The sequence below is a fragment of the Nelumbo nucifera genome, chromosome 8 (assembly GCF_055504915.1).
Source record: "Nelumbo nucifera cultivar China Antique chromosome 8, China Antique-T2T, whole genome shotgun sequence".
NCBI classification, from domain to species: domain Eukaryota; kingdom Viridiplantae; phylum Streptophyta; class Magnoliopsida; order Proteales; family Nelumbonaceae; genus Nelumbo; species Nelumbo nucifera.
Genome location: NC_142656.1, coordinates 56,281,629 through 56,353,717, shown reverse-complemented (window position 1 = coordinate 56,353,717; position 72,089 = coordinate 56,281,629). Strand labels below are relative to the sequence as shown.

The following is a 72,089-nucleotide window of genomic DNA, read 5'->3' as shown; positions in this document are numbered from 1 at the left end:
CACCGTGCTCTGTTTTGAGCTCTGGTGGTAGAACTGAAGCTTCAGCAATACACGGAGACAACGTATCATGCAAGAATCACTTAACTGCCGAAAGAGATCATTACAGCTTCCGTGCACTGATTTTCAAGGGTTATCTGCACCATTAGTGTGCAGATTCGAGTTGGATTCCAGTAGTCTGAATCCAATTCAGCAGATCCATGAAGTAACCCCATATTTGTGAACCTCTGGTCGTTGTTAGGAAAGTTCTAACGGTACTGTAAATTACTATGCTGCAGAGGTTGATCTGGTATACCTTCGTTAGTGTAAAAGTTTTGCTCAGGATCTTCCTTATGCATGTTAATATATTCACCACAAAATGATGATTGTGTGTATGGGATATCAAGATCACAGTGATTATTGCCGATTTCTCTGGCTTCACCATCAACCTTCGCCTTCTCTCGATTTCCCACCACCCGAGTCGTTGCCGATTTCTCTGGCTTCTTATAAATCTTGCAAAGAACAAAGTCGTCCAAATGCATCATAAATGAAAAGAAAAAGATTAGGGTTTAAAAGAAAAAGAAAGATTAATTCAGTATTTAAAACGAAAGAGTATGCTCAAAATTAAAGATGAAACTCGATAAGAAAGACATAAAAGAAAAGTTAGAAAACTTGCTCAGGTATCTAAATGAACAAAATAAAATTAACGAAGAATGCAAGAGAGCCGGTGCAAGGAAAGAACAAGACAGTCGGATCAGATATTAAACCTTGGTGAGGAAAAACATAAGAAGGCGGCTGGAAGACTTGCTCAAAGCAGACTGGAATGAACAACTGATTAAAACTAATGAAAAGAATGGAGGCTTCCCCTTGTAGAATACCAATGCCTTCTTATACCCGATGTGCACACCGTCACAGTAAATCGATTTATCAGCTCCGGTGGTCTTCCGATACCCATCTCTGGCAAATCGGTTCGACCAAGATCCATTCCGGTACTTTCGATCTCTATGGGCAAAGAAATAGCATTCCTTCTGCCTCACGTAGGTTTCATGTTTCTCTGTGTATCAATGGATACATTAAATACACAGCAGAGAGAAAGAAGAAATCAAGAAAGAAAAAAAGATTATATCCACCATCACCCATGTCAAGAAGAAGCAAACCTGTTAGTGCTTGTGTAAGAGAAACCACTTTAATCTTGTTCGCAGGCAACCGTTCATTTAAAAGAATTTTCTGCAAGTAAGAAACGACGAGTTCTTCGTCGCCTGGAGTGAATCTGAAGCCAGGTGGAATGTCGGAGAAATCAACGTCACCTTAGGTGGGTAGAGATTTTTACGAAAAAAAACTCTTCTATTTATATCAAAATTCCAGATAATTTTTACTTAGAGATTTTTAGATAACAATTTCAAGATTTGTATTATAAATCTTTAATCTTATCTTTTCATCTATTAGAGATAATATTTACAACCCCCAATTTTCCTAGTGAACCAATAGGATCTCAGCGGGTGGGGTCAACCCATCACAATTATTAGGCGGAATAAATTCAAAATCATAGACCAGAATGAACCATCCCGATTAAATAATCGACATTCACAACTACAACCATTTAAATAAAGTAGCAAGCATCCATGCGATGCACGAAAAAATTTGAAATATTTAATAATTTTATTTTTCATTTAATGTTGATTTATAAAAATAATTATTGTTAATTGAATATGAATAAATATTTTTAGTTTTATTAATAATTTGCAGTAATTTTAGTAATTTTTGTTCTTTTTTATTATTTTATAAAATTTTGATTAACTTTAAATAAATAAAAATAATTATAAAAGCTAATATTTTTTATTAATTATATAGGAATGGCAATAGGGAGGGTTCAGGGCAAGGCACCCCATCCCTTTACCTGTCCTGTCCCCAATGTCACGCGGGTTCAGGGCAAGGTAACTGACCGTGTATGATCTAGGTGCTCTTAGCTAGAGGGCAGTTTGGATGTTGATGCTCAGCTGGCCGATTGAATTGTAAGAGAAAGGATCAGAGAACCCGGGGTGGCTAACTCGATGAGGTCGCTCTAATGCTTAAGTTAGTACTTGCTTAGTAGATTGTGAGCTGGAAATCAGTAATCTAAAGAACTAGAATGCACTTAATCGTGCGTACCTAGGTACTGGGGGTTGATGCCTTTTTATATTTTAGCTGTCGTGAACCTCAAAGAACCTCTCCGAGATCTACGAACTAAGCCAGAGGAGTCCATTCCACTTCGGGAGGTGATTAACGTGCTAGCTGATAAGGCTTATTGTGTCCACTCAATTCGGGCAGGATGAGGATAAGGCTTACGGTTGCGTGACATGATCCTGGACGATTCGGAGGTAGCCGACGAACTTCTAGAATCTGCTACATGTTGTCTTCGGCAGATTTGGTCATCCGAGGTACCTAGACCTCGGTGCTATCCGAGATGACCAGGTCGCCTGAGTTGACTTAATTCGCTGAGAGGGTGGGAGGTGTTAAATCATCATCCAATTGGCAGGCCACATCCACGTGTCTTCTGCTTTTCAAGTCGGACCAAATCACCCTTCATCAATTGCCCCCCACTCCTCAAGCAGGGGTCTCGACCCGGTATGAGGAATCCATGACAAGCTGAGGTGAATTTGGCCTTGGTTAGGTAAGGTTAATGGGCATGACGCAGCAATTCTCCAACTGTGTCTAGCAGTTAGGTAAGGTTAATGGGCAAACTGTACTGATCTTGTTTTGAGGGTTCCATTGGAGCCAGTCTCCAACTATATTGGACTGGAACCAGTTTGTGATATCTACCACTTATGTGAGATTTGAAAGGGGAAAGAAAGAATGAAAATCTGTACTTTCACTTGATAAATTAATGGCCAATCCAATCTGAACTATCAGTCGTCCAATAGGATGAACTCCATTTGTCCTTCTGTAACCATTTCTGATGGTGCTTGGATGCATGATGCTTATCTTGGACTGGTATCCAAGTTTGAACGAGGTTTCTATCAATGGAGAAACTGAGATCCAAATCTTCTGCTGGAAGTGGAACAAAATTAGGAACTTGGTTCATGAGATGATGGTATAGTTGGACTTGGGCCTGAAAAGAAAATGCATGGCATAAATCATTAAGCTAAATTTGGGCCTGATAAGCAGTCGAGCCCATGTTTATCAGATGGGAGGTCACTAAATCAGTGCCCCCAAAACCTCTAATGGATGTGGGTTAGCAATTAAGAATGAAATATAAGAGGGCCCAAATTAAGGTTTGCTCCAATCTGTCTCTTCCTTAAATTCAATTTAGTATCGATTCTTCACATTTGAACATTTACTAGTCAATGATCACCCATACTGAGTAGTGAGTATGGGCCACTGGGACGGAAATTAAAGGATTTGAAGTGAGAACATGTGCTGGAAGAGTGAAACCAGCAAAGAGCAAACATAAGAGGGCCATTGCTTGCTTCGAATCGACAACCATTGGTAGACAAGTTATTTTAATACATTATATATGTGATTCTTATATCTTATATCTTCTCCGAAGTGGCAGTCTTGGCGTTATTCAGGGTAAAATAAAATGCTTTTTAGTAGAATAAACTAAAGGAGAATAAGCTATTTTATATTTAGAGTTCCTTAGTCCTTGTGATTCAATGTTTGAGAATAAAGAATTCCTTGCTTTCAGTGCTAATGCATTGGAATGTAGAAATCCTCCTTGCAATCCTATGGACTCGAGAACTCCAACTTTTCAATGCAAACGATTCTTATGTACAGTCTCATTTGTTTTTTTTTTTTTCCTTCTCATTCAGATATTGTTGGAAAGAGTGGTCCAAGATAAGTGGTGAAAGCTAGGAAGAAGATTATCAATATAACAGATTAACAATCATAAGCAAGGCCCTTCACTGGCGAGATTTATTTGATCAGTTTTAGCTGGAGAGAAGTTAACACTACAAGAAAACCGGTCTAAGCCGGCTTAGGCCTTAAGACTGCCAGCTTTGATCTAAGGCGGCGGTCTTCAGTCCTCCCCCTAAAACCTTTGCTGGTTTAGATGCAAAAGACTGCCACCTTAGGTGGCCAGTTCAAATTGCTCTAAAGCAGCGATCACACCGAGCCGCTGGCTTAGCATTAATCAGGCAGTGGTTTAGACCGCCGACTTAGATACCAAAAGACCGCCACCTTAGATTTCTATCAAACTCCCTTGTGATCTTAGGTGGCAGTCCGAACTGCCGGCTTATATGCTAAATGGCTGCCACCTTATGTGTTGTTTGTAGCTAAACTGGCGGTTTCATGACCGCCAGCTTAGATCTTTTTTTTTCATTTTTTATTTATGCTAGGTTAATTCTAACATTTTTTTGGTCATATTGATAGCTAAGCCGGCGGACATGACCGTCGGCATATACCTATTTTTTTCAAAAAAAAATGCATATACCCGCTTAGTTGCAACATTTTTGTGGTACCTGAATTATTTATCGATTTAACATTTTCATACCTGTTTAATACAGCAAAACCATTTGATAAAAATCAATTTAAAATGAAATCTATTAATTCAAAGATTATATATTAAAATATCCAAAAGACATTGTTCAAATACAATATCCAATTGACATATAAATAGTACAAGAACTTAAAAAATAATCGAATTCTCTAATAATGCAGCACATCTTCCAATGTCTCTGCACCTAGAAGAATTGCATCACTTCCTGCACCCATTCAAAAGTGAAACAAGTATAAATCTACAGTACCAAATAGCTCCTAGACATGTAACATCAAAAAAAATAAAAAAGATGCATGGACCATGGAAAAGTATGAGGATCTCCCACTTGGGATATGACTTACCATCCAATACGGCATTTGCAACATCAGTAGCCTCAGCACGAGTTGGTCTCAGGTTATCAGTCATACTGTCCACAATTCGGGTAACAACTACAGGTTTTCCAGACATGTTGCACTTGTAGACAGCAGATTTTTGAAATAAGAAAACCTGATCACAATTCAGGAAGATTTTTAAAATAAGAAAACCTGATCACAATTCAGGAAGATTTTTGAAATAAGAAAACCTGATCACAATTCAGGAAGATTTTTGAAATAAGAAAACCTGATAACAATTCAGGAAGGATAAAGTATCATATCCAGGTTAGCTCCAATGGTTAGCATAGCAAATCACTAATACCAGATGGTTAACCAACAACCAGTGTTCAACGGGTTGGCAGATTTTCTAGCCAAACAAGGGGTACATACGACTCAGCTATGTTGGGCTCAATTGTACATAGGATATCATCAAATGGGTTAAGCCCTGCAAGAATCGAAGAAAGGTTGCATTACTCACATTGTCATACAAGCACTACCGTGAAGAAGATGGTCAAAACTACATTAATTTAGAATGTACTAATAATATTTTGGAAGCTTACCTCAACATTTTCAATCTTTGCAAAAATCTGAGTCTGACTAAGGTCACCCAATTTAGTAAGGTACTCACGAGCCTGCATCACAGCATCAAGCTCATTATGTTAATTAACAGCTAATTTTATATATTTAATCCCACAATATTCCTTGGAAATAGATTACGTATGCACATGTATATACATAAACTATTACAAGGAAAATAATCTAAGCATGAATGTTCACAAAAAGCGATTCTTACATGACGAACATCCTCTGCATGACGGGTATATGACAAAGACAGAAAATCAATATTGTTTCTGACACCCATGTAGTTATTACCTGAAATAATCAATGAAATATCATGAAACATAATGGACAAAAACACATAGGCAAGCAGAAAAAAACCATATCATTTAGTGTGAGAAGATTCAAATTTTAAAAGCACCTACTCAATCTGAAAATCACTGAAGATCAAGCTAAGACTAAGAGATCCATAATCACTACATGAAAGTTGCTAAGTAATAAATCTTTCATTTTACATCCATAATCACTAGATGAAAGTTCATAAGTAATAAATCTTTATTTTTACATTCTAAAGGTATCAAATGTTTCATCATGTCCACCCAACTCAAGAAACGCAACTTCTAATAGCCATACTATTGTTTAGCATTAAATGGGGCATATTAATAGTTCTATAGTAGGAAAGATTATTGGAAAATAACTAAAACTTACTTCTTTATCTTTATCAGTTAGGGTAGGCAGGTCAATACGGATTTGAGAAACATGCAATGTGAACAATGACCCAGCCAATGTAGCAGAGTTCTTTATCATGCAAACTACATGTTCCCCCTTCAGTTCAGAAACCTGCAATGAAAGACACAAGTTTACAAATTCAGATTAGTGTCATTTCCACTAGGCAAAATAATATCTTACTCGAAATTACATACTTTACTGAACTACTTGCTCCTCCACCCAGACTAATTGCCCCAACAGGCCACACCACCCAAGTTTTTATGTTTTTCCACTTCTTTTTTTATTTCTTCTTTTTAGCTGGGGGTTAGAGACAAAAGTTTTTTTAAATTGGTATATAGACTAACCTTTGAAATGCTAGGACCCTTCATTTAAGTTCATAATACTTTTTCAAGCATGCTAGGTCTACATGAGATACATGATTTGCAACTCAGGAATTTCAACAGATAAAAGGACCTTCAAATAACCCAGTCAACCAGATTTTTCTTGTAAAAGAACATTAAATAAATATTAATTAGATATATACAACATAGCAAAGTCACTATCCTTTTCTATAGGATGGCATAATGGCCACTTAACCCAAACTTCTGGTTTCCTTTTAAACCCTACCCCCTAAACAATATCTGTCAATTTACCCCTTGTTTAAACGGTTGAGTTTTGGTGGCAGTAAGCAGTTCTACTGTGGTTTAGACATTTTTGTTTTGATCAGCCCACTGTGGTTTAGATATCTAAGCATCAGTTCCTCAATTTTGAATTGTTGTGTTTGCTTGATTAGAATGAGGAATCTATCTGATTCTTGATTGTAGAATTATGTAAAGTTCAAATTAGCTTTCACTGTGTCAGGCATGAGAACTTGGTTGTTGCACTTGATCTCTATGAATTTCTTTCTAGGCCACATATACCCTGTTGGTAGCAGGGCTGAAAGTTATCTCTTAATCCCTCAGTAAGAGTGTTATCAATGAGACTAATTAGTTTAGAATTCTTGGGGTATTTTGTTTCAGGATAGTCCTTTTTGGGTACTTTCTTGGCTATTGGTTTCAGGATAGTCCTTTTTGGGTACTTTCTTGGCTATTGATATTTTAGTGTTAATTTGGATGGGTAAGATGCTTTACTGGCTAGGTCATCCAAGAGATGGTAGAACAAGTTAAAGAGTTGGGTTATTGGTACATGACAGATACTCTATGTTACAATGTGGATTGAAGTTTTTGATTTCTTGGGTTTGCAGAGAAGCCTGCCTTCCACAACTGGATTTGGATCAACAAAAAGCACACCATCAGGGTTGAAAGAATTTTAATTCTGTATCAGTGTTTTTTGGATTTGAGTGAGTCTTTATTTGTTCTGTACCTAGAGAGAAGATAAAAGAGAAAAAGTAATAGGGATATAAAAGAGAAAGGCAAGATAGTAGGTATACTTGAGATATATTTTTTTCTTATGACAAAAGAGAAGAGAACAAGTTCTTATGTATTAATTGGTTTATCTGCTAAGCCTTCTTTCGGATGTATGATGGACAAACTGATTAACAATAAAAAAAGAAAATAACTAGTTGCTTCCATTGTCATAAACTATGCTTCTCTCTATTAACTTATTGAGATGATCGCCCTATTTTCTGATGCATTGAAAATCTATTTAGCTATGATGACAAATTGCTTAAGCCTACACTATGAGTTGATCAGTGGGATTCACATTACACGAAACTCAGGAACCATCCACCCAAGGACAAGGAGTGCGTTATTGCACAGGACACCTAAATTCTACTTTCCAGATTTTAAAAGAACCCTGATGGAACCTCCGCACATGAACAGCCGAGGCTTGGTCCTATGACCATCCCTTTGTTTTAAAGCTAAGTAGCCTCTGTATTATGTTCTGTTGCAGTCGAATGTTTCATAATACCATCATTCAGACTGCCACTCCAGCCATTTAGCTTGTTAAGCATCATTCAAACTTTCATGTTTCCCATCTCACTATTTAAATTTATCAGTAAAATTATTGTACGATGCCTGTATATTCCTAGTATTTTGATTCTGATGTATTTCCTCCACTGACTAGTTCCTAGTATTTTTTTCTGTTTTTTTTTTTTTTTTTTTTTGGGGGGGGGGGGGGGAATGCATTGGAGCTCCATCTGGGTTCCCTACCCTCAAGATGGTTCAGATGTTGATAAATCTAGACCATTCAATGAAGGGATTCTTTCTATGCATGGTGTCTATAAGCACTAATCAATTGTTTGTGCTTTATCAATGGACATAGATCTAAGAAGCAAGTAATAGGGTCCCCCTAGGAATATGAGATGAGTGTCAATTATACCAACTGCAATTCATCACTTGGGTGAGATATAAATGAAACAGTCCACCAGAGGAGAATAATGCACTGTATATTTGCATTGAAAGACTCTGGAGTACTCAGTACAAAAGAATGACCCTTAGCAACTATACTACAAATCCTGTAACTGAGCTTAGAGAGTTACAGGTGAAAGAAGCTAGCTGGTGGGAAAGGGGTGGTTTGAGAGAATGGGGTTTAGCGGTTCCACAGCAGAACTTACTTATTATGAATGTGTCTAGTTGGGACTAAAGCTGACTTTGTAGAGGAAGGACAGACTTATCAAACATTGCTGGGCTGAAAGTATCAGTCTTATAAAAAATGCAGAAAAAGTTGTTTCCACTATATGGTGTGGGCCATATAAAAAATGCATGTGTGGCATTTAAAGGCAAATATGCTGTTCATATCACTAGACAAAAACGCAACAGTGGGATTTAGTAGGTAGTTTTGTGTTTTCCACCAAGCTCACTCCTGGACCCACTTTTTTTTTTACTTCTATCTCTTCAAATTTAATCACAAATCTCAAACCTTTTGATTTATCTAGTTATAGCCATCTAGATCCAATCTTCTGTGCTGTCTGCTATTTGATTCTTGGAAAGCTATATGCCTATACCTATATGAGTTACAGTTCACTGTTTGAGGTGTCACTGGATAAACCATGAGCATGCTAATGTTTTGATTTCACTAGTTGGCTTGACAATTATAGTTAGAAAAAGAGTTGTGACTACTATGTTTCTTTTGCTATCTATTAAACCAAGCATTCCATCCTTCTCTGGACTGGTTAGCATTTTAGGGTCATCCAACTAAATATATGTGAAGGAGATGGATTGTAGCCCACTAAGATATATATCACCCAAAGAGTCCAATATATAATTTTTTATCACTTGGTTATATATGAATTTGATCTTTAATTTCATGGTGAATTCAATATGGGTTAATAATATCAAATCTTTTATTTCTCTGTACAATATATGGACTTCAAAACAGAAACTATGGGAAGAGGGGAAGAAATGATCCATAAACTATGCAACAAATCCAGTTGGATGTAAGAGTACATTTGAAGAAAGAAACAAAGTGCAACCACCTTCAAAGAAGAAGATAAGAAAAAAAACAACAAGAAGAACCAACACAATTCCAAGCGTAGGAATATTTGAATAAAAATAAGATGAATTATGCATACAACTATGTTCATGCAAGCTTCAAGTTTCCCAACTGATCCGATCCAAAATATATGCCACCTTCACTTCACTCCCACAACCCTAACTCTAGATAAGCTCTCGGTTGATAGTATGCTAGCTGCTTTAGTCTTAGAAGAAGGATTCTTCTATAGGTCTAGGGTTTCCAAGATGAAGACCATACAACAGGTTCCTCCTCCCATGTCAAGTAAAGGCCTGAATCATCATCTCCTTGGGGAAGCACAAGTGACCATCCGACTCTGTACCTCTTCAGGAGTGCCCTCACATCATCCACCACATCGTCACTGAACCCAACTGGTGAGAAGGCCTCCTTATAAGCCTATCACACCATTGTCTCCCCCTCTCTCTTCTCTCAGATTCCTCACTGCAGCTACCACCATCACCTTCATCACAAGCCAACACACTAATGGGTGTTCTATACGGTGTCCTGTTCAAATTTCAATACTCCTGGAGCACTCCCTCTCCAACATCAATCTCTCATTGCTGGTTGGAGGAAAACTCTCCTCTAGCATCTCAGAAAACAATGCGTAAACTCTGAGGCATTCACCGAACCACCACATTACCAGAAAACTGATTCAAGAGATCTAAACGTGCACAACCACCGAATTTTCTTATTACGAATCTAAAAGGTCAAACAACAAAGTGGAAGAAGAAAGAGTAAATTCGAACAAAATCAATCCCAATCTTCTTACACATGCAAGAGAAAACATTTACTACAGAGAAAGTCTCACCTGTTAATGTTAGCGTCATTCTTTGGCTGTCGTCCGGTGGTGAGAAAATCTCGATCAAGACTGAGAGAGAGAGAGAGAGAAAGAGAGGGAGTCTCACCTATTAATGCCATCGCCGTTCTCTGGTTGCCATCCGGTGGTGAGAAAGTCTTGATCAAGACCGAGAGAGAGAGATTACGAACGCGGGAAGTCTAAAAGTTTTTTCAGAGTGTTTCATCCTTTTTTCCTGGATTTGAATGGGATTTAGGCAGGCTCAGAATCCGATTCAAATGTACAACCGCCGTGCCAGTTTGAAAGTCCGCCGTCCGATCTTTAATTAATTTTGTAGGTGGCTGTCTTGTCGAGGAGTTCACTTTAATTCTCGCTGTGGCGGCGGTCTTACAGACCGCCGGTTCTAAACCGCCGCCCCAGCCAGTTTTTCTTGTAGTGTAAATTTTACATTGGAACCAGAATAGCTATTCCTCATGTTTACTTGGTTCAGATCAGAATTGGAATTGATTTTCATTCCGAAAAGAGAAATGTGTTTAGTCTTATTTTTCTTAGAATTGTCAGAGAAAACTATGTGCCTCAAATCCATTTGACATGCTAGCTAGCTGCACCAAAAACATTCCTCTTAAACGTTTGTAGTTTGAATTATCAAAACAAACACAGTTGTCCAAGTGGGTAACATCACCCAATAAACAATTTCAGCGCAAAATGTAAACTTGGCAGGAATAACAATTATCAACAATGAACTTTTTTTTTGAAGCCACAATGAACCGGTTTAAACCCAGACGCCGGGGCTTTAAGGCTCCGAACTTTGAGACTTATGATGGAATTGCTGATTCCGTCGACCACGTTGAAAGTTTCCAAGCGTTTATGCTTATCCACGGTGCTTTGAAGGCTAACATGTGTTTTGCCTTTCAAACCACTCTTTAGAAGGCCACCAGATTATGTTATTACAGGCTCCCACCTTGGTCCATTACGAGCTAGGAGCAACTCACTGATTTGTTTAATGCCCATTTTGTAACTAGTTATATTGTCAAAAAACAACTAGTTTGAGAGGAAAATTAAATTATATTTTTCCAACCCAAACCTAACTTGGCCTAACCCGATACCAATCCGACCCAACCCATAACAATTCAATTATATTTTTCTTTAAAAGTCATTAATTTAAAGAGGAAAATTAAACTCAGCATGTAAGAAAATCTTAAACTTCAAGGCTATATGGAGTTAGAAGTCAAAAAATAAAACATAACTGAAACCCGATTCAGGTCAAAGAATCTAAAATCTAACTCAACCATAAAGCTGAATATACCTAGATTTGAATATCGATACGATACGGGACATGTCGTATTGGTATCGGTTAATAACAGTACGAGATATGCTATGAATACAAGTGTATCTTGTCAATCGTTCGTATTAAACGGATGCGTATCAGCTCGTATCGCATTGTATTGGCCGATACGCATCGATATTGTCCGATACGCACGATAAGCGCTGCATCCATTCAATAATCTCCATAAAGACACAAATGAAGTGATTCAAAGTCAGCTCACCTAATACGCGTTTTGTGCTTCCAAACCAGTAAGTCATTCTTCATTTCGTGATATAAAGTAAAATAAAACAAATTTTAGGGTAAATTACAAAGACCCCCCCGTACTTTGTTTTGTGACAAAGACACCCCTTGTACTATGACCGTGAGACAAAGACCCCCTTCCGTTAGCCTTACGTCCAAAAAGGCTGTTATAATATTTTTTAATTCCCATACTACCCTTGAAGATGGGAATTGGAAATACTCCAACAACTGGATTGAATCCATTTAATCCCAACTACAACCAAATGGCGATTGGCTGCTGGTACAAGCAAGCAAATACTACAACCAAACGACAATTCGATCCTGAGCCGACTACACTATCAAGATTGTACCAATAGGCAAATACTATGGCGTCATGAGGAGAGAGGCGGAGAGTTGAAAATACTAAGTCACTAACAACGATTGCTTGCTTTAGACTTTAGAGTTGAGAGTTAGACATCGACGCCGCAGGATTGTACCAGCTAGTACTTGAAGGTCGTTTCGACGGGAATCCCTATGTTTCGATTGCCAAAGGTGTTATAAGCTGGAAATCCAAGTACCCACCTTCCACCTGAGCTTTCCATTATTCTTGATTTTGATCAAGATGGTCCCAAAATTATGCTCCTGAGAAAATGAGGCGGCGAGGTAATGTGCAATTGGCACAAACATGCCGTAGATGAATGGAGACCAGACGTTGATGTCTTTGTGACCCTGGTAGGTGGGCGGTAATCTAATCGGGAAGGTGATCTGTTGATTACTCTACATCGCACACACATGCCTTTGGGGCTCTTTTGGAATCGTACTGGATATCCACTTTATAAGTTTTGGTTTTTCAGAACCTTTTTAGAAAATGAAATTCGATTCTTTGATTCCTGGTTCTTGTTGGACTTTATTTTGTTCTGATTCAATGGGAGTTTCAGAACCTTTGATTGTATCAGGAGTTTGATTGGATCTTAACTAAGACTTTTTTTGTTCATTTTTTTTAATTGATACAGAAGGTGGTGCTGAAGTTGGATTTACATGATGACAAGGCCAAGCAGAAGGCCATGAAGGCAGTCTCTAGCCTTTCAGGTATCAAGATGATCTTTACCCTATTTTCTTATTGAACTGAAGTAAGCAATCTCAGTTTTGAGAAAGAAAAAATAGCCTAAAGCTATCGAAATAACTTTTGCGTTTTTCATCTTTATGAATTTGTAGGAATTGATTCCATCACCATGGACATGAAAGAGAAGAAATTGAAAATCGTTGGATATGTGGATTCCGTAGATGTGGTGAGCAAGCTATGCAAACTCTGGCACACAGATATAGTTTTTGTAGGGCCTGCAAAAGAGCCTGAGAAGAAGGAGGAACCCAAGAAGGAAGAAAAGAAGGAAGAACCCAAGAAAGATCCAGTGGAGCAGTAGATCTAGAACATGATCAAGGCATACTAGGCTTATAATCCCCACATGACCACTCACTACTATGTCCAAAGTGTGGAAGAGAATCCAAATGCTTGTGTTATTTGTTTATTCTTAGATATTTAAGGAGGGGAAAGGAACAATCCGAGACGCTAATGGATTCGAAATTCCGAGTGTATTTTCGACAACTATATCTGAGGCGAGATACCCAAAATAGGGAGGCTAATATGTACAGTTTTAGGGCAGGAAGTTCTCATCGGAGATGTTAAACTGATATACCATAGTGTCTTGCAGTGTGAACTGGGGCTTGGAGGGTCGGAGGATCGCCCATACAAGGAAAGAATGAGAGAGGGAGGGGAAATGAAGAGAAGAAAGGGAAAAGGGAAAAAAAGAAAATAGAAAAAGTTTAGTGGAGTATTTTGGTAATTTAACGTGTTCCGTCATCTAACTTAACGGTCAAGGGGGGTTTTTGTCTTACGGTCATAGTATAGGGGGGTCTTTGTCACAAATGTTACTATGGGATGAAAAGGGTAGAGTCCTCCTTTAGTCGGTCCTTAGTGCAGGATCCTCCTGATCACCTTGTCCTATACAACAAAGCCAGATGCATCAAAAACAAATTTGCAGTTATTATCTTTTGAGAATTGGTAAACTGAAAGCAGGTTAGAGGAGTCATCGGGATAGTGAAGAACATGATTTAGGTGAAAAGTAGAAGATGGATAGGTTAGAGTGGAGGTGCCGGTGTGTTTGATGTCTAAGCCATGTCCGTTACCCACTGTGACCAAGTTGGAACAAGCATAAGGGAGCAGATTAGAAACTTTACCAAGATCTGGAGTGATGTGGTGAGAGGCTCCGGTATCGGAGTACCATGTGCCGTCATCAAGAAGATCATGAGAAGTTGTTGCCATTGCAACTACTTTTGTGGTTGATGTCTACCTTGATAGGGGAGATTCAGCCTCTGGAAACAGTCAATGGCTATGTGTCCAACTTTGTTGCAGATTTGGCAAGTTGGTTGAGAGTCGTTATTGGTTGGACGCGGAGACAAAGTGGATCGGTTGCTCCCTTGATTAGATTATGAAGGTCGCGAGGCGGCTGCATTTTGCTGCTGGCATTTGGAATCATACTATGAAGTGTTCTAGCGATTTGAAGAGTTGGGATGGCGAGAATGCTGCTGTTGTCGTGTCTTGGCTACTACCAGGGCGTGGGATTTTTTTGTAGGAGCATCTTCTACAAGAGACATTTCTTCACAGATGAGCAGGTCGTGAAGTTCTTCTAGTGTAACTGCTGCAATTCGGGCACGACCATGAATAGTAGAGGCAAATGGATGATATGGTAAAGGCAATCCGTCCAAGATATAGATCTGTAATTCATCATTAGATATGGGTGCACCACCTCGAAAGTTGATCACTAATAGATTTAACTTACTAGAGGTAGTCGTGCATGGTGAGAGAACCCTTTTTCAGATATGGGTGCACCATCATCAGATATGGGTGCACCACCTCGAAAGTTGATCACTTCCTTTGCAAAGGGAAGTGATGTGCATGGGGGTGGAAGAGGCATAGAGATGTTTCGGAATATCCCACGCTTCCTTGGATGACTTCATGCCAACCATGTAGGGCAGAGCCCATGTGGACAAAGTAGCTTGAGTCTAGGAGAGAAGCATTTGGCCATATTCGTACCTGGTTTCGAACATTTGATCATCAGTACTTGAAGCTGATTTAGATCCAACGATGAAAGACATAAGCTGGTGCCTTGTGAAAATGGGCTCAAACAATGTTTTCCATTGGAGATGTTTGATATCACCAATGAAGAGGATGTTGGGAACGAACTGGCATCGATCTAGGAAGTTGAGGTTGAAGCTAACATGATGATGATGCAATTTTGCTATGGCTCTGATACCATAAAGAAGTAAGCACTGAGTTGATTTTGAACAGAAAGATCACACACTCAATGGATGATCATTGATAGTATTTATAGTTATTCTGATATGGTTATCATGTACAAGGATAAATACAAAGGGAGATCAGATTGATTAGGGGTTTTAGTTTATCTTGATTAGTTATAGAAGATGAGGCTTATCTGGGTTAGTTGGCGTATAGATGAGGTTTATCTTGAATAGTTGGTGTGTGGGTTGATGCATGGGCCTGATGAGTGGGCTCATTATCACTATATACTTTAATTTTTTTGTAGATAGGTTGACATGTTATTGTCGCCCTTTTGGAGAGAACCTAGTTCATTGCGAATTCCCACTACATTTTCTGTTCTCCTAAATACAATTTTTCGAGAGTGTCCCACACTTCTCTACTTGTTTTAGAGCCAACAATTTGGGTGAGTATAGCCTTGTTGAGTAAGGCTGGTAGCCAGCTAAATATGTACCTGTCTTTCTTGACCCATTGGCAATATTGTTCACTCAAAGATGATGATGATGAGACCTCTGATGAAGAGGAGGACGAATGGGATGGACATGGATTTGAACCATCTACAAAACTGAGGAGCTCATGACTCAAAAGAGCATTTTCGTCTTAAAAATGCCAAACAATGTAGTTTGTTCCATCTAGGCGGACTGTAATAAAGTGGGGAAGTTGATTTCCCAGTGATCCAAACTGATCTGAGTAACAATGGTGGATCCGATTGAGTTTCTGGATGACATGACGAAAGGTGCAAAGAGTAAAATGAAGGGATTAGGGATGGCAATTTTCCCCATTTCCCCAATCCCCGTGGGGATCCACCCCGAATGGGGCGGGGACAGGTAGAACACTCCCCGCCCCATAGGGACCACGATCCTCACCATTGGGATCCCCACTAATATATATGTATATATATGTATACGTTATATATGTATACATACGTCTATATATTAATGTTTTAAAAATATGATTGAATATATTTGGATCTTTTTTAATATATTGTAAATTTTAATTATTTTATTTTTATTTTTTAAATAAAATAAAAAACAAAAATAAAATTATTAACATTATAAACAATTACGGAGAATGGAGATGGGAATGGAGATAGGGATAACCTTGTCTCCGTTAGCGGGGATGGGGATTTTCACGGGGACGGGCAAAGGGATGAAGATGTTAGTCGTTTATGGCTCTAATACCATGTAAATGCTAACTCAAGAGAGAGAAAAGCCCGTTCCAAAGGTGAAATCGATTGAGTTTATTCATTGGGTATATATAGTAAAGGATATGTATGATACAACAATTATCTCCAACAGATAATAGAGATCCACAAGGATCAGTCCTGAAGACTAGGGAACGCATTTCAAACGCATGAGTCCTGAGGTGGTGAGCCATGTTATTATGTGCATGAATGGCACATGTAACATGGGCTACTACTGCTTACAAAAACATATCTTGCAAAGCTTTAGGAATATTGAAACTTTAGTTCAGTTGGTTTTCAAAAACACCTACTTACCTCTGTTTCACCAAAGCTGCCATTTTGATAATGTTTGTTGTATTGTGTAAAAAGTTAAAAAAAATAAAAGATCATTTTACAATTTGACCTAATGACGCTGCATTTGAATAGGTCTGTGATGAGAATGAAGTAGATTTTGAGAAGAGAAAGAAGCAGGGAGGAAGAGGCAAGTTGGGCTTGCTCAGGTAATAAAAAAGAATCCAATTGCCATTTTTTGCCTCCTAGGACAAGATTCATCCATTGTAGGAGTCTGGATCTCCTGCCCACGAGAAGTCTGCCCACGTTTATCGGAGACGCACATGGAGAACATCTCATCCTCAGTATAGTATTATGTAGGGGGAGATGTTCTCAATTCACGGGGGGGGGGGGGGGGGGGGGGGGGTAGTGTATTGTGGATATGGGTGAGTGATCCGGACTCCCATTGTGGAAACACTACTTCCAAAAAGTCTTCATATATTTATAATATCTAATTCGAACAAAAATTTCCTTGTAAGTATTATTTAAGCCCCATTCGCTTTTCCAGAAGTTATTAATTACTTGGATAAATGCATTTTTTCGAGTAAGTGTTTCCTGGAAAACACTTTCCTAGGTAAGTGTATTTAGCCATCTTCTTTATTTCCTAGGTAAATAAGACAATGATAATTAATTTAAGCCATAAAAACTGATTATTAAAAACTCATGGGAGGAAAACACTATACAATATTCGCATATGCATGTGAGGGGGGTTGGGGGTGTTTCCACACGTGCATGCATTGAGTCGATCTGAGCCAAGCCAAGTCAGCTCGTATGCATGACTATGCGTGTGCGTGTGCATGTGTACGTGTGTGCAATACCATATCATTTTATCTTTTGACCGTTTGGTTTCTAACTGGTTTGACCATTTAAATTAATTTTTTTTAAACACCTTTTTTCTCTTCATTTTGGTTCTGTGTCTCTTCGAACAGATGACTTGCACGCTATTCTAGAGAGACATCTCTCTCTCTCTATGAAAGGACACCTCTGTGTTTGTTCGGGTGATTGAGACCACTCTATAAATAAAGTGTTGGTCGACCCAATGACACAACACAAAATTATAGTGCTCTATCATTTGTTTAAGCATCTTCCATTAGTGGTTCAGAGAGGTCTGGTAAGCGAATGCATGTCTACCAAAAACCTATGAGCTGTTTTATTTTAATGATCAATTTGCATTAACCCATCTACACCGTAGGGCAAATGCGACTTTAAGAAAAGTAACCAAGTTACACAATTCAGCCCTGTTTCTATAGTTGCAACAACACTACACTTTGGGTTTGAAAAGCGTTGAATGATAAATTCTATTTTTCCTTCTTCATTACAACATGTGGAGTTTTGCTATTGAAAGGTACAACAAGCTTTTGCTTCCTATGGACAAAAGGGTTAATAGACTTAGAACTTTGTTACTAGTGTGTCCTCACATCCCAAGGCTGTGAGATGTAGAATCTCACTTAAACATTTTGCATTTTCATTAGATTTGAATTGGAAAGAGTTTTGATTCCGGAACTGTACGTAATTGTACAGATGGGTCAATTTCACTCGAGGTTACTGCTCGCATAACCGGATCTGCTCTTCACATAGGGTGTCTCACACGCACATTCTACCATGCATTGGGAACATCTTCTATACTTTTTAAGTTATTGCACGGTGGATGTGCATGTGAGGCGCCCAAGTGTGAGGAACAAATCCCATTCCTCAAATTCATGTGTCCGGAACTTCTCCTCACAAAGTACGTCTCACACTGATTTCACTAATCTCACAGCATGTCCTGACTGCACATGGGAACATCTCCTATACATGTATTTATTATGGAACGGGATCTGCTCCTCACTTTTGGGTGCCTGACATGCACATCCACCATGCATTGGGAACATCTCCCGTGAATAATAATTTGTAAGTAGGAAAATGTTCTCAATGCATGATAGGATGTACGTGTGAGACACCAAATGTGAGTAACAGATCCGGTCTCATTTATTATTAGGGAGAGATGTTCCCAATACAGGTGAGATGTGGATGTGAGGTTAGTGTGAGGCCTAACATGTGATACATACTAGGGTATGAAATGAAATGGGTTATATTTTAATAAAATCCCAATATAACAAATGGACCAAGTATCTATTCTACAATGTGTATCCTTTACCGCGATCCAAACCCTGATCTCTCTTAAATGGGTTCATTAATCGGCATAAGTCCACTACATGATGAAACTGACGGGTTAAAACCCGCATCTATACTCATTCGGATGTATTTCTCTATTTGAGTCCAAATCCGACCTGTTTCTTTCCCTAATGCGAACCGGTTATGAGATCCGACATGTCACGCCTTTATGTTTTCTGTGTTTTGCGTTGCATGGCATTGTAATTTATACTACAAGGAACGACAAGTCACAAAGAAAAAGAATTCAGAGGCTCTGCGTCACTTGGGGCGAATATATCGCTTTGACTCAATGTTGCTTTTAAGCTCCTCCAACTTTAGCTGTGATCCCGCTAAATTTGATGTCGATTTGCCAAATGGGAACAAAAGAAATCCCGTCTTTTTCGATCATTGGAGGGGTTCGCCATTTCTTTGAATTCATGGCCAAATCAAGCCCTTGTTGTTCAAACACTCTGAACCTTTGGTTTTTGATGAAGAACACGCGCTAGTTCTATGGATTGTTTTCTCTGGAAGATGATCTGGATTTCTGTAGGGTTCTGGACTGTTGTTTTCCGGATACTGATCTCGGTGGATGCTAAAACAGATGCTTCAGATGGTATGGAATTATGGATAATGGACTTCATTTTTTATTTTCCTGTTAGCATCAATTCATGTTTGGAGTTGATGTCTTATGACAATTCTGAACTACTGTGCTTTTCTTTGTTTCTGCATTATGTTCTGTAAATGCTGCCAAATGGACTGAATTTGTGATGGATTCACATGTCGCGTTGAGAGAATTTTACTATCTGATAATTTGTACTAACAAATGTCTGGAATTCTCTGCTAAGTATTTTCTAAATGAATACGCAGAAATTTCATTTTTCTATCGAAACAGAATTTACCCATTTCTAGTACAACTTTTCTCACCCAGATCTCACAGTTTGTACTATGCACTCCTTTAAAAAAAATGAACCCTAGACTTTACTTCTGTTGGGGATTGCGAGTGAAAAGGAAAACAGAACAGAGAGTTGAAGAAAGGGGCCAATAGTGTGTTGAGAGATCCATGTGTCACTTATATTTATAATGGGTTTGAATACAACAGTAATGAGATAAGAATAGGACTCGAAACAGAGCCGGACTCAAAACAGAGTCAGTTACAATGAATCTGAGGTGTTCAGCCTGATTGGGACTGTTGAGCTTTATCTTGAGTGATCGTGAGTCTTATCTTGTTTGCATGCCCCCTCAAGTAGAACACTGGTACACAAGTGCAGCTTGTCACAAGGAGTACTGAATCTGAGATGAGGTAAACTCTTCATAATTATATTTCCAACCTGAGCTTCAGTAGGAAGATAGTGAACTGAAACAGCACGCTGTTGTACTAGGTCCCAAACAAAGTGGAAGTCCATTTCCACATGCTAGGTTGAGGACGAAGCTCTTTTAAGAGATGCTGCATCCAAACAACTTCAGTGACAACAGTGGCAAGTGCTCTAAGCTCTGCCTCTGTACTTGAACAAGCAATAGCCTGTTGCTTCTTAGCATTCCAAGAGATGAGCTTGGAATGAAGAAGAGGAAATAGGCTGACTCAGTGGTTGGAGCTGCATTCATAGAGTGGTGAATAGGAGATAGCACTGGTACAGTGGATTGAGAATTATAGCTGCAACCCATGTAGCTGAAGCTGCAGGTGGGTTGTCAATGGGCTGGGTTTGAGATGCATCATTTACATTTGTAGTATGCTGGTCTGTGGGCTGATCTGAAGAGGAAATAGGCCCAGGAACTACTGATGGAACTGAAATATAGGTACAGCACTGGGCGTGGATGTTGACTTTGCAATAGAGGATTCATCAACAAATGGGAATTGATTCTCATCAAATAGCACTGGCGTGAGATGATAACCCGACCTGTAGAAGGGAGATAACGCTGATAACCTTTATGCATAGTGCTGTAGCCAATAAACACAAAATTATCAGATCTGTATTCAAATTTTTTATGATTATAGGGCCGTAACAGTGGGTAGCAAGTGCACCAAAAGGTCTGAAGCATGGTATTATCAGGAGGGCATCCAAATATTTCTCAAGGGGAGAAAGACCTCCAAGATGGGAGAGGGAAGGCAATTGATTAAAAACACAGCACAATGAACAACATCATCCCAAAAATGAAGAGGAAACGAGGTATGGTTGAGCAGAGCCAAGGTGGTGGTGCCACTTTTGTCCAGCATGATTGGGTCTGTTGAGCCCTATCTGGTTTACAGCCTAAAAGACCACAAGGAACAAGGATAATTACTAATGATAATAATAAAAAAAGTAATACCATACTCCTTATGAAACTAAGGGTGTAATGGTGGGTCTAGGACTATAATTAATCTTCGTACCCCTATCATTTTCCATGACACCATAAGCTTATCTCTGGTCAGCTCCTATAAAGATGATAAGAAACCGGTTTACCTAAGTAGACATCATCTGTCATAGATTTATTTTTCCTGTATGTACTTCAAAATTTGAATTAGCTAGCAAGTAGAGAATAGATTCTTTTCCAATTTCCACCATGTATTAAGTGATAACCAAGTTCCCTACAAGTTATAAGGCCCCATTTGGCTCGTGGGAATGGGCTATTCTGGTTTCAACTATTTGGTTGAGCGGAATCGGAATCCCATTCCCATTTCTATTGGAATGGCATTCTCCCATTTGAGGGAATGCTCATTTCTTGCCCTTCCCTTGGGAAGGAAATCCCATTCCTACCAACTCCCATTTCCAACTCCATTCCTATTCAAACCTAACAGATTATGGGAATGGACCATTCCGATTCCGATTCTGACTACAAACCAAACAGACCCTAAAATCCGTGAGAATCAGTAAAATACACTATCAATGAAGAACAATACATCAAGTGGTTTCCAAGGTCTATCCTGTTCCAATAGGGCTTGGCGTTCATCTATAACTCTTGCTAAAATGCAACAACAGGAGTGCTTGAATGTTGAATAAGAGTCATCAATATTCTCGTCACTTCTCCTATCAACAGGATTATGAAATTAGATGTCCTCATCTTCATTAACTCTAAACATAACAGCTAACATGGATAAACATATATAGTAACCTGTTTCACAATAACATTCGTGAAGCAACTCTAAAGCAGTTGTTTCATAAATTCGCATTCAGGATTATAGCAACATAATCTGATGAAGTGAAAAAGTTCCAAGCTTCTATAGATCATCTGAAATTTCATTCTAGACAATTTTTCAAAACCTTCTAGTGACTATTCCAGTTAATTAAAATGATAGACAAGGGAGGCTGATAAACAATGTTCTTACAATAGCTTGTTACATGCATGATAACACTAAACTAGGTATAAATATGAGACCAAAGCACTTTCGCAAACCTGTCTCTACTAGCTTGATGGCACTTCAATTATGGAAATATTGCACTTGCAACCTCAATATAGACACTTGGAAGCAATATAAATTTAGCAAGACTCAATATTAATTAATTCTCTATTTATCAGCTTCCCTGCAAAAATCAATTACCTTAATTGGAATTTTAATATCAAATCCATTCCTATAATGGCTGGATTCAAGTTTTCTTTTTCTTTTTTTTCTTTTTTATGTTCAACAGTAACTTCACATGTTCAGGATTTGATTCCTAAGCTAAAGTGTATCTTCACTATTGTGGCCAAGGATGGCTAAAAAATGTTGAAGCGTATAAAGACATTCTTTGAGCCTTCTTTAAGTGATGTAATGCTTTAGATGTAAATCAGTCCTCATAAATTAGGTGTAAATTTGAAAATTAGAGAGAAAAATGAAGAAGAAAGTAAGAATAGCAGTACAAGAGAAGAAGATGGCGAAAAGAGAAGGAGGAAGAAGAAAGTTTCGAATTATTCTTCCCTTTCTTCTCTAATCCTTTTTATTAAGAATTAATGTTAAAGTAAGTACAAATATGCCCTTAAGTGGGAGGCCAGCTAGGCAGTAACATAAAGAGATCAAACAAAAAAGAAATAACAGGCCCATTAAGAGAGGCCCATTAGCTAACAAGAAAAAAAAAGATATTATAAGAGAAGATACTAGGACCCACTCGGCCCAATCCCTCAAACTGAGCATAAATGTCAATCATGCCCAGCTTGCTTATATAGTGTCATTTCCCTCTTGGAACTCCTTTGGTCAAGATATCAGCCAGTTTTCGTCTGATGTGATAAATGACAAACAAATTTCTCCTGAGGAAACTCTTTCCCTTATAAAATGTCTATCAACCTCAATGTGCTTAGTTCTATAATGTTGAACAAGATTATGTGCAATATTGATAGTTACTTGGTTGTCACAGTAGAGCATCATTGGCTTCTCGTAGTCAACCCCCAATTCTTCTAAAAGGGATCGTAGCCACAGTAATTCTGACACACCATGTGCCATTGCCCTATATTCTGCTTCAGCTGAGGATCTAGCAATAACAGACTATTTCTTAGTCTTCCATGATACAATGTTCCCAGTGACCAAAGCACAATAACCTGAGGTGGATCTCCTATCATCAATACATCTTGCCCAATCAGCATTAGTGAAAGCTTCCAGTTTCATGTGTCCATATTTGGCAAATAGAATACCTTTTCCTGGAGTACCTTTCAAGTAACACAGAACCCTTTCTACAACAGTTAAATGAGTATCTCTGGGAGAATGCATAAATTGACTAATAACACTTACTGCATAGGAAATGTCTGGCCGAGTCATGCAAAGATATAACAACTTCCCAAACAGTCTCTAAAACACCCCCTTATCAGATAAAAGGTCACTATCTATAGCAAAAAACTTATGATTGGGATGAATAGGAATGGAGATTGGTTTAGCTCCAAATTTACTAGTCTTAGCAAGGAGGTCAAAGACATATTTATGCTGAGAGATGAAGATACCATCCTTAGATCTAGCAACTTCAATGCCCAAAAAATACCGAAGATCTCTCAAATCCTTGATATCAAATTCAGAGTTAAGAAATCTTTTTAGTTTGCTGACCTCTTAAGTGTCATTACCCATGACCACAATATCATCAACATAAACTATTAAGGTCACCAAAGAGCCATTTTCTCTTTAAGAACAGGGTATGATCAGATTGAGTTTGTGTGTAACCAAAGGAGACAAGAGCAGCCCTAAACCTCTCAAACCAAGCCCGAGGAGACTGTTTGATACCATAAATAGATTTCTGCAGTTTATATACCTTACCTTGCATTTCTTTCCCACACACCCCTAGAGGAAAAGGCATATAGACCTTTTCATGTAGGTCTCCATTCAAAAAGGAATTTTTAACATCAAACTGGTGTAGGGCCAATCAAAAGTAATGACTAGAGATAACAAAACCCGTACTAAGGTCATCTTAGCTACAGGAGCAAATGTCTCAAGATGGTCAATACCATACATTTGAGGGTAGCTTTTAGCAACCAGCCTAGCCTTGAACCTCTTAATAGATCCAGCAGAGTAATATTTAATGGTAAACACCCATTTACAACTCACTGGTTCCTTCCCTTCAGGCAAGTCTACAATATCCCAGGTATGGTTCTTATGCAAAGCATCCAGTTCAGTCATCATAGCATCCCTCCATTCAGGTTTAGATAAGGATTCCGGTACGGACCTGGGTATCACATGGAAAGAAACAGAAGCAAGAAAAGAGTAGTAGGAATGAGAGAGAAGGTTGTAAGACAGGTGTTTGGAGATACAATGGGTTATACACTTTTGCTTGCCCTTGCGGAGAGCAATAGGAAGGTCAAGGTCTGGAAAAGATGTAGATGGGTCAGAAGAAGGCTGACCTGTTACCTCAATAATGATGGAAGGTGCAAGAGGCTCTTCTGTAGGATTGGAAACAACCTACCCATGTTTGAATCTGTGCCTCTAGTATCACCTTTGGAGAACAGGAAGAGGAGGAATTATAGGAGAATGAGGTGGAACAGGAATATCGGAGGTAGGTCTAGTGGGAGAAGTAGACACCTCATGAGAGAACTCAAGAGAAATGAGAAGAGGAACAGTTGGAGACATAGCAAAGGGCTCTTCAGATTTCTCCCCCTCAGGAGAAATACTAAAGAAATGAGTCAACTCAGCAAATGTGACATCCCAAGATATAAAGCGGGTGCCACTAATTGGACCAAAACAGCAATATCCCTTCTGTGTGGAAGCATATTCTAGAAAAACACATTTACGAGCCTTAGGTTCAAATTTGTGCCTTTGATGGCTATGAACATGCACATAGCAAGTGCACCCAAAAACACGGAGAGGAAGAGAAAAAATATCCTCATCTGAGAAGAGAAGGCTAAAGGGGGTTTTGAAGTTAAGAACCCGGGAGGGCATACGATTGATAGAAAAGGTAGTAGTAAGAACAACATCTTCCCAAAATTTTATAGGAACATGGGATGTAAACAAGACTGGCAACTTCAACCACATGTCTGTTCTTCCTTTCTGCCACTCCGTTCTGTTTTGGAGTGTAGGAACAAGAACTTTGAAGAATAACCCCAAAAGTTTCAAGATAGGCGGAGAGGGTTTTCTCAAAATATTCCTTAGCATTATCAGAACGGAATATTTTGATCCGAGTATTAAATTGGGTAATGATGAGTTCATGAAGTTTTTGCACAATAGTTGGTATTTCATCCCTGGATTTAATGAGATAAATCCAAGTGTAACGAGAGTAGTCATCAATAAGAAGGATAAAGTACCTGTAACCCCCCATAGTTAGCAAATGATATGGCCCCCACACGTTAGAGTGAACAATATGAAAAGGAGAAAAAGATTTTTTATTGCTTACTAAATAAGAATGTCTACAATGCTTTGCTAGTTCACATGACTCACAATGAAGATTCGATAAAGACACTCCCTTAGACATATCTGGAAACAAATTACTCAAAGCACAAAAAGACAAATGACCAAACCGAAAGTGACATAACAAGACTTTGTCAATAGACTCTAAAAAAACCGACTTTAAGGCAACTCCATGAGGTGGTCCAAAAGCTCTATCCGGTGTGTCCAACAAGTATATTGCGTTCGCCTCATGGTTATTCCCAATCATCCTCTGAAATTGCAGGTCCTAAAAAATACAATGAGTGGGAAAAAAGGTTATGCTACAATTCATGGATTTAGTTAAGCTGCTAACAGATAAAATGTTTGTATTAAGTTAAGGGACGTAAAGGACAGAGGATAAATAGAGGGTGTTAGAGGTCTTTATTTCCCCTTTACCAGAGATGGGAGCAAGAGACCCATTAGTAAGGGATATTTTCTCTTTACTAGAGAGAAGGTGGTATGAGCAGAAAAGATTAGACAGGCTAGTCATATGGTCTGATGCACCAGAATCAATAATCCAATGAATTTTATGATTACCTCAAAATGAAGCACAAATACTTGAGTGAGCAAATGCAGATGAAGATGATGTGTTGCTGGAAGAGTGAGATGAAGAAACGGTAGCTTCCAAGTGATTTAGGAGCCTTCCATACTTTTCAAAATATGCCTTCATTGCTGCCAACTGCTCAATGGTTGATTTTTCTTCACTCTCCTTATTTCCTCCTTCAAGTACTGTAGCAAAATTAGCTATCTTAGGCTTTCCTACCTGACTGCCCTTCTTAGAGCTATTGTTATTCTTGAACCTATTAGGAAGAAGCTCAAGATGAAACTTCTAGCAAGTGTCCTTTGTATGCCTCAGTTTCGTGCAATATTCACATATCTGCTCCTTTTTCTTAGTAGGACCCTTTGGCTTTATTCCAGCATGCGCAAAGTATTCTGTAGGTGGACTGTACAACTGAATCTGTCACCTACTCTCCTTACTGCTTATCATAGCGTATGCTTGGGAAAGATTAACCTCATCTTTGGCCAAGATATTTTGCCTAATGATGTCAGACTTAGGGTTGAGTTCAGTGAGAAATTCAAACACCATATTTCTCTCCACCAACTTCCTATACATTTCAGCACCATTCTTACTCTCCCATACAACTGTCTCCATAACATCAATTTCTTGCCATAGGGATTTCAGTATAGAGTAGTAGATTGCTACAGTCTTCTCCCCTTGTCTTAGGTTCTTCATGTCACTTTTCAACTTGTAGACTTTGGCTACATTCTACTTCTATGAATAGGTATCAATAACACTGTCCCATATCTCCTTAGCCGAAGACATCCAGAGATAATGCTGACTTATATGAGGTTGCATAGAGTTGACCAACCATCCAATGACAGTATAGTTCTCTTGCATCTATTTCTCAAATTCAGGGTATGTCTCTTCGGGTTTCACTTTACTACCTGTGAGATACCCGAGTTTTCCTCTACTATAGACAAATTCTTATAGACTGTGCCAAGCAAGATAATTTGTCTCATCTAGCTTGATTGTGGTCACACCAGTCAAAACATAATCTACCGAGACAAGGCCAAAAATCGGCACTTGCTTGAACTCACTTCCATATGGCTCCATTAATCAAACAAAAATCAAAGAACTAGAAATTTGGTCTATATAAACTTATTTGAAGTCAAACCAAAACCCAGATGCTTGAAAACTAGGATTTTACTCCGTCCAACTGTTGGGGAGGAAGAGAGAAGATGTAGCCGCTCCTACCAGAGCTTCCCAATCTCTTCCAAATCTGAACCACCCTCCTTTAGGAGTCAAAAGACACCTCCCAAGCACAGAGCGCCACACCCAAAGCTTCACCTTTACCTGTCCCTTCAAAAATCTCTAGTCGGCTAGGGTTATGGGCAGCAACAGGATAGCACCACTTCTTGGCAATATCCAGCCAGATTTAAACTCTCCAAACCCTCTACCAAGTAGGCCAGAGATCCTCTGAGCTATAGAGAACTTATCTTTCACACTCTCTTAATCAAAGGGTGTATGGGAAAAGAGGAAGAAGAAAAAAGTAAGAAAGAGGCCTGCTCTGATACCAAGATGTAAATCAGTCCTAAAACATTAGGTATAAATTTGAAAATTAGAGAGAAAAAGGAAGAAAAAAGTAAGAGCAGCAGTACAAGAGAAGAAGATGGCGAAAAGAGGAGGAAGAAGAAGAAATGTTCAAGTTATTCTTCCCTTTCTTATCTTATCCTTTTTATTAAGAATTATGTTAAAGTAATTACAAGTATGCCCTTAAGTAGGCGGCCAGCTAGGTAGTAAGATAAAGAGATCAAACAAAAAAGAAATAACAAGCCCTCTAAGAGAGGCCCATTAGCTAACAAGAAAAAGAAAAGATATTACAAGAGAAGATACTAGGACCCATTCGGCCCAGTCTCTTTACAGCTTTTTTAGTACTGCTCATATTTGACAGGATACTGGAATTTCAAATAGCTTTCCTACTCATAATTGCCAACAAAACTATATTTAGAGGCTAATGCAGTATGCACTTCATCCTTGCTACACTGTTATCATCTGTATTGTCAAATTGATCAGATTCCATATTTAAGGTTAACACCATGTGTTATATTAGAAGGGCTATAAATCAGGTTTCACATGGTTGAACCAGGTTTGGTGGATGGCCCAACCGGGTTTGTGTAATTTTTTGCTTTTTATATCTTAAATTATATTTAAATATGATTACTTTCAATGTCTGCTTAAAAATTTAATTATACTACTTGAAATTTGAAATATAATTAATAGTTTTAAAAAATGTTAATTAATGAATTAATATTAATACTGTAAAATACAGTATTTTAATAAACACTATTAATTAATAAATACTGCAATTAATGAAAATATTGTAAATATGGTTAATTATTAATATTTTAATTATTAAAAATAATGTTAATAAAAATACATTATTTTTAATAAATAATATTGTAATTATAAAAAATTACTATATTATTTAAAAATATTGTTAATTAATAAATTTAGTATTTTAATAAATACTTTTGATTATTTAATAATACTAAATTATTAAAAATACATTATTAATTAAAAGTATGGTTAATTATTTTAATTAATGAAATACTTTAATTATTTAATAAATACATTATATTAATTAAAAAAATACATTATTTAATACTATTTTGAATAAATACTGATAATTAATTAAAAATACTATTAATGAATAAATACATTATTTTTAAAAGATATGGTTAATACTGTTAATTAATAAAAATGCTATTAATTATTAGAAATCTTTTAATTATTATTAATATTGTAAATTTTAAAATACAAAAATTATTATTATTACTCCATCTCTCTCTCTCTCTCCCCCCCCTTAAATGTCTTTTTTAAATGTAATAATAGCTTGCATTAAAATAAGAGGCCTTGAAAAGCCCAAAGGTCTCTCTCTGTAATAGGGTGCAGATTTATTAATCTAATCAAGATAAGAAATGATTATTTTTTTTATAATTTTAAAACTAATGAAAATAGGAAAATTGCAAAAAATGGAGAAAATAGATAAATAGCTTCTCCCAAAAGAAGAGATATGCTGACATCGACCATTCAATTATATATATATATCATTTTCTACATGGCGCTAGATTTTACCATTGCAACAATCCCTTTTCTAAATACTAAACCAACTATAATAAAAATTTAAGTCACAAAACAAAAAGCTCGATTTTTTCTATGAGTGGCATATATGGTTCAATCACCATGTGTGGATTTTTTTTTTCAATCTCATTGGAAGTGAATGACATACTTCATGTCCTTTGGATCCTTTATGGGCATGACTAGTATTCACCATGTGGTTGTTTAATCCCATACTCCCATTTGACCCTCCCCTTGATACAGGATTTCTCTAATTGATTATCACGGATGCCTCTATACATGTTAAAAATAGTCTTAGGCCTTGTTCACTTTTCGGTAAGTTATTTATCTAGGTAAATACACTTACCCGGGTAAGTGTTTCACAGGAATGACTTATCCGGGTAAGTTCATTTACCCATATTCTTTTATTTCGCATTTAAATAAGGCAATGGCCATTTTAGCCATAAAAATCAATTATTAAAAGGGGCATTTTTGTCCCATTCAAGTATTGGCAACTTTCCCCATAGGTGGGAAAGTTATTTACCCACTTAGGAGATGAATATCATCACTTACTCAAGTAAATGATATCGAGAAAAAAAACCCTCTCTGATCCCCACATAAATCTAAAACAAGAACATGGGTTTCTTGGTCAATGAAAATCAAAATCCCATTGACCAACTTCCCCTCTCTCAAAATTCGAAAAAAGAGCAACCCTTAATAATATTTAATTTATTTAGAATATCTATGTTCTCTCTTAGAAATAAGTCATGGGCACTTATGTTTGCCTGTTCTTTTCCCGTAAGTCAGGATACTGATGTTCCTTGGTTGTTTTCTTTTCAGTCTCTGCTTTACATGTAATGTATACTAGCTTAAATTCTCCGTCAAAGCTGACTAATTGGAAATCTAGTGGAGGTGATCCTTGTGGCGACTCCTGGAAAGGAATCAAGTGCTCAGGCTCACATGTGAAAGAAATGTAGTGATCTTTACTTAAAGAGTATACTAAGCTGTAATATTACTTCTCAATATCATTGTTACTGAACCTTTTATCTGTTAATTTGTGCAGAAAGTTATCTGGTCTTGGATTGACTGGATCATTAGGCTACAAACTCTCAAGTTTGACATCACTTACCTACTTGTGAGACCTAACTTTTCTAAATAAGCATGCTTATGACTGTAATTTTTCTGCTGAAAGGATTTCAACTAAAGCAAGTGGTCTTTTTTTTTTTTGTCGTAGTACAGTGATTTGAGCAACAACAACCTCAAGGATAGCATACCATATCAGCTTCCACCTAATGTCCTTCACATGTAAGCAATCAACTTTGATCTCATTTACAATTAAAGAAAAAAGGTTTCCTGGTTGATTATAATCTGCCTTAAAGTGGCCATAAAATGCATACCTACACATGTAGGAGAATGGGATTCATCAATTGATGACTTCTGTAACAGATTTCTTAGGAAAAAAATTGAATTTGAACTGATTGATGAGACTGACAACCAGTTTTTTTTTTTTTTTTTTACTTTGTTTAATCTGTATACATACATATTGCTTTTGTCTATCTGGGAGCATGTAAGAAGTCGAATTATTACAATCATCAGAACCATTCAACTTCTGAATTTTTTTTTACCACAAAGCATTGGTAGAGAATCTTAATGTTCTAAACTCACATAATAGCCACCTTATGTTCATTCATATGATATAAATTAGATAAATAACCAAGGATTGAAAAGATAATAGGAACCGATAGCTTGAAGTGTTGGTCCAGATTTTTATTTATACACATTGAGTTTGAATTACGCTGAAACTCTTTGTTGTTTGGATTACAAATGACTTACATGGATAAGATAACACACAACTCAACAAGATAAGAGAAAATCTTTTGATGGACTCCAGTAGATCATCATTTGATAGACTCCAACAGATCATTGAGTCTCACGTACACATGTTCACTAACATGCCTCCTTCAAACAAATGGTCTTCCAAAACATGAAGCTTGAACTTGGACCTCTGAAAGTGTGAATCACCTAATGGTTTAGTAAGAACATCAGCTATTTGATCACCAAAAGATATAAATTGTACTTGAATTCTCTTGTTGAGTACCTGATCTCTTAGAAAATGAAAATCGACATCTACATGTCGTGTTCTGGCATGAAAGATAAGATTGGAGTTCAAAAAAGTTGCACCAATCTTGTCACACCAAATTACCGGTGGTTGTGGTAATTGGATTCCAAGATCATCAAGTAGAGCCCTTAGACATAGAACTTCAGTGGCTGTGTTCGCACATGCTCAAAACTCAGATTCAGTACCCTTCAGTGGACCTTTTCTCATCTTGACACCCAACCCAGTCAGCATCTGAAAAAGCTTACAAGGAGAGTGGGCCTAGTGTAGAGGCAAAGAAGAACACATGATCAATAGTGCCTTTCAAATAGCACAAAATGTGCTTGCAGCCTAGTGTTCCGTGGACGGAGAATGAAGAACTTGACATACTCGGTTGACTGAAAATGCTATGTCGGGCCTAGTAATGGTCACATATTGTAGAGTTCCTACAATGCTCCGATACTCAATGGGATCCGTGAGAGACGTGACATCTACCTTTGAGAATTTGCAGTCTACAGCCATTGGAGAAGAAATGGGCTTGGCATGAAGCATGTGGGCCCTTTGTAATAGATTCAGAACATAGTTTCTTTGGGACGAAAGCAGCCCAATTTTTTGTTGAACGAATTCCATGCCCATAAAGTAACCGGCTGGTCCCAAATCCTTCAGTGAAAAGATTGAAGCACGAGTGGAGATAATTTTGTTCACTGCTTGAGACATATTTCCAATAATGAGTATGTAATCAACATATATGAGCATGTAAATTCTTACCTTTCCCTTAGAGTAAACAAATAAAGATGGGTTTGATTTGGAGCCTTGAAACCCAATGGTGAGTAAATGAGAAGTAAGGTGAGCATACCAGACCCGTGGTGCTTGCCAAAGCCCATACAAAGCTTTGTCAAGTTTGTAGACATGGGAAGGGTATTGTGGGTGTTCAAATCCCTTGGGCTGCCAAACATAGATTTCTTCTTCAATGTACCCATTTAAAAAGGCATTATCAAAGTCTAATTGATAAACACACCATCGTTGAGATATGACAAGTGCAAGCAAGGTATAAATGGTTACTGGTTTTGCAACTAGCTGAAAGTGTCACAGTAATCTACTCCTGGAAGTTGAGAGACCTTGGGCCACTAAACAAGCCTTGTACCATTCTAATGACCCATCCACCTTTCTCTTTATTTTATAGACCCATTTTGTTCCTATAACATTCATATTGGGCTTTCTAGGGACGAAGGTCCATGTCTTATTCTTCATCAGGGCAGTATATTCTTTTGTCATTGTTTCTTGCCAATGAGGGTGCTTAGAGGCTTCCAAGAAAGTAGTGGGCTCAACAGAATTAGAATGCTTGAGTAATGAGAGTATTGGGTAATGGGTACCTGACTTCAGTGCTGGCTCGTGAGGGTAATGTACTATCCATAGATCGAGTCACCATGTGGTGTGAACAGTTTTGGCTTGGTAGTGGAGCTGGTTTGGTGGCATCTAACAGCTCCTGTACAAGTCATGTGCATCGAGGTGGTGTCTCAGTGACGCTGATGGGCTCAGGTGATGAAGGTTTTCAAGAGAGTTGCTGCTGTACTCAGAAGGCTGAAAGGTGGTGCTGCCAGCTTCATGAATCCCCTCATTAGTGTTGGAGCTTCCCAAACAATGATTATTGTTGTTGAGTATTGCACCAGAATTCTGCAACGATGGTGATGTTGGACCAATGGTGTCTATAGTAAGATTATTAGTTGTTTGTCCATGACTTGGGATATGTGAGAGACCTTGTATAAAGACACCACTATCTACATTGGAGGAAGAGACCAGATTATGATTGGGAATACTGGGAAAATTTGTTTCATCAAACACAACGTGTCTACAAAAATATTCACGTCCTGAGGGAGGATGATAGCATCTATAACCTTTATGTCAATCACTGCACCCTAGAAAAATGCATTTCATGGAACGATAATTGAACTTGTTGGTATTGTATGGTTGAAGAAACAAGTAGCAAGCACACCGAAAAATCTTTAGCATTTTATAATCTGGGAGTACCCCAAACAACTTCTCATACGGTGATTTTCCACCCAACACTGGACTCGGAAGCTTGTTAATCAAGAAAGTTGATGTGATAGCACCATTAGCCCAAAAACTAATGGGGAGAGAAGAGGTGGCCAATAGTGACAACTTGGACTTTATGATGTGTTAGTGCTTCCTTTCAACAGTGTCATTTTGCTCATGGGTATGAGGGAAAGCAAGTCTATGATTAATACCGTATTCGTTATATAGTTTTTCAAGTCTCCTATACTCTCCTCCCCAATCAGATTGAAAATTTTTTATCTTTGCATCAAACAAGACTTCAACATGTCTTTTGAAACTTACAAAGATGTCAAATACATCTAATTTATTGTGCATGGAAAAAGCCAAGAAAATCTACTAAAATTGTCAACAAACACTATAATATTTGAAACCATTTTGAGACTCAACTAGAGCCAGTCCCCAAACATCTAAAAAAACCGACTTTTAGACTCTGAACTAGACAAGGATAATGATAACTTGTGACTTTTTCCTAACTGACATGATTCACACACTACTTGATGCTTAAACGAACCAATGTAAGGTAAACCATATTTCCACGAGACTTGCCTCACCACCTGAAGAGCTAGATGTCCAAGCTATCGATGTCCAAGCTATAGGAGACTTGTTTAAAGTAATATTTAGAAAGCAATATAAGCCGTCTCTACTGGGTCCTTGTAGTAATATTCTCCCCGTGTAATCCTTTAAGAGAAAATAATTCTGGTGAAACTCAAAAAATAGATCATTATCCTTTGTGAATTTTCTAAGAGATAGTAAGTTCTTAGTAAGGGCAAGAACATAAAGCATGCCATCTAAATAAAACTAAGAATGAGAGGTAGATAGTGAAGAAGTTCCAACATGAGTGATTTGCAAACTTGACCCATTGCAAACTCTTACTTGACCATTTCCACCATACTTGATCGATTTTGGATACTATTAGCATCTAGAGTCATGTGGTGATTGGTGCCGGTATCAGGGTACCATGTGGGATAAAAAATAGATGACACCTCGCTTTAGAATGCTGAAGGATCATACTCATCATTGTTGTAAGAATAATGAAATCTGCATATGCACTTGGCTACAACGTGATCGGGTTTGTTGCATAGTTGAAAAATTACATTAGAGTTTCCACGTCCACAACCCACCATTTTTGTAAAAGCGGGCATCCAGATTGAACCTCTTTTTTTCCCGTGGCCATGTCTAGAATTGTTGTTTTTTGGGGCATAATCTTAGTTTTATTGAGATCCCTACCCTTTAACTTTGAAATTTGCTACATTGGCTAATGGTTAAGTTGTATCTGTGGTATTATTAATACCATATTGCTCAAGAATAGCTTCATGGCTCAATACGATTCCGAGTACATGATCCATGTCCAATTCAATCTAGGCAGCAGGTTAAGGAGCAAGTGAACACATAAGCTTAATGGACCTAAAGCCCAATTTAAACTAGGCTTAAGTTAGTTATTTAAAAAGAGACAAGATCTGATTTATAATCTGATTAGAATTAGTTGAAAGGATAAGATATGTCTTATCCATTTAAGAGTCCAGACCCAAATATCAGATTTGGATTCAAAAACTCTCTCCTAATTAGATTAGGAGGCTGATCCAAAGAAGACTATAAATACGAGGTGAATTCCTCAGTTTTAACACAACAAACAACAATTTTCAGAGTTTTTCCCTGTTCTTGCTGCCCCTACCCAATTCGATCTCCACTTGTGGAAGTGATCAAGAATTTTTCTTGATATTGCTTCTTGGTAGAAGAAACAATCTGAAATCGTGCTCACCAGCCCTTGTTCGATTCTTGATGTAGAGCCATCCTACTGATCCTACTTCAATACGCACTGTGTCATCTTCAGTGGAAGCGGGTTTTGGTTTCCTCTTTGGGCGTGAACACCTTCACTGGGAGTTACTATTACTTCGTATTAGGTATATCCCTCACTTCCCAATGGTTTCAGATCTGGTCCGGTTTTGGATTCAAGATTGATCCTTAAAAATGTAGTTTTCTAAAATAGGAAATGTAATTCCTAGATGGGAGAGAGATAAAATTTTTAAATTTCGCCCAACCTTCCTGTAGGGTTCAGCCATCCATATGATGAATCTCTCATCCCTTCACCATAATGCTCTCTGTTAAGGACGATATAATCCAATTAAGAACTAGTTGATCTAACTGAAACCAACTCTCATATGTAGGATTTGTTACCCTCTTCATTCGATCATTGGGATCAACAACTTCCTAGACGGTGCTGGGATGGACTTATCGACGTTACCCATTAATTTGTGGGTATAGAGAATGGGAAGCAATTGAGCCTTCCAAAGCTGATAATTTCCGCTGGTCAATTTCATAGTATGAGAAGTTGCGGCAGTTTATTAGAGCTGTCAATTATCTAGGCGGGTTTGATGCAAGGGCAGAACTATTGGTTGACGGCATGAGAGTGGTGGCTCTAATACCAAGATAAATAACCAAGGATTGAAAAGATAATAGGAACCATCTTGAGGTGTCGGTCCTAATTTTTATTTATACACATTGAGTTTGAATTGCACTGAAACACTTTGTTGTTTGGATTACATTAAATGCCTTATATGGATAAGATAACACACAACTCAACAAGATAAGATAAGATCTTTCGATGGACTCCAGTAGGTCATCATCTGATAGACTCCAGCAGATCATGGAGTCTCATGTACACATGTTCTCTAACAAAATTGTTTAGGCTCAATTTGGAAGGAGCACAAATGCAAATTTAAAGAGTGTAAAACCTTGTATTTTGTATTATTTTGGATGTATTTGTACTCTACAAATTTGCATTTATACTCCTTCCAAGCCTTAGAAGAAATTGTCATATGCTTATTATTGGTTAGAGTCAGTGTTGTTTTATGGACTCTCCTAAATGGACGAAATGTCCATGTCAGATAAACATGGGAATCATTGTCATTTGATATTTTTTTCTCCTTTCTTATTCGAAATAAATGAACAGTGAATGTACACAATTGATATCATTTTCCTATGGAATATTATAATCTTTTAGACCTTCTTTAGTCTTATAATGTTGAAATTCAATAGCTATGGACACCTTTTAGTTGATTATACTTTTCTATGTTGGATTCCGATTCCTCTGTCCATTTCCTTATGACACTAGTCAAGATGTTATATTCAACTTGTTATTGTTAAGACAATTATCTGCATTGAGTTACGAAGGTTCCAGATACCTTTCTGATTGTAGTAAAGACTTGGGACCAGTCCCACCTTCACTAGGGTATGGGGAAGGCTACCCCCATATAAATGTAGCCCATTTACCCTAACAAAAACATATTTATACTGAATTGAGCATCTCTCTATCAACTTATGTAATCAGCTAATGCAATCTTTTATAATCCAAAATCTGTCAGACCTGCAGGAAAAATGGAATGTTAATGATCCAACAAATCCATTAGTAATTCTATGAGCTTGTGTAGAAATCTTGCAGGGAATAGCTTTACAGGAACGGTGCCTTACTCAATTTCTCAAATGTTGAACCTCAAATATCTGTAAGTGGTAATTTTTTTCTCTTATAAATTCTTTTATGTACTTTACTATAGAAACTCTCTTTATCAGATACCTTTTTTTTTTGAATACAGAAATCTCGGTCACAATCAGCTTAGTGGCCAACTGAGCGATATGTTTGGACATCTTACTAGACTACAATTTCTGTATGTGCTGCTTTAATTCAGTTCACTTGACTATATTATTTTTAATTTGTTCTATCTTGAATAAACATTTTCTTGATCATGAAGCAGAGCCTAGAGCTTCCATTTTGTAATAAAAGTAAAACATTATTAAACATAGAAACATGAGGAATTAATATTAGGGGTGTATAGTTATGGATGATAGTGGCGTAGAGTTTGGTTATTGGTGATTGAACAAGGCAGAACAGAAGTAGGGATCAAAGGTGAAGACAACATTGGTTATGATTGTGTTGGCATTTTTGAAAAGAATTGTAACATTCCAGATGACAAGGTGAAGAAACTGGGTTTAAACAATCTGCAGCTTGGTTTCCTTCTATAAAAATGTGTGATGTAAGATGTGGCCATTTTCCTAATTGATGATCAATCCAATGTCTTTGACAACAGTTATAATGGTCCAAGGTGGAACCAACCTATTTGAGGTTGATCCATTGACATAGTGGCATTGAAACATTTGCAAGTATAAGGCTGGTGAAGAGCGATGTTTGGCTTCTCAGAAACTGGTGCAGCATCGATTCGTATAACTCTAGCAGGTACCAGAGATTGTGTCACCGGATCTGGGGTGAGAGATAGGGAGTTCTGGCTTAAAATATGCTTGCTTGGAAAACTCAAAGGGGAGCACATTCAGACGTCAAAGTTGCTATCTCAGGTTGCTTCGGTGTGGAACTGCAGGATTGAACTGAAAGTAAGGCTTGTGTCGGGTGGCTAGTTCCTAATCACTTTGGATTCGGAGTTAAAGTGTTGAGGATAGCAGAAGGAAGCCCTCATAGAATTGGAGGTAGGGCCTTATCTCTATTTCGATGGGCACTAGGTCTAGAGAGAATTTGCAGAGGCAAAGAATCTTAGCGGTGGAGAGAAAAAATCTTCAACTTACCATTCTTGGGGAAACAAACCCCTTTAAACTTCCATGTGCAAATTAAAGAGATTAACAAGCAAATAGAAAGCAACAATATATAGAAGAATTTTAACAAATACAATGCAAGTAGTGACAAAGACACCAAGATTTATGTAGAAAACCTCCCAATGGGAGGGTAAAAATCATGAAACTGAATTCCATAATTTCCACTATCAACCAAATAGTATGGTACACAAGTTCTATCTAGTTGCAACTAGATGAATACATTAAGAGAGAAACTCTTGGTTTCCAACAACAACAAGCATCATCTATATAGATGGAATAATCAATAAGAAAGATCTCACCAACAAGAAAGCAAAAGAGAAGGAGCCAAGAAATGTTGTAGGATTCCTTCTTTCTTTTACAATCCTTGTATTTTCTTCTTGTCCCTTTCTCAAAACCCTTCTGTACCAAACCTTGTTCTTCCTCCAAAATCCCTTGGAAAGCAAAAAAGGTAGAAAGCTGAACTTAATTCGTTGAGACCCAAAAGGCATATTGGCTTGTAAGACAAGCCAAATACAAAAGTCACTTTTTTTCTTTGATTTACTTCTTTTTGTCTTTTTGCACTCATCTTCTTTTTGTCTTTATTGATTTGGGGGTCCCACCTCATGAGGAGGGCCCCAAAAAATCTCCCACTCTGATTCATGAGGATGTCTTCTTCATGATCAAGCCTACCAAGCCTCTACAAAAGTCAAAGTTGTTTTTGGCAGGTTTGATGTTCATGTGGAGGCCTTCTTCATGATGTTCTTCATGATCAAACCCACTAACCCGTTATATCTTAACCATTTATTTCAGTATGAATCTTCGCTAGTTGCAATTGTTTCTCTTCAAGAACATCTATAATTCAATGGTACCTAATACCAATATGCTTAGACATGAAATGAAAACTTGGATTCTTACCTAGCTAAGTGAATAACACTCAAAGTGTCACAAATAAAAGCATATTCATCTTGCTCTATACCCAATTCTTCAAAGAATTGCTTCATCCATAAAATTTCCTTACAAGCTTTGGTTGCAGCAATGTATTCAGCTTTTGTATTGGATAAGGCAACACATTTCTATATTTTGGATTGGCATGACATAACTCCCCTTACAAAATTAAGTAAAAATCTTGATGTGGACTTTCTAGAGTCAATGTCCCCAACCATGTCTACATTTGTATAGCATTCCAAAACTGTTTTACCACTAAAAAAATATAAAAATAAATCAAAAGTACCCCTAAGATACTTGAAAATCCACTTAACTTCTTTCGATTACTCTTTGCCTAGATTGGAAAGTAATATACTAAGCACATAAGTTGCATGTGCAATGTCAAACTTAATGCAAATCATATTATACATCAAACTTCTTACAACTGAATAGTATGACACATTCATCATTTCTTCTTTTTCTTTTTCACTTAAAAGACTTCGTTCAAGATTTAACTTGAAGTGACTTTCAAGTGAAGTGTTAATTGACTTGACCTTGTCCATGTTGAACCTTTCCAACACTTTCTCAATGTACCTTTCTTGTGAAAGCCATAACTTTTCAGCTTTCCTATCATGAGAGATTTGCATTACAAATATTTGTTATGCTAAACTCAATTCTTTCATAGAAAACCATTTTCTTAACTCATTATTCAACCTGTTAATCTTTCTTATGTCTTACCCAACAATCAATATATCATCAACATGGAGAAAGAGAATAATAAAATCATCATTAAAAAATTTCTTAATAAATACACAATGATTTGTAGTTTTTTTCTTGTACCCATTGTCCATCATAAAGGACTCAAATTTCTTGTACCATTTATAGGGTACTTGTTTTAACGCGTATAAGATCATTCCTAGCTTAGAAACCATGTGTTTTTCTTCCTTGACTTCAAATCCTTCCGATTGCTCCATGTAGATGTTTTCTTCCAAATCACCATGAAGAAATGCAATTTTGACATCAAACTATTCAGCCTCTAAAATCATACTTGTTGCTAGGTCTGACACTACTCTGATTGATGACATCTTCACAACTAGATAGAAAATTTAATCAAAATCAATGCCCTTTTTCTAACAAAAGCCTTTCACAACTAACCTTGCTTTATACCTTGGCTATGAGCATTTTTTTTCTATTTCCAACCTAAATACACATTTGTTCTTGAATGCCTTTTTACCTTTTGGTAAACCCACCAAGTCAGAATTGTAGTTCTTATGCAATGAATATATTTCTTCTTTCATATCCTTCAACAATTTTTCTTTTTCTTTACTTTCTATAGCTTTCTCATAACATTGTGATTCTCTTGCATCACTGAGCATAGCATATTCGTGAAGAGAGTATTTCTTTGATGGCACTCATTCCCTATTAGACCTTTTCAATTGTGGTTCTTCTTCTTGAGCTTGAGGTTGCTTTTGTGATACTTGAGGAGTTTCTATGGGCTGCTCTCCATTTTTTTCATTATCAACATCAACTAAATTTCCACTTGAAGCATTACCTTCATTAACCATGTTATCTTGTAAATCTTCTTTGTTTTCACCATGAACAATAAAGGAAGGAATTGGATCCAAATCAGTAAAGCTTTTAAACTTTGATTGTAACTTTGTAGTGTTCTCAATGTAAACTATTTGATCTTCAAGAAAGGTCATATATCTACTTCTTATTAGCTTCAAGAAAGATCACATGTTTGTTCTTCTTAGGAATTCTATTATATCATGGAGTACAAGTGCATGAGTTCTGGTGAATAACCCTCTTTCTTTAAAGAATACTCAATTATCTTTGAAAATATTCCTTGACATTATCAAATTTATATTTTAATCCTCTTTTCAAATTGTGTCTCCACCATATCACAAAGTCTTGGGCAGTTGTAAGAAATTCATCCCGACTTCTCATCCAGTAGAGCCAAGTATATCAAGTATAGTCATCAATGAAGAAAATAAAATACTTATAACCAGTAATACAAAGAACAATAAATGTCCCCTAATCATCAATATCTATCAAGTGAAAAGCAATATTACTTTTATTAATTACAAAATATGTGGTTATACATTATTTTGATAAATGACAGACCTTACATTAAGGACTCAAGTTTGACACTAAACAAAACAAAATTGGAAGTAAAATTTTAAAACCAAACTGCATGTCACCAAGAGGCAATGCCACAATTGCAAAAGACTCAATTTCTCATAGAATAAGACCCAATCTAGTATAACATCTCTTGTTATGAAGCCTGATTAAAAAGGATGACTGCATCAACATCACATCCACACTTAATCATTCTCCTTAAACTTATGTCCTAAAAACATAATGGGTAGAAAATAAATGACAAATTCTAGGGAAAGATTGTGAGCAAACTTAACTTTACACTGACTAGTAATTGGTGTCTAAGATCCATCAACAACAATGTTCTTGCCTTTCATGGGGGTTAACTTGTATGAACTAAAATATTAAGGCATACTAGTCATGCGGGAAAATGCCTTAAAATCAATATTCAAGGGAACTGTTAGGAGAGAAGTAAGTAGGTGTGGTACTTGTCTTAATATATGCACTAGAAGAGTCCTTAAAATCAATATTTTCTCTAGATGCAACAAGAGACTCCATAGTTTATCCATTACATCAGAGGAATCCTAGGAAAGAATTGGAGTAGTAGAAGGTTTAACATCATTACCAACCATAGCCAAATGGCACTACCCTTCTTCCTAATCTTAAGCTATCAAAGTTTCAAGCGTGGATTGAGTTTTTAGCATCTTTTCTTAGTACATTTGACTTCTTACAATATTCACAAATTACATCATTAGCCTTCTCATTAACAATGGGCTTACTAGTGCTCTACTTGGGCAACTAAAGACATTAAAGCAAAATGTTCAACTATAGAAGGAAACATTAGGACAGCCCACCTACTCTCCTTATCCTGCACTTGGCAATAGTCAACTACAAGAGATACAATGTTTGCACTCAAGAAATGTTGTCGAGTTAAATCAAATTCAATATTGAGAACTACCAAGAAAATAAAGACCTTGTTCTTCTCAATATTTTTCCTATACTACTCGCCATCTTATGGATCTTTCCACTCTAAGGCCTTTAAATGATCCATTTCTTCTAAGAAAGATTGTAAAAAGGCAAAGTACATAGTTACAATCCTCACCACATTACGCAAACAATAATCCTCCTTGTAGAGTTGATAGACTCTAGTAGTATTTTTGGCTTGGGAATAGGTAGCAATGACATTATCCCAAATGTTCTTGGCAATGGATAGAAACATATAATACAAGCTATATGTAGCTACATAGAAAAAACTAGCCAAAGCATTACCATGTGATTATCTTGCTCCCATTTAACAAACTTTGAGTCTTCGGATTTAGGCATAGTCTCCTTCTCGGTGATGAAACCTAGCTTACCCCTTCATGTTGGAATAGGGTTAGAATCCATTAGATGGATGTCCAAACCATGCAATGTGGCTGGCTGAATTTCAAAAAAAAAATTCTAACCTTCTCGAGAATCAATTTCCTAGTAAATTGAAATCTAAAATTTCAGGATCATCCTTTCATTGAACTAAACCATATTTGAAACCAAAGAGAAGGGAGATTGCACTTGATACGGAGACCACAAATCACAGCTCCCAAGGTGGTAATTCACACCCAATATCATACCCAAAATCGTTCTCCAACTGAAAATGGCACAGTGTACAGAGAACCGATTCAACAACACTTGTTTTTAGCAAATCTGCTACCCAACTTGTTTAGATCAAGTGGGGTAATTGAGCCTAAAATTATTCTGAGTTTTTCTTGCATAAGCAAAGAAAAAATTGATCAATATCAGTTCTTGAAAGCGTAGGTCATTCTAAGGTTTGTTGGGAGACAAGAGAGAAAAAGAGAGAACAAGAGAGAAAGGTGTTCAAGTTTAGTTTGCCCTCTTCTTCTTTTATCTCATTATGGAGCACTGTCTTAATCTAATTAGAAGATTATCCAAATCTGATTTGGATCTACACTCTACTAAGAGATAATCATTATCTTCTTTAGAGGATAAGTGCTCCATATCCAATACCAAGCCCAGATTTGACCCAAATTACATAAGTCGTCATGTGACAACTTAATTAATCTTATTAATATTGGGCCTTTAGACCATTTTCTTCAAAGGCTTGTGACCCTAGGTGTTGCATAGACACTTTAGGCATAATATTGTATGGAATGGGATCCACAAAGGTCTCTCTCAAGTCTATAACAGTCCGGCCCCACCTTTATAAGAGGCTAGGCTGGATTCACTGTTCAGAGCAGTGAACCCCTGAGCCAATCAACATGCACTTAGTCTGGGCCCAACGTTTATACCTAAATAATCCTTGGATTCAGCCACTCTATGAAGACCCAAGGATAATGGACTTAAGTGAAATAGATCCCATCAGGTAATCATCCTTATAATGGTCTCCTATACTTATAACCTTTCAGCCCATAATGATTAAAAACACTACTCGATGGGGAAGGACCTTTCCCCTGTCTGCAAGGTGTAGTGCAAAACTTTCTGCTCAAATGGATCATAGGATTAAAACCTTTTGCAAAACTTTTTCATAAAGTAGTAGTATATAACATATAAATATATTTTTCAAAAACTGATTTCAAATACAATTAAAATCCACTATTGGTAATTTAGGTTTCCATTAGAGAGTGTAAACCCTGATATTCAGTTTTTCCAACAAAGGGGCTAATTGTATTACTATGATCACCCACTCAAGTAAATTCCCAAACTGCCCTAACATGCCTAGGTGTTGACCCTTGATAGATCTCACTAATTAGCACATCAAAGATAGTTTAGTCCAACACCCAGTGCAGTACCATAATCAATTATGAGGTTATGTGTAATTTTCTAGTTTTGCCCATCTATCTCCAAAGCCCAGGGCATAACTAGAAATCGATTCGAGTTCAGTGTTTCTTCCAAACACACACTACTTGTACTTGAGGTCTAACCCTAGCAGCTGAGACAAACTGCTCCAACTGTTTGGCAGCACACCAGTGTCAGCCTTGGTAGGATAAACTCACCAAGTCTATTCAATGGATCAGAACATTCTAAACTAACACTAGTCTCATAAGTGTCAGGTTTAAGGGGCAATTCATTGAAAAGATACCAATATCAACATGAAACAATAATGTACTTTATTCATTTACAAATAAATGTTCATGTAAATCAATCCAGTTAGAGCTAAGGGCATATACTGTTAAACAGTTCCCACTTGCACTTAAGTCCAATCAGGTATAAGTTGTAGTCTCATACTATCTATGTGTTTCCCAAATACTTTCTTTGTCAGTGGCTTAGTTAATGGGTTTGCAACATTTTCTACTAATGGTACCTTATAAATTTGGATGTCTCCTCCACCAACAATCTCTTGTAGAGTATGATACTTCCTCTTGATGTGCTTTGACTTTGAGTGGGCTCTTGGATCCTTAGCCTGAGCAATAGCTCAAGTGTTGTCACACAACAGTGGAATGGGTGATGTGATGGATGGTGTGACTCCTAATTCTTGGATGAATTTCGTCATCCAAACTGCTTCCTTGATAGCCTCACTTGCAACAATGTACTTAGCCTTGATCATTGAATCTATTGTAGACCCTTGTTTGTTGCTTTTCAAACTAACTACACAGGACCCCATTATAAAGAAGTATCCAGATGTAGACTTTCTATCATCTGGGTCAGACTACAAATCAACATCTGTATAACTGATCATTTGTAGTAAACTACCATCGAAGACAAGACAATAATCTTTAGTTATTTGTAGGTATTTTAGTATGTTTTTCACTGTAAGGCATATGCTCTGGTCTTAGGTTAGATTGATATCTACTTATAACACTCACAACCTAAACAATGTTTGGCCAAGTGCACAACATAACATACATAATGCTTCCTACGACAAAGGCATAGGGTACCTTTCTCATGTCCTCTATCTCCTCAAGGTTAGGTGGCACTCCTTTGGAGAGAGTAATTCCATATCTAAAATCAATGAATCCCTCCTTGGAATCCTATATGTTGAATCTCTTAACGATCTTATCAACATAAGTAGATTGAGACAATCCAATTAACTTCTCTGATCTATCTCTATAAAACCAAAGTCCCAAGATTTAAGAGGCTTTTCTAAAATCTTTAATGGAGAATTGCTATAAAAGCCATACCTTCACTATGGTTACAGGTTTGCATCATTTCCAATGAATAGAATGTCGTCTACATATTGAACCAAGAATTTAACCTTATCTCCCACTATCTTTCTGTAAAGACAGGGTTCATCTGGATTTTTCTCAAAATCAAACTATTTAACTATTGAATCAAACCAAATGTTCTAGCTTTTGAAAGCTTGCTTTAATCCATGTATGAATCTATTCAGCTTACACACCATGTGCTTCTAACCCTTGACAACAAAGCCTTTTAGTTGTTGCATATAGATATATTCAATAAGATCTAAGAATGCAGTTTTGACATCCATTTACGAGATCTCATAATCATAGTGTGCAACCATAACCAATAGTATCCTAATTGATTTAAGCATGGCTGTAAGTGAGAATCCTCATAATCTATTCCTTCTTTCTAAGTGTAACATTTCGCTACAAGCTGATATTTATAAGTCTAAACCTTTCATCAAGGCCCTTTTTCCTCTTATAGTTCCATTTGCAATCATTTTCTTTCACCCCAAGGGGAGGGTCTATGAGAGTCCAAACTCTATTGATATCATTAACTGCACATCAACTTTCATTTCATCTATCCACTTCAGGGAGTTTATGTATAACATAACTTCTATATAAGCCACGAGATCTTCCTCACTCTCTATAGTTTTCATCATGTAACTTTCTTGATCATAGTCAAAACGTACAGGAGGTTTAAAAACTGAGGTAGATCTTCTAAGCTAGGTGTTGCGCTCTAGAATTTGTGGATTATCTCTCACTACTCTAAGCTCTCCTCATCAACAGCAACTTCCTAATGATGATTGATTAAAATGTAGTTTTCCTCTAAGAAGTGGGCATTTTGACTAACAAAAACCTTTTGTTCCAATGGGTCATAGAAGAAATACCCAACAGAGTCCTTGGGGTAGCTTACAAATAGGCATTGATTGGTCTTGGATTCCAATTTGTCTGCACTTATCTTTTTTACGTGTATTGGATAACCCCATATTTTTAAGTATCTAACACTAGGTTTCTTGCTAGTCCAAAGTTTAGAAGGAGTCTTAGGAACCAACTTGGTTGGAACTCAGTTCAGCAATTAGATTGCAATATCCAATGCATATCCCCAAAAGAACATGTAACTCCGAATGGATGAGGAGTGGTCGAACCATATCTAATAAAGTCTAATTTCTTCTCCTTGATACACCATTAAATTATGGTGAAGCAGAAGGATTCATCTATGATATAATCTCATTGTCCTTTAAGTAGTCCATGAATTTGTTGGAAAGGTAGTCACCTCCTCAGTCTGATAGAAGAGTTTTAATTTGTCTCCCCAACTACTTCTTGACTTCTTGTCTGAACTCCTTTAACTTTTCAAAGGATTCAAACTTAAGTCTCATTAGGTATACGTAAATATATTAATAATAAATGGTAAAATTTATAAAATAGACATGTTAGTTATGTGTCCTAACATTCATGGGACCACATACATTAATATGTATATGGTCAAGTGTGCTCGTACTTCTTTCAAGCTTACCTTTAAATGACCATTTTTCCATCTTGCCTTTAAGACAATGATCACATGTTGGTAGATATTTTACAGTGAGAAAATCTAGAAGACCACCATTCATCAATCTTGTGATATGTTCTTTTTTTATATAGCCAAATTAGTAATGCAACAGGTATGTGGGAATAATCGTTTCTTGTGCTCTTTTCTTGGGTATGTGTTTCAGCATTGTTTCATTTACATTTGTTTCTAGAGAAGGGTGGAGTACATAAAGATCATTCTCAAGTTCTCCATGATCAAGGATTTTTTTATTCAATTTAATAGAAAGCAATCTTTAAGGGTAATAATCCCTTCTCTAAAAACTAAATCTATTGATTCTATATCAGTAGTTGCAACAGTTGTAAATTATCCAAGTAGAACACGACCTCATCATCACCTAGCCTTCTACTTTTCTTGAACCCCTGCAAAGAGTTACATACACGAGTAGAAGCCCCATAATTAATACACCAAGAGGTAGAAGTAACCAACAAATTGGTCTCTATGACTAGAGATTCAAAATTACTTTCTTTTTTCTTCCTGAGGGATTCTAGATACTGAAGGCAGTTCCTCTTTTAGTGCTAGGTTTCCCTGCAAAAGTGGTATTCATCAGGTGATTTGTCTTTCTTCTACTTCTTTAGTTTGTCTCCCTTTCTCTGAGGCATTTTCTTACCCTTTCATTTTTTCCTACCAAATTTGTATCTTTTAACAAGCATGGGTAATGGATTGTCCTTCTTAATTAGTTCCTCAACTCTCTACAACATATTACCAAGCTCCTACAAGCTAACTTTTAGCTTGTTCATGTTGTAGTTCATGACAAACTAATTAAAGGATGTGGGTAGAGAGTTTAAGACGACATTAGTTTTAGTGTCATCATCAGATTAGGAGCCAAGAGCCTACACTTCATTGATATCCCCAATTATCAGGATGACAAGGTCATGAATTGATTGGGTCTCAGTCATCATCATGGTCATTAATAGTTTGAGGATATTCTATCGTAAAAAATGATTTTGCTCTTCACACATGGATTTTAGACTATCTAGGATATATTTGTAGATATTAATTTTGTCGAACTATCTTTGGATAGAATTGTCCATTGAGGCTATGATGTAACACTGAGCAAGAGAGTTCTTTTCTTCCCATTCCTAATATTCCCTTTTTCTTGCTTTAGAGACTATCACTGGGATGTTCCAACGCTGGGTTTTTGGAAACTTTGTCCAATTTCTCATACGTGATTACCAAATTAAGGTTACAAAACCAATTTGCATAATTAGGTCCTTTGAGTTATTGTCATCTAACAATTTAGTGAATTGTTTGTGTATCATTTCTAACAAAAGCGCAAGTCAATTAGTCCATGACCTTATTATTATTTCATGTTATCTTCCATAGAAATGATTTTTAACTATGCTCTATCTCCATTTGTTCATCTCTGAGATTTCTCTTTTATCTCAATGATGGTGACACTATTTATGTCCCTAGAAATGTGAAAAAATCACATAGGTGCATGGAGTCATCTGTTTCAACTGCATAACCCTGTCACTTTCTGTAAAAGATCAAATTCACCCATCTTATGAGCTTTCCCTTCGGCCTCCATTCGACAAAGTTCATTTCCATTTTAAGTTAAACATTTCCAATCAATAAGTATTGGGCCGTCATATCGACAAGCCCCATAGTAATGTGAGAGTCTTCTATTTTAGAATAGGCCCCTCCCACTAGTATATGATGCCCCTATCATTCCTACCAATTATCTCAATGAAATGGATAGCCAAATTTTATGGTGCATCCCCGCTCACCAATTCAACCGGCTTTCGTGCTAATGAAAGCCGGCCTTTAAGAGTATCATCTTATGACATTCCCTATCTCAAAACACTTATATTATCTAGGAGGAAACAAAATATCAGTTCCCAGTCTAGCTTTAGGTCTTACCACAGTGTCTTCCATTGACTTTCATAAAGTCAAATCCAAATGGGTCTTTAATGGGCTAGGGTTCCCATAGGATTCCTCTTTGGAGAGGAAACAAGAGAATGATCCATTAGAATGGAGATTAGCACATGATCAGCCCATCAATGGACCCAATTATCTAATAATATTTATCTTAGCATATCCCAATTGCAAAAAGCAATTTGACGCATATAGTTGTCCATGCTAAAATGGGCTATTGTTGCTTTAATCGAACTCAAAATAGGATTTACATGCATGGGCTGAATTGGTCCATTTAATGGCCCATCAAACCTTGGGACAAGATCCAATCCTGATCACCTAATCATCGATCTAAGGGGCTGTTGACAGTCCCCATTAAGTCATAGGTTTGGCCCATATGAGTTGGACCAAAACTATGTCAAATCGGCCTAGGTTTTGGTGTCCAAAGCATGCATCAATTTACAAGGATTATGATATAAAAATTCTCAATTATGATTCACAATCATATCAGTAAATAAACAGAAATAATTAAATTAAATAACTAGGGTTGATAGTGTGATGGATTGAATTCAATTCGGACAAATGTAGGATGCCATCAAATTGCTATCTCCAAATCGACCTTCTTCTCTCTCTTTCTTTGTGATCTTTGGTAATTTATCCAATGTAAATAAAATATAAAAACTCTTATTTTTAATGCTTACATCAAAAAAGCCTAATATACTCTTTTTAGAAAAGTATAAGAATTAATTGCATACCAAATAATCAAATTGGTGTGCATGAATCTTGCCACCATCAAAGACTTCAATCTCCATCACACTTTCAGCCCAAAAATTTAGAATAAAACAATTCTATAGTATATCAGAAAATATAAAGATTGATTTTCAAATCATTGGCCTTATATTGAGAACCAATTTCTTAGTTTTTACTACTGACTAGGCCAAATCGGCTAAACTAGTTCCCGCCCATTTAATCTCTTTTCTGAATCTAATTTGGTTTGGTTCAAAAACCAAACCTTTTGGCTCTGATACAACTATTGTAATAGGGTTAGAATCCATTAGATGAATAGCCGAACCATGCAAAGTGGCTGGCCGAATTTCAAAAATTTTGCTTTCTCGGGAACCAACTTCCTAGTAAATTGAAATTTGAAATTTCAAGATCGTTCTTGTATTAAACCAGACCATATTTAAAACCAAAGAGAAGGGAGATTATACCTGATATGGAGACCACAAATCGCAGCTCCCAAGGTGTTAATTCACACCCAATATCATATCTGAAACCGTTTTCCAACTGAAGAGGGCATAGTGTATAGAGAACCGACTCAACAACACTTGTTTTCAGCAAATATGCTATCCAACTTGTTTAGATCAAGTGGAGTGATTGAGTCTGAAATTCTTTTGAGTTTTTCTTGCAAAATCAAAGAAAAAAAACTGATCAAGATCAGTTCTTGAAAGCCTAGGTCATTCTAGGGTTTCTTGGGAGACAAGAGAGAAAAAGAGAGAACAAGAGAGAGAGGTGTCCAAATCTAGTTCGCCCTCTTCTTTTATCTCATTATGGAGCACTCTCCTATTCTAATTAGGAAATTACCCAAATCTGATTTGAATGTGGACTCTATTAAGAGATAAACCTTATCATCTTAAGAAGATAGGTACTCCATACCCAATACTAAACCCAGACTTGACCCAAATCAAGTTGTCTTGTGACAAATTAATAAATCTTATTAATATTGGGCCTTTGGCCCATTTTCTTCAAAGGTCCATGACCCTATGTAGGCCTGATATCGTATGACATGGGACCCACAAAAGTATCTCTTAAGTCCATAAGGGTTTGGCCCAACCTCTATAAGAGGCTTGACCGAATTCACTGCTCAGAGCAATGAACCCCTAAGCTAATCAGCATGGACTTAATCTAGGTCCAATATTTACACCTAAAGCCCATTAGGTAGTCATCCCTATATGTCTCTTATACTTAACCTCTCGGCCCATATGATAAAAAAAACCACCCAATAGGGAATGACCTCTCCCCTGGCCGCAAGGTATAATGCCACACTCTCTCCTCAGATGGATCCCAGAATTAAAACCTTTTGTAAACATTTTTCATAAAATAGTAGTATATAACATATAAATACATATTACAAAAACATGTTTCAAATACAAATGAAATCCAGTACTAGCAATTTAGGTTTCCATCAAAGAGAGTGTAAACCTTGATATTCACTTTGTTTGACAAAGGGCCAATCCTATCACTATGATCACCCACTTAAGTGAATTCTCAAACTGCCCCAACATGCCCAGGTGTTGATCCTTGATAGATCTCACTGATTAGCACATCAAAGACAGCCTAGTCCAACACCGAATGCAGTACTATCATCAAGTCTGGGGTTATGTGTATCTTTCCAATTTTACCCATCTATATCTAAGGACTAGGGCATAACTGAAAATCGGTCCGGGTTCAGTGTTTCTTCCAAACACACCCTACCTATGCTTAGGGTCTAACGCTAACAGCTAAGACAAATTGCTCCAATTGGTTTGCAGCACACAAACGTCAGCCTTGGCAAGATAAACTCCCCAAGTCTATCCAATGGCTAAGAAAATTCTAAATTAACATGAATCTCATAAGTGTCCAGTTTAAGGGGTAATCCATAGAAAACATACCAATATCTACATGAAACAACAATAGATTTTATTCATTTACAATTAAATATTCATGTACATCAGTCTGATTAGAGCTAAGGGCATATACTATCTAACACTTCAATGGTAAGCATGGAAGATTGGGACCATTCCAAAAAATTTGTTCCACCAAAGCTTTTCAATGATTATCATATGACTAGAAGTATCCGCATTTCCTAGAAGCACACTAAGGGTCACCTGAATGTCCTTGGAAGACTCTATACCTCGTCAAAAGTCAATTAGGAGGCAAATAATAATCTAAAATCTAGTTGGCAACAATATAGGAAAAAAATCTCCTAAAAATTTTCTAAGTTTTACAAAAACGTGGGACCATTTTTTGCCATCCTAGAAAAGCAAAACAACTTAACAAGTCTAGGTTAAGTGAAAAACTCATCTAATTCATAGAAAAGCCTTCATTATAAAATCCAATTTTTTTACCAATTTTTGCTTGTAAAAATCATAATAAATTACAACAACTTCAAATGGATATGAGATTTGTACCAAAAAAATCCCTAAAATCAAGGTGATTCAAAGTATACTAGATTCAATGGTTGTCACTACAACCTATGCAAACAATTGACATCACTCAGTAGCAATCTAACATCAACAGGTAACCTTTGAAGTGGAGAAAAGCTGCAAATGTCATCCCAAAGATCTAAGAGATGCTTTGGTACCAAGTTGTTAGACTGAAGAAGAAGAAGAAGAAGAAGTTATAAATGGTGTATCTTGTTACTATTCACACCCTAAACAATAAATTTATACTTATGGAGAAAAGTACAAGATTGCACTTACATAGGTGCCCAAACATAATTTAAGCCAAATTTCTCTTTTAAATAACATTTCTTTCTTTCTCAACACCATTAACTGTTCTACATTCCCTAACAAATTATAGCTTAATTTGTTTTTCTTAAACTTTTATAAATTAATATGCAAAAGGTTGTAAGGAGAGAACTAATGAGGTATAAGAGAGCATGAAAGACGGGATGAGAGTGATGGTTAGGGTGAAATAGACAAGATAGGAGGGAGACTGAGAGAGAGAAGCAAAAAGTTCTTGAAAAAATATGTTCTGTTAATTGTAAATCAGTTACCTCACTCTACAAATGAACCATTCCATATCAATACACAGAAAGTTGAACCTTATAAAAAAAGTTTTATAGTTTCTTCCTTTAAACGAATTATGATTCATTTGCCACCCAAGAACATACCTTGTCCATCATTTATGACGTTCTACAAAAAATGCTTATCTCCTTATATGTGCTTCCTTTGTAAAGAAAATGATGAAACTATCCCCCATTTAGTAATCTCTTGCCCTCCATTCACTTTTTTTAGAAGTACTTGTTCTTTCTTTGGGTGTAGGTGGGCTCCCCCTCAAGACATGGTAAATAAGCCTCTTTAGCTCAAACCCTTTTAGACAACCAAAGAAAAGAGGGAGAGTTACTATGTGGAAGGCAATTAGGACAACATTGGTGATGACTATTTGGAAAGAAACAAATGGAAGAATCTTCAATGGAAAATGTAGATCCAAGAATGAATTTAACGCTTCTCATTGAATGATATTATAAGAACTTGGGCTAAGGTGGCACAATCTTCTAAGGTAAAAGACATGTTAGTAATGGAGTGGTAACCTCTACCACGCAAAACAACAAAGCTGAATGGGAGTTCTATGGGTCCAAGGTCAATGGGTATAGTGGGTTTATTTAGAGACTCCTTGGGAACAGTTGTGGCTAGGTACTGAAGACCTTTTGTAGTCGGTGATTATATAATAAAATCTGAATTGATGGCCTTATTACAAAGCCTTATATTAGCCAAGCAATCTAAATTTTTCTTATTGGAAGTAAAGGGGGCTCAAAAAAATTGATTATCACTTAGGCAAAAGGCATATGCAAAGTCCCTTGGACACATGCATGTTTTCATGTAAATTAAATGTCCATCAAGGTAGTTAAACACCTGCTACAATTGGGTTAGAAGAACTTTAAACAAGTCACTGGATTCATTAGCAAAACAAAAGGTTAATAGACATCATTTGTTTTTGGCCTTAGTTTGAATGTTATGTATATTGGATTATTAGACATTATTTGATTTTACTAAACTTTTTCATATAATTATTGAAATCTTTCTCCTTTTCTAATCAAAAAAGAAAATCTGACCATACCTCTCCCTCCACGCTTCCTAAAAAATAGCTTCCAAGATAATACTCAAAGCCACTCTGCAACCTCTACTAAGCCTTTTAGATCCCAAGATTCTAGCAAATAGTTAATATTCTCTTCTATTGTACATCTATACTACTTTTTTGTTTATAAAATAAAAAAAATATTTTCAAGTATTAGATATCTTGAATAGCAAGAATCTCTTCCTATTATTGCCCTATTACAACCATTCCCTTCTTAACCAACCTTACAAACAAAATTTGGACGTTTTGGGGAGTTGGAGTGAAGATGTGAAATGTGATTATGAAGTAGAGGAGAATGAAAATTGATATGATTCAATTTCAATTTATGAAGTTTGCAAGATTGATAAAAGAAAGTTAATAAATGTGGTTGAAAGAGAAGTTGAGATTGACAAGAACTTATGTTTGTTTTTTCTAGGTGCGGAAGAATATGTTAGAAAAAGTGATTTTAGAATTACAGGAGAAAGAAGAGCTTGTCTTAAATCTCATATTGAGAGTCTGAAAGGTAACCTAGAGAAAGTATGAGTGAGAAGTTGAAATAGTGCAAATGAAATTTTAGAAAAGTTATAAGGAAAAACAAAAAGTAAAAGTAAAAGTTGGACACACAATCTTGCCAAAATCTCTACAAAGCTCCCGTAAGTTTTGTGGAGCATTGATCATATTATTTATTTAACAAAACCAAATATTTATAAGTTTTAATTTATATCCAATTTTTCTTTTGTGTTTTTACTAGAATTTCTAAGATCTTTGCCCAAAACCTTAGAGGTTGTTTGATAATAGTTGAGGTAATTGAACTATCGCTTTGTCTTTTAGTTAATAGGTTATTAAGGAGGCTACAACTGAAGCTGAAATTGGGTTGATGACAATATTCTTGAATATCTTATTATTTTATTATTTTATTCACAAAAGACAAAACAATAAGTTATTTGGTCCATCCATTTTACCCATATTATGAAAAAGCTCCTTAGAAAGTCCAATTTTTGAAATATATGAGAGGTTTTATAGTACAACCTCAATGGGTCCAAACTTATAACCATGTGATCAGATCTAGCTATCTAGGTTTGTTGTTTTACCTTGTGTTTTTTAACTTTAAAGCTAGAGTTTCATGTATCACATCAAAAATGTATGCATTGATGTGCTAATAAAATACCTTGCAGGGATCTCTCTTTCAATAGTTTATCTGGAAACTTGCCTCAAAGTTTTGAAACTCTTTCTAGCCTTTCTACATTGTGAGCATCTAATTTCAATTACTTTTTCTATTAGTAACACTAAATTATTGAATTATGTATATAAAGAATAATATACATCAATATGCCAAGCACCCCATACAAGGATCAATGATCAAATTTCAACTCTTCAATGTGCTGAATTTTCTAACTCTTAGAGTTTGTGTTCTACAGATATTTGCAGAATAACAAATTTACAGGTTCAATTAATGTTTTAACACATCTTCCTATTGATGACCTGTAAGTTTCTCATAAGCTTAAATGCATAATATATTTAGTTGTTACTTTACTTATGTCATTTTATTATTGTAGTTTTTATTAAATAAGAATTTGAAGATATTGGAAAAAGCAAAATGTGAAGTAGTAATTTGATCACCCATTAAAATATTTTTAAAACCAGTGTAAATAAAAGCAACACATCAACTTAGACAATTATTGTTCAAAATAGAAAATCAACATTTCTACTTAAATCTAAGGTCTAATGTTTCCTTCCTCAATCTTTATTTCTTTACAAATTTAATAAATAGTTATTTAATAATGACTATTAATTCACTCTTATTATTTTCTTAAAGTTTATTCTTTTGAAATTCATTTTAATTTATTTTTGTTAGTGCTAGCCTAATTTAAAGTATCATTTAATATACTGAAAAATTCTTACACTTAAACTTCCTTTTTTGTTGACAGTAATGTTGCAAACAACCAATTCACTGGTTGGATCCCTTCTGAGTTGAAGAACATAGATAATATCAAGTAAGTATTCCTTCATAATAATTGATTGGATAATTTTTCTAAAACATGATTTTTTTACTTTCATTATTAAATAAAAAAATTATGATAAATTTTTATATCAATAATTAACTAAAAACTATCATAATATTTTGTTTACCACATTAATTGATAAAAGCTTTTAACATGCATTTTTATTTTCAATTGATTAAAATTTTTAATATAAAATTTTATTTTTTTTTTATTATTCAAACAAGTTTTTATTAGTAACCCATTAAATTGATTATGTTTTAAAGATAAATTGTTTTTGTTAATAATCATAACTAATTTAAAAGAATTAAGATAATAAGATTTTAATTTGTAATTGATTAAAGGTTTTTAAAATAAATTTTCTACATTAATTGATTGAAAAAGAAATATGATAAGTTTCTTTTATCAAATTAATAAGAAATTATTTAATTGCTCATACTTTATAATGGATGTGACAATAAATACAATGAAATAGTGAAATAGGATTTGCTTAGGTTGACCATATATAATTGGGATAAAACATTGATAAAGGTGGCTCTTTATCAATAGCTATTTGGAACATAAGATAACATTTTTATTAGTAACTAATTAAAATATTTTTACAAATAATTGATTAACAAATATTTTAAGGTATGATTGTACAAATAATTATTTGAATAGTTTTAAGATAAATTTTTATCAATAATTAATTAAATTATTTTAATAATGATTCAATAATTATTATGTTAAAACATTGATTTTTTTAATGAGACATATATAGTGGTTTTTATAATCATTGGCTAATGGGCACTATACTTGTATTTTTTTGCTAGAACTGGAGGAAATCAATGGTCAAGTGAACCCGCTCCACCTCCACCTTTAGGTACATTTGGTGCTGCCCAGCAAAAAAATCCCACTAAAAAATCTTCTAAAGAAGAAAAAGGTTCAAAAAAATCCGTTCTGAATGGAGCACTTATAGGGGGGATAGTGATTGGCCTGTTACTGGCACTTGTGATTTTAATTGTTTTATTGAAACGAAAATCTTCTTCTACTTCTTCTCATTTTCTTGATGAAGAGAAGATGAATCAGAAAATATCATTGAACCCCTTGGTATCAAATGAACTATCTAATGACAGATCAAGCGAGTTCTCCAATAATGCACTTAAGGACTTTAAAGGTAGTTTTCCCACATCTATAAGCATAAAAGTTTTTTTTTCCTTTTATAATGAGTATTGTACATTTATATTTGTGATACTAGTAACTGTATAGGTACAAATACTTGTAAATTATGAGAAATTCTGAGTTTATAAGTCTATATTGCATCGCAACTAACTAAATGTTAATCCACTACAGATCCAAAGTCATTGGATTCATCTTTTTCAATCAATGCTAGGTCTTCGCAGCCATATGCTTCAATTGGTCTCAAGCCTCCACCTGCTGATCGAATGAAATCATTTAATGACACTGAGCTTGTAAATAGAATAAATGTCAAAAGAAACTCATCAATTCATGCTGTAATTTATACCTTGGCAGATCTACAGTCTGCAACTGGTAACTTTGCAACTGCTCGCCTTTTGGGTGAGGGATCAATAGGACGTGTTTACAGAGCAAAATATCCAAATGGGAAGGTATTAATTATTATTTAATGCTTCTTTCCAATTAATTATATGAAAATACTTGTTCATGAATCATGGCATTTATTTACTTGTCATTTTTATAAGCACATTTATATAATTGTCCCATGTATATTTTAAACACTATACACTTTTTATTGTAATATACATGATTCATGACTTTTATTCGGGTGTAATTTAAGTTTTACATCACTTTATATATTTGTAACCATTTTCTTCCTTTTATGGTTTTTTTTATATCCTCGCTAATTGACTTTTACACTTTTTGGAGGATATCACTCTCTAGTTATGCAAATTAATAATTTACCTCAATTTCAATATTATAAGTATATAAAAAGGCAAAACTATGATATTTTCTTAATTGAATAGTCTAGATACTCATTAGGCCATGATAATCATTATTATTTCTTGAAAACATGACTATACCTTTAAGTTGGTTCAATTTCTCAATTATAAGTATATAAATTGACAAAAGTATGCTATTTCCTTGATTGAATAGTCTAGATACTCATTAAGCCATGAGAATAATTATTGTTATTTGAACATAACTATAAACCTCTACATAGGAAATGTTATATTAGAATTAGACCCCTAAGTTGGTTCAATTTCTCAATTATAAGTATATAAATTGACAAAAGTATGCTATTTCCTTGATTGAATAGTCTAGATAGTCATTAGGCCATTAGAGTAATTATTGTTACTTGAACATAACTATAAACCTCTACATAGGAAATGTTATATTAGAATTAGATGTAGTTTCATGATTAGATAATAATTAAAGTAAATTATATTAAATTATAATTATCCAGAGATAAAATAAATGTCATGAAATTATTTGCATAAGGTCCATATCCATGGCTTTAGATTTTCAATCCATGTTAAGCCTCACTCCTATAGCATCAACTAACTATAAAAGCTAGGATGGGACCTTAGACCTAATCTATTCCATCGCATTTTCAATGATTAGTTCCCTTGGAATGGATATTTAAAAAACAAACCTCTTTATATTAGGTGATGAGGGTGGATTTGGCCCTCCAATAACATCATGACACATGGCCACCGTCTGTGGGAAGATATCTCTAATGCACAACTATAAAAGCTATGATGACTCTGTGAGAATGGATATGAGATCATCCTAGTGAGCCTAAGGGTGCCGAGGGTGCCGTGTAGCGAGCTGGAAGATGACTTGGACCTTAGTCGTGTAGCGAGTTAGACCAAGCTGCAAGACAGAGGATTAGAGAACTCGGAGTGGCTAACCCGACAAGGTCGCTCTGATGCTTAAGTCAGTACTGGGTTGTGCGAGCTAAAAGTTTGTATGCTAGTAAGCTAGTAAGCAAATAATCACGTGTACCATGTGTCATTGGGGTTGGTGCCTTTATATAGGCATTGTTTGGTGTAGGATTCGTGCACCAAATCCGAGATTTCTGAGAGGTCGTGCCTTACCGGTCCAAAATCCTCAGAAGTAACCGCTATGCACGTTGACCATCCTCTAGAACATTCGGTATGCGGGCCAACTTCAGAGAAACCTAGGAGTGTTGGGGTATGCATGCGGAATTTTTCGACGAGCACATCTCGCAGGTCACCACTTGGTCCTCAGTTAGGTCGGCAAGCCCTCGAGAAAGGTCGTGCCTCGTGTCGAGGTCACTTCGGCCGGTGACGAGTTGTTACTAGTCGGCCTTGGACGAGGTGTTGCAAGCCGACCTCAAGCCGGCATTTTGGGTTCACGTCTGCACTACATTAGCCTCATAGTGACGCCGGCCATCCACTCCTACAAGAAGCCACTAGAATCTCGACCTGTGGGGGCAGCACTACTGACTTTAGGTCACCAGGTCACACGAGAGCCTTAGAAGGCTTGATCTGCAAGGGTGTCCATGCAGTCCGTTGGCCGTCGGCTCCTGTGGGAGCCACGAAGAGCTTGACTTGTAGAGGCGACCTCGCGAAACGGGACTGATGAGGCCTTGTCCTGGCTGATTACTATTGAGGATGAGTTCAGGTCGTTTTCCTGCTATCTACATCGGGCTTCTCCCATGCTTAGATATGGAAATTCATGTTTCATCTCATAGAATTTCCATGCTTCAATCCCGGCGGGAACTGTTGATAGCTCTATCGTGGGGAGAGGGGCGTTCACATGCGGTAGCGGTATATTTATCTGGGGCACCGAGAATGCTGGGTTTGCCCCCTGGTGGTGTTCATCTCAATGCTTTTCCCGGTGTGATTGAAGGATGCCATTGAAGTTGAAGTTGCAAAGAGGTAGGAATGACCTTTTGATCGTTTCCCACAAACGACACCAATTGATGTTGTGCGATCTGACTACTCCTTGTTGGAGGATGATCTGGCTTCCAATTGAGTAGCGAGCTAGATGAATCTGCAAGTAAGTGGATCAGAGAATCTGGGTGACTAACCCGGCGAAATCGTTCAGATGCTTAAATTAGGTCATCTTCTAGCTAGGAGCTTCCAGATCGCACCTAGGAATAATTATTTAGGTAATTATTCATATCTTTAAGTGGCATCTAAGTTATGTCAAAGTTGGAATTACTCTTCATTATGTTATGACTTTTAACGCTTTGTCACATAATGATTATACTTTAAACCATGAAAATTAACCTTTGTGTCTAATTATAATTTAAGAGTTTCACTTCAAATTTAATAAAATTCATATGAATGGACAATGTATGCTGGGAACCAAGAAAAAAATGAAAAAGAAAAATGGCATATCTTTAATTTGGAGCTTTTCTTGAGAAAATAGGTAGTTTGGAGTCTTTCTTTCTAAAGGACCTTTTAAACTTCGTTGGAATTGTATAGCATCAAAAGTAAGGCATCAGCATAAGAATTTCATGGGAGAAGTTGAAGAAGAATAAATTCAAGGTTGCTACTCTTTTTTTGTGCTTGCAATCTTGTAGTTAATTATATTTTGAATGTCAATTGTAGGCAAATACAAGTATAGCAGACTTATACTCCACTGAAAAAAATATATATATGTAAACTTAAACAAATGTCATTTCATTTAATTGTGTCATGAAGATTTTTTCCACTTTAACTGGGTCTTTGTTTCTCAGGTTCTTGCCGTAAAAAAGATAGACTCTTCACATCTTCAAGGCATAAGTCAAGAAGATCTTATGGAAATAATTTCAAATATCTCGAAAATGGACCATACAAATATTACTGAACTTGTTGGTTATTGTTCAGAACAGGGTCATAATCTTCTTGTCTATGAGTATTTTAGGAATGGATCACTCCATGAATTTCTACATCTGTCAGATGAATACAGTAAGCCACTTACATGGAACACTCGGGTCAGAATTGCTCTAGGAACAGCTCGAGCAATAGAGTAAGTCATTCTTTGCTGCTATGTTTTTGTTTGACAAGTCATTTTCTCTCATGGCCTGTGGGAAAAGATATAAATGGGTCAATTTCATTAGTTGGATTTGCTTTTCGATTTGGTGCACCTTCAGGTGTGATATATTGAGTAGTGGATCTGATCTCTATAATTTGATCACATGTCATCACAAGGGGGATGTATTCCTGTTTATTTTTTGTCATTGTTAAGGATTGGATTTGGTGTTTGTAACTCAGCCTAAATACCCATTTGGGGTGTCTCAACCAGCAATGTTAGATAGTCTATACATAGTCTCTTCTAGAATAATTTCTAGCTAGTTTTCTTTTAGTGCTAAGAACTAAGACTAATAGGATAATCATACTTGATTTAGATAAAATATTGTGATAACACAATTGCAAACTTGCTCTCTACCTATCAATCTATCTATCTATTCATTTGTCAATATATACTATCTATCTATTTAAGAAGATGCAATCATACTATTACAAAGTCATGACTTTGACTATAGATTTACTTGCTCCATATTTTTCACACATGTTGGTGTTTACTGTGTTTTTCTCCGCATTGAATTGGTTTAGTCATTACATCACCTTAATAAACATGTAAATGACTGTCAGAAAATGGCTCACTTGGGCTGAATTGGAGTCACCACCCATCAATTAAGGAAATGAAGGTGATGCCACCTTTAAGAATAGCATCAAGAATCGCTTTGCATTTATAGTAACTCCAAAGCCCAAGACATTGATTACACCAATCCGGGTAAGATTTGGATTGGAGTAGGAAGAGGTTAGGCACCCCTTTCCCAGGTCCAATTGGGTGGGGTCCACATGGTATCTCTAACAAACAAGCATAAATGAGAATAAAACACAAGAATAAATCATCATAAAAATAAATCCTCCCTAATTATTTATTATTTTAGTTTTTTTAAGAGGATGTATTCATAGGTTGCGACATGCCCCACTTACTCTGAGCTACAAAAACTGAACATCTCACACTACTCAACCATCTACTATTCTATTCCTGTTCATAAGCGGCATTAGAATCATATAGACATTACTAATTGAAGGTAGGGAACATGTATTGCGGTAAAACAAGTCTTAATCACAACATCAAATCAAATCCAATTATTAGAACAAGAGAAAAGAATAAATTGATATATCATAATTTTAACATTCAATGAACACCCTATCATAGAGAAATCTAAGCTTCAATCCATAGAATAACTGAAGAGGAAAATTAACAATATTATCAATATCATTTCATTAAGCTGGAAAGAATACTACAATCTTTAGAAACAGAAAAGAATTGATTCTATTTCCAAAACAGTCGCTTGATTCAACTAAAATTTTGCACAACTATCTAAATCCTATGAAAGAAAGAAAGAGGACTAGTGGATTTGGGTTGGTACTAAGAGTTTACAAGAGTTGAATTAGCTCGGTCTCTCTCCTCCCAACTACAGATACGGAGAAAGCCAAGTAAAACAAGAAAAGAAATAAGATCCATATGCAAAGAAAGCAAGAATGGGCCTTACATAGTTGGAATATAACCTGATATCAAGATTGAATACTATAAACAGGAGGGTGACAAGAAGAAATGATCATTGGAATCACCTCTAGTATGACTCTTTGCCTGAAATCATATAATGAACAGAGTTGGGTTCCTATCGCTCTTGATTTCTTCCTTCGAGCTACTACAACAATCGTCTAGGGCTAGGAACTTGGTGAGATGAAACAATGTCTTCAACGTAAACTTCGCATGACACTGGGAAGGCAGGTAATAACTGCTTCCTTGATTTCTACTAAACCGATGAAGAGGACTAAGAACAAGGCGTTGTCAGATGGTTGGAAGAGTTGGAAAACTATGGTATGTTAAAGGGAAACGATGGGGGACTAGAATGGAATTGGGTATCGGCCAGTTTTCTGCCTGACAATGGGTTAACAAAATGAATAATACAGAGGGGATTGTTATTGCAATTCCTTTGTTGCTCATTGAGAGTGATGGATAATGATGAGAAAAGAGGAAAGGGTGTGTGTGTGAGAGAGAGAGAGAGAGAGAGAACAATGAAAGAAAGAGAGGGGGAGAGAGAAATAAGAGGGAAAAAGTGGGAGAGGCTAGAGGAGAGAAAAAGTTATCGTCGTCGCTGGTTAAGTTCAGTCATAGGGAAGACGAAGATGAATGGTATTCTCATGTGATTAAATGAAGAAGAAGATGAAGATGATGATGATGAATAGTATTCTCAGGTGATTAAAAGAGAGAAGAAGTTATCGTCGTCGCTGGTTAAGTTCAGTCATAGGGAAGATGAAGATGAATAGTATTCTCAGGTGATTAAAAGAAGAAGCCTGGAAAGAAAAAGAGAAAGAGAGAGAAGAAGGGAGAGAGAGAGGGGGGAGATCAGATGTAAAGAAAATCCGCTACCACAACTCTGGTGTTTATTCAAATGGGGAAGAAGATGAATGGTAAATTTAGAGATTCGGCGATTGTTAGGATTCAAATAATGTAAGTTTAAATTTATAGGGAGGGGGAGTGGCATATTTGTAATTTTGGACTTTTGAGGGGTAATTTGGTAATTTCAAAAAAAACATGGGTAATATGGTCCAGACGGATCCAGGAAGTCAAACCAGGGTTCTGGTTCATTGATAAGGGGGTTTTGGTTTAATTACCAAAGGGTTGAGATGGGTTCTAAGTACAGATAAGGGTTTTACATTTGCGGGCTAGCAAGACTAACCAAAACGGAATCTGTTTGGATGGATATGTAAACAGGGGTATTTTGATAGGGTGTGGTTTTTTGACATTCTAAATTGATTGGTGAAGTTAGATTGGGCCAATTGAACCCAAATCGGGCAGATTTGGAAATGGGCTTGATTTGATTGATCTAGAATCTCGAAATGGGAACTTTGTGCGATTGAGGGGCAAACAAGGATATTTGTTGTCAAAACTTCATAGGGTAGGGTTTCTGAGATTTGGTTATAATGTCTGATTGGTTTCAAGAGAATTAAGATCATAGGAATTTGGGTCAACGATAGGATACAAAACTGAAATTTATAGGTGGGTATTTTAGAGTATCTGGGATCTAGTGGTAATGTCTGATTGGTTCAAGAGGGGTCAAGTTCGTACGAATTTGGGTCGACGAGAAGATTCGAAATAGAATCTTGGTTTGATAGAGGGGTAAACAGGAGAATCTTGGGTTAAAACTTTATGGGCAGGTGTTTTGGTGTATCTAGAACTTAATCATATGGTCTAATTGGCTTAGATGTGTTTAGATCAAGGGGATCTAGGTTGCAGGTGTTTAGGTTGATGAAAATGCCCAAAATGGAATCTTCACATGATGAAAGGGTAAATGGAGGAATTTTGAGTTGAGATTTGCTAGTTAGGTATTTTGGGCGGTATTAAGTCTGATGGTGGTGTTTAATCTAAGGGTTGAGGTGTAGATGAGGTTGATCAAGGCCATCGGATTGAAATCGAGTAAGTTTAATGGTGGATCTGGGGGCTTTTGGACTGGAATTTGGGTTTTTTTGGATTTTTATATGTTTTAGAGATATTAGAAGGGTCTGATTGGAAATTTGAGAGGAATTAGGATTCATGCGACTGATCGAACAAAAATCGGGTGCTAACAATGTATAATTGCAATGTGTAGCTACATTTCTAATTTTAAACATAAGAGTAGGATTGTCATTGCTATAAAATTTATTATGGACAATTCACCATCATTGCAGGAATTTTACTTGTGGTTGTTAATGTATCACCATAGTTAGGGTAGCCTCATTTAACTCTTATTTTAATTTGCAAATGATTTTTACCATAATCACCAGGATTGTCTTCTTTCCTTTTGACTCTTTAGTTAATTTTTTCATTTTCAGGTACCTCCATGAGAAATGCTCCCCTTCCTCTGTCCACAAGAACATTAAGTCGGCCAATATCTTGCTTGATAGCGAACTTAATCCTCACCTCACAGATTGTGGTTTAGCTACCTTCCACCAGGTTATTTTGTGTTTAATTATAATAATAATAATAATAATAATAATAATAATAATAATAATAATAATAATAACGTTGGTCATAATGGGGGTTCATATGGAAGGGTGGATTTTGAATACATTTTCATATACCATACATATGATATTAGGAAATATATGGCTATAGTTCATGAAAGGTTTTTATAGAATTTAAAAGCCTATTTCTTAGGGGTTTGTTGCTACATGGAGGGATGATATGGAAAATCTAGAATGTTGATGTGTTGTTAAACCATCTGGATTGTGATATTTTATATATAATTACCTTCATGTATCTACTCAATACACTTTCACAAAGATTTGACAAAACAATACATTTCTACCAACCAAACTAAATATCTAGTTTTATATTTTTTATTTCTACATAAAAATGCAAGGGTGAAAGCATCAATATGATACACATTGTATCGAGCATATCAAATCGTTTTGATGTTTTTAATCTTTAATTAGGATAATATAAACCCCCCCTTATATGGAAAAAATTAAAAAAAAATAGTGTATTGATTATCCAAAGCACATAATACATACATTCATGCGTATCAGGTGTATCAATACTTTGAACCTTGATATAGTATCCCTTAATATCTTGATTTTTTCTTTAATTTTTCAATAACATACAAGAGAAACTCTTCTTTCTATATTGAAGTGGACAATTGCCATTAGTCTTCTTATATGGAAAAGTAGTTTTGGAGAAAGGCAAACCTTAGATTGCCTATCAACTAGAAAGATAAAGGATTGAAACTTTGAATCATGTTGATACATATTTTTGACAATTGACAACTAAGAATCAATCCATAGTGGGCCACATGATTCCCATGCCATCCTCCTTTCATGTAGCAATTTTCATCCTAATACAACAGCCACTAGTATGATTTGGAGAAATCTAAATACATGTCGTTAGGGGTAGGGATGAGTTGACATGGGTTGGAGGAAAAAGAGGGGAAGATAGATAAATCCACTAGTTAATGGATAATTTAGTAATCTTTTGAAGATTGGGCTAGACTAGAATGAAACCAAATCCTTTCCAATGAAACTTGCCAATAAAGATTATATTTTAAGTTAAATCATCTAGTTTTTTTAGGTCAATAATGAGAATGAACTAATTGTAACCATAGAAATTGATAGAAGCCACTTTGTAGATGGATTGGAGGAAAAAGAGGGGAACAGAGATAAATCCACTAATTAATGGATAATTCAGTAATCTTTTGAAGATTGGACTTGACTAAAATCAAACCCAATCCTTTCCAATGAAACTTGCCAATAAAGATGCTATTTTAAGTTAAATCATCTAGTTAAATTTTTTTTTGAGGGGATCAATAATGGGGATGAACTAATTGTAATCAATGAAATTGATAGAAGCCACTTTGTATTTTCAGGGGTCCTAGGTACAATCAACTTTGTGCATAAGGCTAAGTTTGGAAAGACTATAAATAAAAACATGTGTAGTACAAATGCATACAAAATAATACAAAGTACTAGAAGTGCTAGGTACGATCAATTTTGTACATAAGGCTCAGTTTGGAAGGAGTATAAATACAAATATGTATAGTGTAAATACATACAAAATATAAGGTTTTGCACTCAACAAATTTGCATTTGTACTCCTTCCAAACCGAGCCTAAGGCTCAATATAGAAAGACAACAAATACAAATATGTGCAATACAAATACATACAAAATGATACAAAATACAAGATTTTACCCTCTACATATTTGTATTTGTACTCCTAAATTAATCCTAACCACTTTTAACACGATTCAATAAATTTTTTAAAACTTATCAAATAAAAAACATTTGGTTAAAATGTTTTAATGGGGTCAACAATAGGGATGAACCAATTAGTTTGCAATCAAAGAATTTGATAGAAGTTTCAGTAGCTTCAGGGGTGCTATGCACAATCCACTTTGTACATTAGCAATTTTACAATGATTTAATAATTTTTTAAGGTATCAATAAAAAAGCATTTAGTTAAACTAGGAAATTCAAATCACCCCCTTTTGGTCTAATGTCTACTCCAATACAAAATATTTATTTTAAGAGTATGAGTTGATAAAGGATTAGGTCAAACATTTGTAGTTGATGGCTAGATAGTGTAGAAAACTAATAAATGACCGACACCAATTGTCCTATTATAATTTCATGCTAAACTAACCCTACCAATAGAAAATCATCACTTATTTTACTAGTTAAGTTTTTGATATTTCATCAGCGTACGAGCCAAAACCTTGGAGTTGGATATAATGCTCCAGAGTGCACAAAACCATCAGCATATACACTAAAGAGTGATGTCTATAGTTTTGGGGTTGTTATGTTGGAGCTATTGACAGGACGGGTACCTTTTGACAGGTGTTGTATATCTATTGACATATAGATTCCATAATCATTGCTCAACTCTGTCTTGGTCTTATCATTTTACTTATTGAATGTTCCAATATTCTATCTTATAGTTCTACTATTTTATTTTCTTCAGTTCAAAACCAAGAGTAGAACAATCTCTAGTTCGATGGGCAACACCAAAGCTTCATGACATTGATACATTGGACAAGATGGTGGACCCAGCTCTCTGTGGGTTGTATCCTCCCAAGTCATTATCTCGATTTGCTGATGTCATAGCTCTTTGTGTCCAGGTAAAAACTAAAACATTATTGAAAGATGATCATCTAATAATCATGTTATGCAAAAATTCCATCAATTTAAAAATGAAAATTTTCTAAAAACCTTAATCTTGAAATCATACATGGAGAGAAAATCTGATTTTTCTCCTTAGATCATTTGGGATTCTTGGACCAAGAAAGATTAAATCTCAAGAATGAATGTAATACCTAATTATGATTCTAAAAAAATTCAAAAATCGAAGTGGTGTTCAGACCTAAGCTTAGATCTTCCCAAAACACTGTAGCTAGTTGAAGATTGTGCAACTATATAATTGCAGTCTTAGAAAGCTTTTCTATAATTTAAAGTAGCAAAGATCCAACCATTTACACGAATTTGGGTGATATTTTTTACCCAAAATATGTTTAGATAAATTCTAGAAAAGTTGACTAACAGGTTTGGTCGATTGGGGTTCAAAACTCTAATTAAGATTGGTCTCACTAGGTTGGATCAAATTCAGCACTATAGGGAGAATTTGCATGGTCTGATTCCTTCATATATAACTCTATTTATAAAGCATAGAAGGATGAAAGATTCCTCTCTTTGTATATCTATGACTCTTATCATGATTAGGTTCAAGTTGGAGAGAATATTGCTTTCCTAATCATGCCCATAGATTTAAATCTATCTAGCTAGTTAAATTAGTCAAATCGTAATCATACATTATCGAGTTGATAAATTGACTTGGATTCTTATGTAAAACTTTTAATTAATCATTAGCACCTTAATAATTATGGAAATTAAAATTATTTTTCTAATTAGGAAATTCCATATTATATGGCATGGAACCCACAACTTAATGTGAGAACCAACATATCACATGCTTTAGGTAAGTAAGTGGGTTAACCACTTAATGTTTTAATTAGCCTAATAATCTAATTCAACCATAATTGTTATGAGCTTAAGTAATCAAGCCCATTTTCACTTAAACTACTTGGGGCCTTGTCATCTTAAAGGCCCAAGTATATTGGTTCAGCCCATTATATAATAATTAAGTCAACACAATCCAATTAATCACTTATAATTAATTTCTTTGTTAATAATACTTAACACCACATTAGGGGAAGAACTCTTTGTCTCTTTGTCTTTATGACATGGTATCCAATTTCTAACACTAATGAATCTTTTATTAAGGATTCAAATGATCCTAATATCGTAGATTCAGGAATCCAAAGATTAAGTTGTACAAAATAATATTTGCCTTAACATAGTAGTAGATCCTATCACATCAATTATTAGTTGGTATATCATTATTGAATATCTCAAACTATCCAAATATTTAACCCCACAAGGATCTCACTGGTTAGCATATCAAAAATAGACAAGTTTGATACTCAATTTGATATCAATATGAAGTTTTGAGATTAAAAGCAACACCCAATTCTAAGTTTGGTCTAATTTAATGTTTCTTATAGACACTCATCTTTATACCTTAGGTCACAACATAAGTAGTTGATACCTACTACTTCATTTCCTTGGGCAGTATGAGAATAACAACCTTGTCAAGATAAACTTCCCCAAATGTATCCATATTAGTTATGAAGATTTAAGTCCATATTATGATAACTATGTAGTCTTATACATAATATTAATATGAAATAAGGATATTTAGCAAAACAACCCAATGAACGTAAAACACGTATTATTTTCTTGATAATAAAAGTATATACAATAAATACATCAATTAGAGCTGAGGGCATACACATTGTCTAACAATTATCCCCCGAAATCGTGTCCATTATAGTATGGCAACCTTCATTCTTTTCTTGTATCATATATGATATATAACGTAGATTGAATAAAACACCTTCATTAACTTGACTTCTTTACAACCTTATTATCTCTTTGTTACTCATAAGAAATCCCTATAGATTATTATTCAACAACTTCTACATATCTCTTTGTTACTCAAAGCATGGGATTTGCTCCCTTAGAATATTAATGTAGTATTATTGGAATATCAATGCCTATAATTCTTTTGGTTCATTAACTTATATATTACTTTATATGGATATCAACTGATATGAGAATGTTCTATTCATTATAACAAAGAAAAATAAGTCTAGGTGGAAAAGAGTGGGTAAGGACATCACATCAATTAATAGTTTTCATATTCATGTTTTGCATATTGAAGGTAGAATAGTAGTGTCAAGGATCCTGATGTAGATGCAATATCAAAATCACTATTATTTATGCTTATATGTAATTATTATTTGTTTATTTTTTAGTTATCATTTATTTTGTAGTCGGAGCCCGAATTTCGTCCACCGATGTCAGAGGTGGTTCAGTCACTTATGCGAATTGAGCTCTCAAGTATGAACAAAAGAGGAGAAGATATTGGTGCTTTTTCGTCAGATGAATGAGGAAAGCCACATAGGTTATTGTTGAAAAAGTATACTCCGTTTGGTTATTTGATATACTTGCTAGCATTTGAAAAGTGATTTTTTGTTTTTTTGTTTTAAATTTTGTTCCTTCACTCCCCCCCACCCCCACTTTTGGGGGTCTTATATCTGTTAGGATGCTACTGTTGTTCGTAAGAAAAACAGAAATTTAGAGATACTCTTAAGTGTAAATTTTATCATCATTTACTTTTTTTTTAAATGTTAGAAAATAGTTTCATTACATTTTAGTTCTCGGGTTTACTAATGTAACATTTCTTAATGCATTTGTGGCTTGCATATAATATGACAAATTTTCTAATATATGTACACATACACCATTAAAAAATAACATTTACCCTATGTCATGGAAATTACAAGTCCCCATATAGTAAGGAACTTTTTCTTTTTCTTTTTATTTATTTAGTTTTTTATGATCACATATAGTAATGAAATTGGGATATGGTTCTATTGAGTTTACTTACAAAACTTCATTAGGATTGTCTTCTCTCTTAAGACAAATATGGTTCAGTATTAAATCTTTTTCCAGATTTGTAGTAATACATTAATGTGAGCATCGAAAAACTGTCCACTTGGAGTCGCCACCAAAAATTAGATTAAACATCATTTTAATTGAATAGTGACTCCAAAACACCAAGGCACGACTAAACCAGTTAGGTAGAACTCAAAAGGGAGAAGGAAGGGATTGGGCACCCCTCTCCCATGTCCATTAGGTGGGGCTTACATAGGGGTTCGAAGACTAAACACAAGAAGGCTCAAAAGAAGTAATCCCTAACAAACAAAAGTTATTCAACAACCTAAGAAAAGCATTTTGATAATTGACAAAGGAGAGAAAGAAACAAAATGATAATTGTTTAATAATTTTAAGAAGAGAATGAGTCACTAATCTAAAGAAAAGAGTGTTCACAAGAATTAGTAGTTGACATAAATGAAGAATTATCTAATAATCTAATCTAAGGTCATAATTACTAAATACAAAAATGGGATTATTAAACAACATGAGAGGATTCACCTAAACCAATAGGAATGAATTATAACTAATATGATAAATATTTTCTTTTTATGATAACAAAGAAGATAATGATCAACTAATTGCTAATACACAATTTTTAGCCGTAGAGAATCTGTCATTTTGATGATTATTTGACATGCTGAAATAGTTAGGAAGTAGATCCAACACAATTGATTAATAATAACGAAGAAACAAAATAAGATAAAAAAAAAAGGGCGCCCAAAGAGAAAGAAATTAAATGAAACCTCAGCACATAGCTAATGGGATTTGTACTACAAGGAATAATGAAAACCAGAAACCACCATAAGCTATGCTAATTACGAGAGAGTTATCAAAAAAACACATCATGAGACAACCCAGCACCGATCTACTACAACACCAAACCACGCTTTACCAAAGAGATTGCGACAAATCAAAACCATAAATGAAAGTTTAGAAATAAATTAATTAAAAAAACAGACATAACCGAAAAAATTTTGGATAGGCATTAAAGCCATTTATGTGGCGAGACTGTTAAACCAAATATTGCCTTGGATTTTTTATTTGCTATGGAAGAAGCTGCACCTATCGAACTGAACTCGATGAATTGTAGTCATACAAACAGTGATGGATGAGTCACGTTCAGAAAAGGAGTTCAGGAGCTAACTGGTGATTTTAGGGGCTAACTCGTGAGTTCAGGAGTTCAAGGATGCATGGCAGAATCTTCACACTCTTCACCTTTTTCAGCAACGAATTAAAGTTTCGGCCCTATATATGTTGGAGAGCTAAAAACGGGGGTGACGAGCTGGGTGCGTCATTGACTTCAAGCCCCACGACAAACTCTCTGCTACCCTTACGATTCTAATGGTGAGTTTGGAGGACTGTCAGACAAACAATACCTTTCGGCCTTAGTTACAGGCAAAGACACTAGAACCGGGGTGCCGCCTGTGGGGTTTCATATTGGGAAAAGGATGTGCCAACAAGAAACGGGTGTGGCCAGGAAGATGGATCTAAATAGGAAAGGGCCGATGGAGCGGGGTGAGAGCATTGGGAATGGAGATGCAACAGTGGTGTGTCATGACATCTGTTCTATGGAGGGGGAGGAAATAGGGGGAACCGTAAGCAATGGAGAGAGGGTACAAGACAATGAACTGAGGAGGCCCTGTTGCAATGGTGGAGAGAAGAACATGGGAGGTGGTTGCCATGAAGAGAAAAAAAAGATAAGGTGATGGTGGAGAAAAATAGAGAGAGAGATTACGGTAGGGAGAGGAGTTGGAATGATGAGGTGGTGCTCTGTTTTTTTCAATTTGTTGCAATGACAAGAAATGGAGGGGGCTTTACCAGTTCGGTGAGGAAGAAAATGAAACAGAAGATATCAGGGACGACAATGGTGGAATGAGAGGTAGAATACGGTGAATGGTGTATTTTTTTTCTTGTTGGTGGTGAGAGACAAGGGAACGAAGGGAGGAAATAGAGAATGAAAGAGAGGTCGGAGGAGAGGATATCGCCGCTGTCAAGAGGTTGAAGAAGATCAATAAAAAAACGCCCCCTTGTCACGGGGTTAGTCGCTGGGGCCCCGTGGAGCACTCGAATGTGACGAGTAAGCCTATGTAATAAGCAACAACACAAGAAAATGCAACAAGATGGCACATGAATTAGTCAAAAAGCCTACTTGTATTGCATTAACGGATGGCAAGCACACGC

General features: G+C 36.1%; 1 protein-coding gene and 1 pseudogene across 2 annotated transcripts; both read left to right on the top strand.

Annotated features, from left to right (window-relative positions):
* Positions 1–12,527: 12,527 nt before the first annotated feature.
* LOC148790025 (heavy metal-associated isoprenylated plant protein 39 pseudogene) lies at positions 12,528–13,402 on the top strand (annotated as a pseudogene).
* A 5,820-nt stretch (positions 13,403–19,222) lies between these two features.
* LOC104589223 (protein STRUBBELIG-RECEPTOR FAMILY 5-like) lies at positions 19,223–69,587 on the top strand. 2 transcript variants are annotated; one of them, XM_019196298.2, is made up of 16 exons: positions 19,223–19,454; positions 30,088–30,220; positions 30,311–30,382; positions 30,487–30,552; positions 36,844–36,915; positions 37,006–37,077; positions 54,559–54,630; positions 54,802–54,867; positions 55,312–55,377; positions 56,196–56,539; positions 56,716–56,990; positions 60,053–60,324; positions 64,191–64,311; positions 66,553–66,689; positions 66,814–66,970; positions 69,242–69,587. In XM_019196298.2, exons 1-16 carry the CDS (start codon positions 19,352–19,354, stop codon positions 69,356–69,358), a joined length of 2,145 nt encoding a protein of 714 aa, XP_019051843.2. In that variant the 5' UTR covers positions 19,223–19,351; the 3' UTR covers positions 69,359–69,587. The 2 variants fall into 2 exon arrangements, with proteins under 2 accessions (XP_019051843.2, XP_088749420.1); XM_088893294.1 differs by lacking the exon at positions 19,223–19,454 and having other exon boundaries at positions 30,154–30,220; positions 30,482–30,552.
* The last annotated feature ends 2,502 nt before the right edge of the window (positions 69,588–72,089 follow it).

What these genes read in the sequence shown, in the direction of transcription:
- LOC104589223 (XM_019196298.2), top strand. Translation starts at nt 19,352, where the DNA reads ATGGATTGTTTTCTCTGGAAGATGATCTGGATTTCTGTAGGGTTCTGG. An exon ending in GGCTCACATGTGAAAGAAAT is followed by an intron (nt 30,221 to 30,310) that starts GTAGTGATCTTT and finishes TAATTTGTGCAG; the next exon opens with AAAGTTATCTGGTCTTGGAT. An exon ending in CCACCTAATGTCCTTCACAT is followed by an intron (nt 30,553 to 36,843) that starts GTAAGCAATCAA and finishes GAGCTTGTGTAG; the next exon opens with AAATCTTGCAGGGAATAGCT.